Below are 61,136 nucleotides of genomic sequence, written 5' to 3' on the forward strand. Positions count from 1 at the left end.
CTCTGGGAGATGGTGAGGGACAGGGAAGCCTGGCATGCTGCAGTTCATGGAGTTGCAAAGAGACATGACTGAGCGACTCAACAACAACAACAACAACACTTGTTATCAAACTTCTGTTCGTTTTCTCTTGTTACTCTACCTTGTATTACATAGGAGTCTCAGCCATGAACCTAGAAGGGGAGAGGGAAAATCATTTTTCCTTCTTTATGTGTCATCAAGGGGCTATTTGATGTCCCCTAGCCTCTTATATGTTGATGCTGTGTCCTGTGAGGAGCTGCTGGTGCTGGCTGTTTTACACAAGCTTTTAAATTTTTTTAAAAAAAATTAATAACAGCCTATTTCAAACAGAAATTCTGTTGTCTGTTACTCTCTGAATGTGCTCAGTCCTGCATGAAATTTGGCACTTTATGTAGTTACTCCCTTAATTGCATTCATGTTTGATATAGCAAACAGTTCTCAGATCTGTCAAACTTCTGAGCCTGAAGAAGAGCTCCCTTCAAAGCATATTTCAGTTCACATGAATCTCAAAGGTTTATATTACTCCTTATCTAATCCACGCTTCTGGTCCATGCCTTCCTCTGGCCATTGTTCTTATTTTGCTTTTTTTTACTTTGAAAGCATCTTGTTTTTTCCTGGACAACCCTTGCATATTCAGTCACTTACCTTTCAACATGGATGTTCAAACAGTATTATATTGGGTATAATGCATAACATGAGGTCTAGGGCACCTTCATGTATTTGAAAGGGGAGGAAAAAGAATTTAGGTCAAAGGGGCCATTTCTCAAAATATTGGGAAAAAATCTTCATTTACCTTTGCTTTTAAAACACCATCTGAGAACCAAGCTAAGAAGGTTAATATTTTATATAGTTCCTTCATATGGTTATGGCACTCCCTTGTTAATTATTTGAGACATCAGTGTTTTACTAATGTTTAATGCTAATGTCATATTATCACCTGCTACAGCTAATAATTTCCAGTGGTCATGTACGGATGTGAGAGTTGGACTGTGAAGGAAGCTGAGTGCTGAAGAATTGATGTTTTTGAACTGTGGTGTTGGAGAAGACTCTTGAGAGTCCCTTGGACTGCAAGGAGATCCAACCAGTCCATTCTGAAGGAGATCAGCCCTAGGATTTCTTTGGAAGGAATGATGCTAAAGCTGAAACTTCAGTACTTTGGCCACCTCATGTGAAGAGTTGACTTATTGGAAAAGACTCTGATGCTGGGAGGGTTTGGGGGCAGGAGGAGAAGGGGACGACAGAGGATGAGATGGCTGGATGGCATCACGGACTCGATGGACGTGAGTCTGAGTGAACTCCGGGAGATGGTGATGGACAGGGAGGCCTGGTGTGCTGCGATTCATGGGGTTGCAAAGAGTCGGACACGACTGAGCGACTGAACTGAACAGCTAATTGATTTCTAAAATCACAGTTCATAGTCCTTTTCTCTTCGAAGTCTATAATGAACTCAGATTCTTAGGGCCCTATTCTCCATGAAAATCACCCCTGACACATTACAAAGTTGAGACCGCTTATTAAAAACATAGTTTACACATTTACATAAACATTCTGAGGAAAAATGATAAGGATATGGAAGAATGAGAAAGTACGAAGAAAGAATCTTGGCTCCAGGGCTGGAAGTTATGGGAGATGAGATCATTAGGATAAAGTTCAGCTTGATGGGATACAGTCAGTCATTTTAATGTTCACTGTATGGTGGCACCTGGAACAAGCTATCAGGTGATTTTAATCATTTGTTAAAAATTGAAACAAAATAATTTTCTAAACAGTCCAATGATCAGAGTTACTGGGGACTTTGGAAGTAGAGTGAGAAACCTAAGATAAAGTGCCTGTTGAACTTGGGCTAACTGTCCTGTTGGCCCTGTCTCCAGGCTGCATCAAGATGCTGCTCTTTTCATTTCCAAGGTTCCAACAGAACCTTGTGCTTACAGGCATTCCAGATATTGTCACACTTTCTAGTGTCTTTTCACTGCTTACTTATCTGTTGATTCTGTTAGATTCTGAAGTCCTTCAGAACAAGGAACTCATCATTGTGTCTAGCATAAGCCCCTAAATAATGTTTGATTTTGTTTGATTTAATGTAATTTAATATTCACTAAAAGTCTGTTCAAAACCTTTGCTTTTTTAAGAAACCTGACTAGACCTAGATCGCCCAGCACAGAAGAGGCTACTAAGAGTAGATTCCCTTCAAACCCTCCTACCCTGTAGTGCGAATGTAGATTGGTATAGCCACTATGGAAAACATAATGGAGGGTCCTTAAAAAACTAAACTAGAGCTACCATATAATCTAGCAACCCTACTCCTAGGCATATATCCAGAAAAGATGGAAACTCTTAACTTGGAAAGATACATGCACCCTACTGTTCATAGCAGCACTATTTATAATAGCTAAGACAAGGAAGCAAACTATGTGTCCATCAACATAACTTGTTTAAGAAGATGTGGTACATATATACAGTGGAGTATTACTCAGCCCAAAGAAAAAATGAAATATTGCCATCTGCAGCAACACGGATGGATCTAGAGATTATCATACTAAATGAAATCAGACAAAGACAAATATTATATGATATCACTTATATGTAGAATCTAAAAAAATACAAATTAATCTATATACAAAACAGAAACAGATTCACAGACATAGAAAACAAACTTATGGTTGTGAACGGGAAAGGGGGAAGTAATAAATTAGAGGAGTATGGGATTAGCAAATACAAGCTACTATACATAAATAGCTAAGCAATAAGGATTTATCGGGCAACATTGGGAACTATATTCAATACCTTGTAATAATCTATAATAGAAAATAATCTAAAAACTATATCTGAAACACTTTGCTGTATGTCTGAAACTAACACAATAAGTTAACTATACTTCAGTCAAAAAAGCCTGGATTCCCTTCAAATACTGCAAACTCCCCATCATCTCCTTTGGCCAGTTGGGGGTTTTAGGCATACAGTCACCTGGACACACACAATCCTGGGTGCTTGGCTTTGGAGCTAGTTGCATACTTGCAGGGAATTCTTTGGTACAGGAGAAAAAGGCTAAGCCACATGTAAAGGAAGGAGGTGATGGTAATATACCTAATACTCTGTTGCAGAAAGACCCAACATGACTATTTAAATTTCTTAAGCAAATGAACCACAGGCGGAATTATGTTTTATATGAAATTTTTTTCCCCCACAAGATTCTTTTAAAAAACAAGGATGTATATGTGCATTTTTTTTTTCCCCCTGAGGAGAAACCAAGTGTTTTACTGGATTCTCAAAGGGACCCTGAAAGATTAAGGTTACTGCTTGGTGTGAGTAAATAGAATTTGGCTTTCAAATGCCAAGCTTCTACTTTTATAACATGTTTCCTTACAGAAAAGATCACTTCTGAGCCTCTTTGTACTCTCTGTACCTTGTAAAGCAGTACCCAGCTCAGCAATCCATAGGGGTTCATTTGGACAAAGCACATTGGTAGGGAAAGCAAGGCTTACCTGAAAATCATCACTATCCAGGGCTGACATCTCTTGGCATTGCCACTTGCCTTACCTGTCATGCATGTGCTCATTGGTAGCAGTTAATAGAAAGACTGTATCACTATCTGAAAGGGTAGTAATTCTCAATATATTTGTATACTTTGAAATGTCCATATTCTTTTCCATGTGCAGCTACTATCACAGTTAACTTATTTGTATGGTACTTAAATTGGTAATGATTTTACAATAGATTCTTAAGAACTTCTATGGGATACATATGTCTTCCAGGGAGTGGGACTTCTGTGATGAGAAAACTGAAGGCACGTTTCTCTCATGCAGAAGCTCTGTTTCCTTATTCCTTCCCTTAAATGATTAAAAAAAAAAAAGAGCAGAAGTCCTGTGAGATCCCAGAGATTCAAGGTTTTTTGTTTTTTTTTTTTTTTACTTTATTTTGCTTTACAATACTGTATTGGTTTTGCCATACATTGACATGAATCAGCCACGGGTGTACATGAGTTCCCAATCCTGAACCCCCCTCCCCCCACCCCCCACCCCCCACCCCCCACCCCATAAGTTTTAAAGCCGAAAAATAACCCAAGCAGGTCTGCGACAGCAGGAGACTTTTCTAACAAAGCTCACACGGTTTGGGTTGGGCTATCACCTGACCACTACAAAGTTAAAGAAAAAAAACATTATTTTTATTTTTTTAAAGTGACAGCTTACCTCGCTGGCTTAGCAAGTATTTTTCCCTAATATAGTTTGTTTGGAAAAGAGCTTAACTTGGAAGCCTTCTTTATCCTTAGCTCTTCCTCCCGCCCCCGACTGTACCATTAAATCCTAGCAAACAGGGTGACTAAAAACGATAGGGAGTAATTACCCCCCAATTCCCCCCATTTTATGTATGCCAGCCCTTGTTACTTTTAAAAGTTGATTGTAATAGTCAGTTCAGGGCTGGTCTCTCCTTGCAAGGTCACAGGCTGAGCATGCATTAAACTTCTGACTTTAGCTCAGAGGGTGAGGTAAACAACAGGACTATAAATAGCCAAGTTTCTCACGGTGGCTTTGTGGAGCCGCCCAGCTGAGCAAAGAGAAAGGAAGCAAGCTGGTCGGAAGGGGTTCTGTAAGTAGAAACTTTGTGTTTTCCAAACATGATTCCTTGAGAGTTTGCTAAATGATTTGATCTTCGGGTCTTGATAAAATGTTTTTGTCCTTAGAATAGATTTTTTAAAAAGAGATGGATAAAGAAAATAACGCAAGAGTCTAAACTCCGGGTGCGGTGGGGACATTGTCAGTTCTAGCTGATTTTTGCCCTGCCTTCTGCACAGCTGAGGATAAAGGTAGGGGCAGAGGAGGCTGGAGAAGTGGAATACTTTTCCTCTGTAAAAAGTTGTGTTGTTATTATAGGCAATACTATGTGTTCAAGCTTAAGTATTTCCCACTGAAATAGGAAGGAGAGCTCTAATGGCAAAACAGCTGGTGGGTTTGAGGAGCAGATCTGGCCTGTGTAGGGTGCTGTAGAAATGTCCAGGGATATTGTGAGCAATTTCAAGATAAAAAAAAGAGAAAGCAGGTTTGGTTCACTGTGCAAAATAGTCATCCTTAAAAGAGTTAAAACCCATGTCAAAATCAGTGGTTATTGGTGCTTTTAGGAGAATGAGAAGGGGACCCTCAGAAGTGGGTCTGAGGATGTGGGGGTGGGGGAAGAGGGTGGAAAATATTTTTGCATATTTTGTCTTTAAATGGGGAATTTTAAACAAATATAGGTCTGTTTGTGGTCAAGAAATCCAGGCTTGTGATTGAAAAGTGATGAGATTAGTGAAACTCACAACTACATTTTAATTGTTACTGCATTAAGTGAAGTTTCTCAGTAGTGTCCGACTCTTTGTGACCCCATGGACTGTACCTGCCAGGCTCCTCCGTCCATGGGATTTTCCAGGCAAGATTACTGGAGTGGGTTGCCATTTCCTTCTCCAGGAGATCTTCCCAAGAGTGAAGGGACTGAACCCAGGTCTCCTGCATCGCAGGCAAACTCTTTACCGTCTGAGCCACAAGGGCTTCCAGTAAATCTAATTTTATTTATGTCATTATTTTATATAGTTGTCTGACAGCTGTAATCAATCAAGTTTCTTATGTAAAAAGTTATTTCAAGAAAACAAAGTTAACAGCTTCTTGATTATAGTGATGGGAAAATCTCAAAGTGTGAACTCTGTAATCCACTACCCTCTGCCAATGGCTTTAGTTATTTTTTCATCAAAAAACTAAATGAGTGAAATAACCTTTTTATTTATATTCACTCTTCAGCCAGTTGGAATGGTGTGCAGAGTGAGGGTGCCAGGTGCCAAGTTTATGCTGAAGGGTCTGTAACTACTGAATTTATATTCTATAAAGCGGGGAGAATCTAGTCATTTTAGTAAGAAACAAAGCCTGAATAATTTTGATGTTTTCTTTGTCATCTTAGGGCATAAAAAACTCAATTCCCTCTGTCCTAACCTAGAGGGGTGGGGTGGAGGAGAGAGAGGGAGGCTTAAGAGGGAGGGGGTATATTGTACATACAGCTGATTCATACTGTTGTGAGTGATGGAAAGCACAAAAACGAACACAACATTGTAAAGCGGTTATACTGCAAATAAATAAATAAATTAAAACCCCCAAATTCTGGCTACTGTAGTTACTAAAATGTAGGTAAGAGGTCATGTGTTGGAATCGGTAGAACTAGTCTGAATTCAGTTTCCCTGTGACTTAGTACCTGTGTGGGACTTGGGCAAGCTGCCTAAACTCACACTTAGCCAGTTTTCTCAGCTGCAAAAAGAGATAATGGTCATATAATTGTAATCAGGTTTTTAAAAGTTCTATCCACAGCTGCTAGTGCATTAGAGCCCATATCAGTCTGATTTTAGCTTCTCTGCTCCCCTCTTAACTCTGGGCTCACTCGAGGTAATTTATCATTAGCTGCCTCCTCTCCCCCAACCACCCCATCCCCAAAGTACTTTTACTTTTTTACCATAGATCAGTGCCTGAACATGTGCCGACTTCCTAGTTCTGGAATTTTGCCTTGATCTGTCTCCCACCGACCTTCATATCAAAATAAGCACGCTTATCTTGATGACCTGATTCACTTGGTGTGTCTGAAATTAAATATTAGATGTATGGATTTTCTTTCTCTGCTCATCTCTGCTGAATATGTTTTTTTTTCCATCACCTATCTACAGTTCATGTGTTTTATTTGTACCTCTCTGCAGAGAGCTCTGGCCCTTGTTTTGGGAATATTTCTTATCATGTATTTAACTTTCCTACTCAGAGGGGCATTTTTTTTAACCCAAGAACACGCCATCTAGTCACAGGAACTTCCTAAAAGTAGTGGTAGCCAATAAGTAGACTCATAAGAGTGTAGATTTCAGTGAATCTTAAGTGGTACAAGGCCCAGTGATTTGCAGTATTTCTTCCTGGCCAGGTGTCTTCTCATTGGTCCATATTGGTCTTGGCTATGACCGCAATATTTTGGCAGGCAATAACATCTGAATCTCATGCTGGCAGACAGCCCTCACTGCCACCTCCTTTCTTCCTAAGTTCTCTTGCCATGATGTCTTTTCATTTCTATGCAGAATTCCCTATGTACGCTTCCTGTGCTTAGATTGGTAGAGGAAAGAAAGCAGCAGTCAGAACTTGTTGGATCTCAAAAATCAAATCATGTCTACAGAATGTTACTTGGTTGTAGAGACCGTATTCTCAGAATTTTCCTAGACATGTATTTTCTCCTGGACATATATCTTCTACTAGAGAAGCACTTGACTGCCTGTTTAGGCTAATCTTCATAGCAGGCTTATTCAAGTATCTCGCTAAGCCAGATAGTTAAGAGGTGCTTAGGCAGCTTCCTGACTCGGGCTGATCTTTCCCCTTTACAGGGAGATTTGGTGCTAAGATGCCCAATACAAAGAACCAACAACATGGAGACAGAATCCACTGGCTAGATATTTGTAGAAAGTAGAATTATACCTGCTGGTTTATAGAGATTCCCTGTTACAATCGTGAAGATGACAGAAAGGTTTTCTCTTTTACAGGACAACCCCAGCCATGTGGAGAGGCCTGGGGCTGGCTCTGGCTCTCTGCCTCCTCCTAACCGGAGGAACAGAGAGCCAGGGCCAAAGCTCCTATTGTAAGCAACCTCCAGCCTGGAGCATAAAGGATCAAGACCCTATGCTGAATTCCTATGGTTCAGTGACCGTGGTTGCTCTTCTTCAAGCCAGCTGATACCTGTGCATTCTGCAGGCATCTAGGTAAGGTAGTCTTTCTGTGGTCTAGAATTTCTTAAGGGAATAGCTATTCAATAGATACATGCATAAAACAATAAAAATAGAAAAGATATATTTACTAAATTGTATAAAAAAACCCCACTATATTTGTTGGCCTAGAGCATGTTAGAACAGAGAAGACTAGGGGGATGTTTACAGTGGCTTTCCTGGAGCTATGTAAATATTTTTTTTCGTGTACCTATATTTTATAGGAGCCTACAAAATATGTATTACTTGTGTAAGGAAAATGTTTTAAATTGTACTCCTGCAAATGGATTGCTGCTGCTGCTGCTAAGTCGCTTCAGTCATGTCCGACTCTGTGCGACCCCATAGACGGCAGCCCACCAGGCTCCTTTGTCCCTGGGATTCTCCAGGCAAGAACACTGGAGTGGGTTTCCATTTCCTTCTCCAGTGCATGAAAGTGAAAAGTGAAAGGGAAGTCGCTCAGTCATGTCCGACTCTTCGCGACCCCATAGACTGCAGCCTACCAGGCTCCTCCATCCATGGGATTTTCCAGGCAAGAGTACTGGAATGGGGTGCCATTGCCTTCTCCGCAAATAGATTAGTTATTTCAATATAGGAAGCAGATATGAGAGCTTTGCCAGAGTAGAACAAACACTATACTTGCCACCAAAGGTCTTGAGTCATTTAATGAATTTATAAATATATATATTTGTTGGGTTATTTGCCAAATACTTATTGTATACAATTTCTCTGTAACTGGGAGATGGATTAAAAAGATGCACACTTCATAGGATTATTGTGAGGATCATATGGACTAATGTTTGTGCAAGCATTTGGCATATAGTTTTTACTGAGTATAAGAGTTCAATAAATAATTAGAAAAATACAAGTTTTAGTCTTTTAAAACAATATAAAAAAGAGGTCTGAGTAAGTAAAAAATAAAAGTTTCATGTAGGAAAATAGAGGAGAAAGGGAGAAGTCACTAATTAAATTATTCCTTTTTTAATATTTTTTCTAAATATTTTAGATTGGAGGACCTGCGAGTAAAACTGGAGAAAGAAGGATATTCTAACATCTCTTATGTTGTTGTTAATCATCAAGAAATCTCTTCTCGATTAAAATATGCGCATCTTAAAAATAAGGTTTCAGAACATATTCCTGTTTACCAACAAGAAGAAGACCAACCAGATGTCTGGACTCTCTTAAATGGAAATAAAGATGACTTCCTCATATATGACAGGTGTGTACCCACCTTTATACACACGTGCATGCACACCCACCCCCAAATTACAATATACCTGCTTCATAGTAAATGTAATAAGTAATTTAAAATAAGACATCTGCTTTTATCTTGTTACCAAATACTCAAAGTGAGCCCATTAGAATGTTTGGTTTTGCCAGATGACTTCCTTTTACACCAAAGAATTCACTCCAATAGGGAAATAAGGAAAATTGACTATACTTTCTTCCCCCTGTACATTAGCATTCTGATTAAATAAAAAGAAAAATCAATTTGTACCTTACGTACAATTCTCACTTAAAAATTTTTCAGATGAATAACCGTACTTTGCAGACTACTGGCTTATCTCTAAAATTACTATTAATACATTTTAAGGTTATATATCTGCATTTCTCAAAGTATGTTAATCATTTAGGCATAATCTGTATGAATCTGCTTTTGATTCCATGAATGAATAAAATGTTTGTATTATGAAAGAACTTCAATGCATACATTATTTGCTATCATCATTTCTAGTTGGTGCTGGTTTGTTTGGTTTTTGGCTCTTCAGGGATGGTAAACCAGACTCTGCCTAGGTCTGAGACCTACTTGGTCTTACCCTAAGTATTTTTAATATTACATGTTATTCTTTTAGGACTGCAAGCTTCTAATTTAATCTGTTGCAAAGTTTAACCTTTTGATATTCATATAAAATTGTATATACAGGATAAAATGGGGGCAAGAAGGACATTTAAACTCCACTGTTTCTGAAAATGCCAAGTGTATTTCCATTTCTTTCATTGTGCTGAAATTTTTGCTGCATCATATTCTTATTTAAATCAGTGGGCTACTGGCCAAGACTGGAGGATCTTTCTCATTATGCTGTGATTTCTTATTGTGTGGAATTTGTGCTGCCTTAGCAGTTATGAAAAGATCATGTGATTTGCAGACCTGATTTATGAGGTCAGTGGTTTGAAATTTGATAGAATTTATGAGTCAATTACAAAACTGTATTTGGCCAAATCACAATAACCACATAATTTTGACATTTATTGTGACATATCTATTTCATTTTTCACAATGCTAGTATCAGACTCACTGTAATCTTTTCTTTGAAACTTTTTATTTTGTATTGGGGTATAGCTGATTAACAATGTTGTGGTAGTTACAGGTGAACAGTGAAGGGACTCAGCCATACATATACATATATCTGTTCTTCCCCAAGCTCCCCTCCCATTCAGGCTGCCATATAACATTGAGCAGAGTTCCATGTGCTATACAGTAGGTCCTTGCTGTTTATCCACTTTATAGCAGTGTGTACATGTCCATCCCAAATTCCTTTACTATCCCTCCCACCTGGCAACCATATCAGACTCATATAGTCTTGTCATGACCTGACCTGGTATGCAGTGCCAGGAAGCTTGAGATCCCCTTCAGGGAAATTTACTAAAGTTATGAAAGGGTCTTATAACAGTTATAAGACCATGAAACCTACAGTCTCATGCCAGATGGTGCATAAGTAGGATCATGACACTGAAAATATTGTTCACTTTAGTTTAGTCACTCAGTTGTGTCCAATTCTTTGTGACTCAGTTCTTTGCACCAGGTTGCCAAAGTATTGGAGTTCCAGCTTCAGCATCAGTCCTTCCAATGAATATTCAGGACTGATTTCCTTTAGGATTGACTAGTTTGATCTTACAGTCCAAGGGACTCTCAAGAGTCTTCTCCAGCACCACAGTTCAAAAGTAATGTCTCTGTTTTTTAATATGCTGTCTAGGTTGGTCATAACTTTTCTTCCAAGGAGCAAGCATCTTTTAATTTCATTGCTGCAGTCACCATCTGCAGTGATTTTGGAGCCTCCCAAAATAAAGTCTGTCACTATTTCATTGTTCCACCATCTATTTGCCATGAAGTGATGGGACCAGATGCCATGTTCTTAGTTTTTTGAATATTGAGTTTTAAGCCAAAATATTGTAATGACTGTTATATTTTTCAGATGTGGCCGCCTTGTATATCATCTTGGTTTGCCTTATTCCTTCCTAACTTTCACATATGTAGAAGATTCCATTAAGACTGTTTACTGTGAAGATAAATGTGGAAACTGCTCTCTCAAGGTATTTTTCTCAATTATTTTTCTTTGGAGAAAAGAGGAAATCTTCTAAGAGCTACTCAAGTTAGTATTTCATGACTAATTAGCTAAACCAGCGTTTCTTTTGGTATACAAGAAATAAGCTACAATAGTCATTTTTATAATTACCTATACTTCCTGTTATGTAACATACACTTTAAAACATCTTTTCAAGATTCATATTGGTTTTATCTAGGAGGAGTTTAGAGAACAAAAAATCAATGCAGATTACATATTTTAATTACCACCAAATGATATTGCATGACTGTAAGTGCTTAAAGAACTCAGCCAACATAAAATACACTATTACAATATTATGAATGTGCTCATATAAGAACATAGTGATAGCGAAGATTATCCATGGCATTACCTGAAGTGGAACAGGCCCAGATAACTACTTAATTCACCAAGAATGTAAGACTGTCAGCTTTTCTGTGACGCTCTTACACAATGCACTTGAAATTACTGATACTTTAAAAAAATCATTTTATTTTTAAAATTAATAACTATTTATTTTTTACTTCTTTACAACCACTAGAATATTTATTCTTTGTTATGAGAAACACTATATGTATGTATGATTTATAAAAAAAGTACTCAAAGAATTGATTTTAACTTATATTAACTAAATTTCTTATATTAAATAAACTTCTTTTCCTCTCAGATTGAGAAGGAAAATAACTCCAAACAGTGTTTCCTTGACAGAGCAAGTTGGCAAAATTTGAACTCAGGTTCAGAAATAATTAAAAGTTTTATTTATGAGCTCTGCTTCCTTTAGATTTTTCTCAACTCTAAAGAAAGCCATTCACATTCTAATGACTCACTTAAGTTAATTAGAAAACCAACAGTTTAGTTAGTTTAACTTAGTTGTGCCATTCTTCACATTTTAATCTGCATAATAATACTGTGAGGGTTATTTTACTGCTTTTACAGATGAGACTGAAGTAAAGCAAGTAAAGTACTAACTCAGTGTCTAACTTGTACTCAGTGCCTAATGAATGTTAGCTCTGTTGATTCCTATTTTGGGATTTGTTTCAGTATTTTGAAATTTTGAAAATGCCTAGTAATTATAAATATTTGCAGAGTTAATTTTATTGGCTCTTTTGAGTTATCAGAGAGAAATTAGTTTGTTTCAGAAAATAATATTAGATTCAATGCTTTGTTGACACTGGTGTGAAAGGTTCCGTTTGGTAAACTGATTTTAGGATTTGATAGTTGTTTGATTTTACTGCAGTCAATCTAAGTTCTTTTAACCAGTTAGTTTATTTAGTTTTGCTTTTGCAGATATAAATATAGTGGTTTTGTTTTCTTTTTAAGCCTTATGTAGCTCTCAAATTCTTCCTCAGAATTCTTAAAAATTTAGGAAATGCTTTTAATAAGGAAAGGAAAATTTGAATTCTGCTGTTGATTTAACTAGTATAGAAGCTTAAGTATTGTTAAAGCTTTAACTTACTACATTTTAAAAAATCTATTTTCAAAACATTTACATTGATTTATTTGCAAAATGTTTGAAGATTCTTTAGTTAAATGCAAACTTTGTACAAGGAGCACTTTATAATTAGGTATGGATGGGAACCAAATTTTAATAAAAAGTCTAGGTGTTGAGCCGGAGATAAAAATTTTTTCTCGTATTAATATGATGCCGGAAACACAAAACCAGTTCAAATCTAATTAAGCAGTTTGACTTTCATATATGTTAACTCCAGAATTCATTTTTTCATGCATTCTTGCTAAATCTATAAATTTGTTAAGTGATTTATAAAATGTATTCCAGACACAGGAAGATGAAGACTTCTGTAAAAATGTATCTCTGGCTACCAAGGAGAAAACAGCTGAGGCTTCACAGCGACATCACCATCACCATCAGCATCCCCATCCCCACCCCCACCCCCACCCCCATCCCCATCCCCACCCCCACCCCCATCACGGGCATCAGCTTCATGAAAATGCTCATCTTTCAGAGTCTCCAAAACCAGACACACCAGATACCCCTGAGAATCCCCCTCCTTCAGGTCTTCATCACCACCACCATAGGCACAAGGGTCACCAAAGACAGGGTCACTCAGATAACTGTGATACACCAGTAGGAAGTGAAAATTTACAACTTTCTCTTCCACAAAAGAAGCTCTGACGAAAGAGATGCATAAATCAGTTACTCTGACAGTTTCCCAAAGATTCAGAATCTGCTTTGAGTAGCTGCTGTTGCCACTGTCGACATCTGGTATTTGAAAAAACAGGGTCTGCAATCACCTGACAGTGTACAGAAAACCTCCCCTCTTTATGTAGCTGACAGGGCCTTTTGGCAGAGGAGAACGTCATTGAATCTTGACAGTGACGTTTGCCTCCAGCTGCCTGACAGGCAGCAGGTCAGCAGCTCAATCCCACAGAAGCCAGCACCAAGTGAAGCTGAAAAAATAAGGCCAAAATGTGAAAATGACCTTCAAATTAAATATATGAAATTGGATATATTCCCCAAGTCAATCTACACATTACATTCCCAGCATTTGTATAAGCTACCTAATTAATAGTGATTCAAAAATAGGAATTGGATTTGTGCAAACATGGAGAAATTGACTTCCACATTTAAAAATTTAAGTCAAAGAAATTTTGACCCAAACCATATTTTTATTCAGCTGAAAGGTGGTTGCAGCATTTGGTTAATATGTTTTTCTTTTTCTTTTTCCAGTATTCTACTTGCATTAATGAGAACAGAAACGTAAACTATAACCTAGGGGTTTCTGTTGGATAGTTGGCAACTTAGAATGGAGGAAGAACAACAAAGACATGTTTTCCATTTTCTTTACTTATTTCTCAAAACAATATTATCTTTGTCTTTTTAATCTTATGTTTTTAACAGATTAAACCTTTAAAGCAAGAAGTGAATTCTGTCTTTTCAGACCCAGAAATACTCACACATGAATATTTTGCTATGATTACTTTTTAGATATCCATTCATACTTTTTTATATCTAAGACTCATATCTTGATTTTTACTATCATATATGAATGAAGCCTTTATATCTTGTTTTTTTTAATCATACTCTTTAAAGTTTGAGATTGCCAATCTTGAAAGATAGATGGGAAAAGAGAAAAGAATGTTGTCTAACTCTTGATTGCTTAGAAAGTATTTCCATAGTCAATGATGGTTCAATAGGCAAACCAGGTCCTATAAACCTGAATTTTTTTTATGGTTAATACTATTAAGCAGAAATGTAGAACAGGACTGGCAAAAATGTGGATGTTTGATTCAATAAAAAAGTTTAAAGCTTTTTGTTTCCATTGTTGTTATTACTTAGGTAGTATGTTATATTGACAATCAAAATTAATTTTCAACTGCTTTTAAAGAAATTAGCAACTAATGAACGTACTCAAAACCGTCTACGCTTAAAGTGAGGATCTTTGCCAACAAGTTTAACTTGAGAATCTTTGCTGATAGAGAGGCGTTGTTCTAAATCACGAACGGTATTACGAAGAACTGCAATCTCCTTGTCTTTTTCTTCCTGAAGATGCTGAAGTTTCTAAATGGAGCAGAACAATTTCGTTACTGCAGTTCATAAATAACTAAGTATTAATACAAGGAACAACAAAACTGCAAAAACGATGCTTCTGGTTTAAGTAGAAGTAGGTATTTAAAAAGATACCATATTTTAAAAGGTCTATAATTTTGTTTTTGTAGGTGTTAATGGTAAAACTGGTGTAAGGACAAAAAACATATTAGCACTATTTGTTGAATAAGAAATATGCCATCTGAGTACCTAAACAACTTCAGAATAGTAAGTCAGCTTTAGTTCAAAATACATTGTGGAATTCCTGAGATAGTCCAAAGAGTCAAAGGACTTGTCTGATGTTTTAATTTACTACAAAGATTTACTAGTGCAAATTGAAAGTAACTTACGAAGATTATTAAAAATTTAATGTCTTTCTCATAGTGGGATAAATATATTTTCAGGAAAACTGCTAAGTATATTGTTTTAAATATAACTTTTATGGAAACACATGAATTTTTTTGAGCAACAGTCATGGAAGAAAAAGTCACGTACCCTTTTGTAGATACTGTGTGGTGAAACAGTAGAATCTGGATATGATTTTGTTTTAGTTTGAACTCTTGCTAGCTTGGCATCAAACTGAATCAAGTTTAAAAAGAAAGTTGAGAACATTCTAGTTAAATGAAACAATTGTTTCTATAAATATAATACACTATATTCTTAGATGTATAATCTGTAGTTCAAGTGTATTCACTGTATAACAGAAGATAGAAAAGTCTTCAGAACAAGGATTACCCAAACAAGATTGACCCCAGCTGTACTTAAAAATTATCTGGGCAGGCTTTTTAAAGAACCGAATACCTGGATAGTACCTTAGAGATTCTGGGGTGGGGTCAGGAGCATTTTTCCTCAAGACATCCGTTGATTCTATCATGTAGGGTTAATAATCCAGTTAACTAGGGTTGAGAATCTCATTAACTTAAAGGTAGATAAAAATACTTTCATGTTACTATGGGTGTATTTTGTAAAGAAAATGTAGTGTAATCAACATTCATGTGAAAACATTTAAATACCCTTCTATAGAAACTGTGAGGCTAAATAGAATTTGGATATGATTTTACTGATTTAGTTTGAATGCTTGCTGGTTTGACGTTAAACTGTGTCAGGTTAAAAAAATTCTCATGGGCCATTCTTACAGGTCATGTTTTTTTTTTTTTTTTTGCAAAATCTTCCATTATTTTTCCTTCAGGTTGAGTTTAGTGTAGCCTCAGTGTGAACTAAGAATAAACTCAGTGAGATCGTGTTCTGGTTTGGGGAGAGAATGGATAGTTACAATGAAGATAAATAGCAAGTAAAAGTCGCTCAGTCATGTCCGGCTCTTTGTGACCTTATAGACTATATAGTCCATGGGATTCTCCAGGTCAGAATACTGGAGTGGCTAGTTGTTCCCTTCTCCAGGGGATCTTCCCAACAGAGGGATCGAACCCAGGTTTCCTGCATTGCAGGCAGATTCTTCACCATCTATCTTTCTACACATTTATTAGGAAAAAAAATAAGTTATTTATTGTAAATGAAAAACTTCCAGTCGGTTCATCAGGGTTTCACAATTACTGCTGAGGAGAGAGTAACATTAAGGATTAAAAACACTCTCCCTACTGCTAGAACGGTAATCCTAAAAAGGCTGCATAGACTCAGCTGTCAAATGTAGGTAATCTTTGAGCTGTCTCTGCAGCCAGAGGAGATAGTACCCTCTGTGGAAATCAGCATCTTTTGAATGACTGAAGAGTCCCACCTTGAGGCCAAGTGCTGAAAGGCAGTAACTAACAGTTGTGCAGGGTTTGAGCACTGCATGCTATGGATGAAGAATAAGCATGTGTGAAACTGTCTCAAGGTTGTTTCTAATCCTGAAATTTACCTCACTGTGATGACAAAGAATGGCCTAGACTAAGGGATGCATCCTCAAATTCAGCAGAGCCTTAAACACTTACCTCTAGCTGTAGTTTGATCATTTCATTTTGTTTTTCCCTTTCTTGAGTTCTTAACTTTGCATTTAACTCGGAAATTTCCAACTCCTTTTTCTCTATCAGTTCTTTATTCTTTTCTTCACTTAATTTGACTGAATAAAAAAAATTCACCTTAACATTTCAAAAATCTTAGATTACTTTTTTGTATTAAAAAAATGACAAGAAAGTACAATTTATTAATAAAAATGTATTTTAGAAACTGTTTATGTGCAGGGTAGCTTTTATATATTTTAAACAAGCCCCTTAAAAATGATTGAAACAAAAGGGCTGCCCATTGAATGCTTTTGAATGAGTAAACTAATTTGTACTGTTAAATATCTAGAGAATAATGTTCTCTGAATGCCTGGAGAATATGAGATTTATTGGTTAAAGAGAGACACAAAGCCTGGGTTCCTATGTATAGAGGGCTTCATATCACAGGATGACTAGAGCTTTACCAGCTTGTTCTGGCTTCCTCACTATTTCCCTTCATAGGCATTTTTGTCCAATAAATTTCTTTGAATTTTCTACTCTCATCTCGGTGGTTCCTTGGAGGATCTGAATTAGCACAAGAAACAGTTAGGATGGGCACGTACCACGTTGTGAGGAAGAGGACACCATCATCAGTGGTATGTGGAGGACTGGGAGTTCCTAGTACACCACAGGGGTCTGATTACTCAAGATTTTGTTGTTGCTGTTTAGTCGCTAAGTCATGTCCAAATCTTTTGTGACCCCCAAGGAGTGTAGCCTGCCAGGCTCTGTCCATGGGATTTCCCAGGCAAGAATACTTGAGTAGGTAGCCATTTCCTTCTCCAGGATGCTCTCCAGAGGATCCTCCCAGCCTAGGGATTGAACCCGTCTCTTCTGCACTGGTAGGCTGATTCTTTACCACTGAGCCAGGGAAGCCCACTGAAGGTTTTATGAGCAGTTATCTGGGAAAAACGTCCTGGTGGAGGTGAATGCCTTGTAGGTATAATAGTTCAGGCGTTTGAAAGATGAGAGAAACAAAGCCCACAAAGACAGGAGAGTTATTTATCGCTAAATTAAATTGACCTCCTGTGTGTGTATGCTCAGCTGGTTCAGTCGTATCTGACTCTTTGTGACCCCATGGGCCACCAGGGTCCTCTGTCTCTGGGATTCTCCAGGCAAGAATACTGAGGTGAGTTGCCATGCCATCCTCTGGGGGATCTTCCCAACCCAGGGATTGAACCTGTGTCTCTTACATCTACCTGCACTGGGATAATAAGAAACTGAGAGCTGTTAGAAGGTAAAGATTTAAAGAACAGGCGAGAGAGTCAGAGGGTCTCTTTGGAAGCCCACAGACAGGCTCTTATGAACTCTAGTGGAAGCGCAGGCACAGCTGAGCAACAGAATCTTATCATTAAAGCTGCAGAACTCCAGAGGGGTTTAAATGCTCAGCCGAAACAGGTGTGCCATGTTAAATTAGAATCCTGGTTGGAAACACCTAATATCCTAAAAAATAAGACAGGGATATCTGGATCAATGCCTATGAGGAAACTGCTTTGACAGCTCCCCTAAATGCTCAGAACTGGCAGAAGTGACCTACTTTTTCCTAGTAAGAGCTAGCCCTTAGCTTAGCTGATGAAAGATGCTGCAGAGGCTCCTCTCCAGAGCGGCCCTGGCCTCCTCTTTTGGTGGCTAGGCCAATAGCTAGGGTTAAAGCTCAGCATCACCTGGCTGGGGCAATACTGGGGCTGGTAAGTGGGGAAAGTGAATATGCCCCAAAGAGCTGCAAGAATTAGCTAGATTGTATTGGGAAAAGCCATGTGAATACCCTTGAGAAGGCACTTTGAGGGTGCAGGATAGAAGACGACAGAAATTAAGACTAGGTAAGCAAGAATTCATGGACTTGAAGATACTCTTTAGGGTCAGGGGACATAATACCGTAGCAAGGACCCAGGATAGGGCAAATTCTGTTGGAGTAGCCTTAGACCTCTAGAGAAAGTACTGGCCAAAACAGAGTGAAGTGGCAACACCTGAGATGCCCTGGCAGCTAGCGAGAAAGGTATAAGGAAGCTCTCAAAAGTTGGCATGCTTGAGTAGATGTATCTTGTGAGGCAAGAAAACGCACCAAAGACTATGTTCCTTAGGAGGACACAGAAGACACACTATTGATTAAGCCACAGGGAATGTGCTGGTGAGAGACAAACCAGCATCACCAAGAAGTTCAACTTTCACTCTTATCTGCAAGCTAGGTCTGACAGTAAGAGGTTATAAAGTTGGGCTCATTAATAGTCATGAGTGTCCCCCTTCCCCCACCAAGTTATAGAAGCCAGATGATGGTGCTTAACTGCCAGAAGCCAGGAGGCCACAATTATCATAATGACCAGAAAGGTCAGAAAGCAGCCAAAGGGGTGTTTTTGAGAATCGTCGAGTGAGTTAACAGATGAGCAGTAAATGCTGCTTAACAAGTACAAAAGAAATAAGAATGGAGGAACAGGAGGCTGAGGGCACATGGCCCCGTTAAGAATTATTCTTTGCTTGGTTCCCTAACCTGAACCAAGGTTTTGGTCTAGAACCTGCTGGCTGAAAATACACAGTTAGGTCCCTAGGAGGAACACTTCAACAACCCCTCTTCTAGGTTTCTCCTGCGGAAGAAATGTCCACAGAAGTATGGAGAACCTGCTGCCTGAACTCCTATGGAGAAGGAGGTACGTGTAGCATAAGGACGGAACTGCTGTGCCCGTGAAAATGCATCTTTCAGATCTCCACCTGCATGGAACGTAACTGACTCATTGGTTTTCATGACCATGTTTATGCTGAGGTCTCGATTCCCAAGAGCTGCTCCTAGCCACTGACTGAACTTGGCATGGATACTAAGGCAGATTTGTTCCTGACAGTTGCAGAACCTGGCTGATGGGCAACTTTGGCCCAACTTTGCTGACTTTTTTCTTATAAATGTGTCACAGACTGACTTCTCCTGTCCAGCACACCTTTCTTCCTTCTCTTTTTCACATCGATTTGACTTGTAACAGCTAACCCATCTCCCTCAGTTTTCTCCCTATCTACCTTCACAAATGTTTTCCTTTATAAATCTCTCGAATGTCTAATTCTCTCTAGGCATCTGCTTCTCAGAGAACCCAAAGAAACTGCAAAACTCTTTTCTAAAGTGGTTGTGTAATTTTACAGTCCCACTGGTAATGTATGAGAATTCTAATTGCTCTAAATCCTCACCAACACTTGGCATTGAAGTTTTGAGTCCATGGGGTCGCAAGAGTCAGACATGACTGAGTGCCTGAACAAGAACAGAAGGTACAATGTGGTATCTCACTGTGGTTTTAATTTGCATTTTTCTACTAACCAATTATGTTGAACATGTTTTTATGTGTTTATTTTCACCTGTATATATTATCTGTGTCCAAATATTTTGTTCATTTCCTTATTGGGTTGTTTGACTTATTATTGAATTAAGAGTTCCTTATAGATTTCTGAACATAAGTTCTTTATCAGTTATATATTTGTAAATATTATCTACTAGTATGTAGCCTGTCTTTTCACTTTCTTTTGTGTTGAAGAACAGAAGTTAATAATTTTTGATGTTCAATTTAGAATTTTTTCCTTTATTGTTTGTGCTTTTTATTTCTTTGTAAGAAATTGTGGCTAACTCAGGGTCACAAAGATTATCTGCTATGCCTTCTTCTAGCTGTTTTATAGATATAGGTTTACATTCAGACCTATTATTCAAGTTAATTTTTGCATATGGTGTGCATCTAGGCTTGTTAAGAAACTTTTTAATACCTTTATGAAACCAGTTAACTCTCAACATTAGTTCATGAGACCTACTTTGCAGAAGGAAGAATATTTCATTAGTGAAATTATATTCAATATAATGAGTATATAAATATCAAAGCTAACTTACATTTTATACTAATTTTACAATAATATTAACTATCTCATATTAAATAATGTTAAATTCAAACTCCATGAGTCCAATTTATAGATGTAATTTATATCACATAAATATACAGAAAGCAACAGACCTACATTGAGATGTGTAAAGGCAGTGTTTATTCAATAATATTGGTAATTACTGAAAAAATTATATATGCATGTAAGTTTTTTTTACGGTATCTTCAGTTCAGTTCAGTTGCTCAGTCGTGTCCAACTCTTTGCGACCCCATGAATCACAGCACGCCAGGCCTCCCTGTCCATCACCACCTCCCGGAGTTCACTCAAACTCATGTCCATTGAGTCGGTGATGCCATCCAGCCATCTCATCCTCTGTCATCCCCTTCTCCTCCTGCCCCCAAACCCTCCCAGCATCAGTGTCTTTTCCAATGAGTCAACTCTTCGCATGAGGTGGCCAAAGTACTGGAGTTTTAGCTTTAGCATCAGTCCTTCCAATGAACACCCAGGACTGATTTCCTTTAGGATGGACTGGATGGACCTCCTTGCAGTCCAAGGGACTCTCAAGAGTCTTCTCCAACACCACAGTTCAAAAGCATCAATTCTTCGGCGCTCAGCTTTCTTCACAGTCCAACTCTCATATCCATATATGACCACTGGAAAAACCATAGCCTTGACTAGATAGACCTTTGTTGGCAAGGTAATGTCTCTGCTTTTCAATATACTATCTAGGTTGGTCATAACTTTTCTTCCAAGGAGTAAGTGTCTTTTAATTTCATGGCTGCAGTCACCATCTGCAGTGATTTTGGAGCCCAGAAAAATAAAGTCTGACACTGTTTCTACTGTTTCCTCATCTATTTGCCATGAAGTGATGGGACCAGATGCCGTGATTTTCATTTTCTGAATGTTGAGCTTTAAGCCAACTTTTTCACTCTCCTCTTTCACTTTCATCAAGAGGCTTTTTAGTTCCTCTTCACTTTCTGCCATAAGGGTGGTGTCATCTGCATATCTGAGGTTATTGATATTTCTCCCAGCAATCTTGATTCCAGCTTGTGCTTCTTTCAGCCCAGCATTTCTCATGATGTACTCTGCACAGAAGTTAAATAAGCAGGTTGTTCCATGTCCAGTTCTAACTGCTGCTTCCTGACCTGCATATAGGGTTCTCAAGAGGCAGGTCAGGTGGTCTGGTATTTTCATCTCTTTCAGAATTTTCCACAGTTTATTGTGATCCACACAGTCAAAGGCTTTGGCATAGTCAATAAAGCAGAAATAGATGTTTTTCTGGAACTCTCTTGCTTTTTTGATTATCCCACAGATGTTGGCAATTTGATCTCTGGTTCCTCTGCCTTTTCTAAAAGCAGCTTGAACATCTGGAAGTTCACAGTTCACGTATTGCTGAAGCCTGGCTTGGAGAATTTTGAGCATTACTTTACTAGTGTGTGAGATGAGTGCAATTGTGCAGTAGTTTGAGCATTCTTTGACATTTCTTTTCTTTGGGATTGGAATGAAAACAGACCTTTTCCAGTCCTGTGGCCACTGCTGAGTTTTCCACATTTGCTGGCATAGACGGTATCTTAGAATTCAGTAAATTAAAAATAAAAACTTACCTTTTTTCTGCATATCTTGATGAAGTTTTTTTATTTCAATCTTATGTCCCTCCTCTTTGATTTTCATTTCACTCATAAGTTTTGCAATATTATTCCTATGTTCCTGTAGATTAAAACATATATTCATTGTTCAATTTAAGTATGTGTTCACATCTTTTGATTAGATGAAATTTTCAAAGTTTATATTAATTTTTGATTATAATTATATCTAGAGAGGAAAGATATTGTTCATTGTTTGAATGCTTAATTTTGAGAAGGACCAATTTCTTGTTCAAGTAGACAGATCATCTAGGCACAATGATTTTTTATTTTTGCCTCCTGAATTCTCATCACCATATCTATGGTGCTTATCTATGATGCTTATCTATGATGCTTCTCATCACTTATTATAGATGCTCAAAATATTTTAAGTGTGTACAGAAATGCCATGAACATTAAAATATTTAAAAAAAGCCAAACTATATTGTAGAGCCAACTTTATGTATCATTTGATAGCCAGTGAGCAAGTTCACTTTCACTTTTCACTTTCATGCATTGGAGAAGGAAATGGCAACCCACTCCAGTGTTCTTGCCTGGAGAATCCCAGGGACGGGGGAGCCTGGTGGGCTGCCGTCTATGGGGTCACACAGAGTTGGACACAACTGAAGTGACTTAGCAGCAGCAGCAGCAGCAGCAGCAGCAAGTTTATCCTGACATAGGGTGAATCTCTTTGAATATGGGCTGAATTTCCATTTCTGACAATTATATAAACATCCCTAATTACCAGGAGGAGGTTAAGCATTATCTATAGTAAGGGTCAGCTTTATGAGGAGGCTAAAGAGGATGAATTTGGGATCTGGGAAGTGGTCAACAGCTTTCTGAGGTTAGTTTCATAGGTTGTTGACGCAGAGAAGTGATTTTATGCTCATAAGGAGAGTGGCATTTAAAAAAGTGTTTATTTTTTCGGTTGTGCTGGGTCTTCATTGTCGTACAACGGCTTTCTCTAGTTGCAGACAGCAGGGGCTACTCTCTAGTTGGGGTGCCGGGGCTTCTCATTGTGGTGGTTTCTCTCGTTGCAGAGCACAGGCTCTAGGCACATGGGTTTCAGTAGTTGTGGTACATGGGCCCAGCTGCTCTGTGGCATGTGGAATCCGCCCAGATCAAAGATCAAACTCACGCCCCCTGTACTGTCAGGTGGACTCTTATCTACTGTACCGCCAGGGAAGTCCCTGGAGAGTAGCATTGAGAGAAGTGTGGAAAGAGAAATCCACCAGAGAGATTAAATTTTCAATTTTTCCAGAGGTATATTTCTAAATGGAGAGGAGTAAAGGAAAGAAGGAAGAATAAAAGCGAAGTGGGATAGTAAGAAAGAGATAATAATGAAGGCAAGAGGCCCAGAAAAATCTAATAAACACACTAAGACTTCCCAGGTGGCACCAGTGGTAAAGAATCTACCTGTCAATGCAGGAGATGCAAGTAATGAGAGTGATCCCTGGGTCAGGAAGATCCTCTGGAGGAGGAAACGGCAACCCACTCCACTATTCTTGCCAAAATCCCATGGACAGAGGAGCTTGGTGGACTACAGTCCATGGGGTCGCAAAGAGTTGGACATGACTGGGCACGCATGTGTGTTAAACACTATAAAAGGAGGGACTTTGTTTTTACTCACTGTTGGATTGCTATCTCCTGGTGTATATCGCTTGATATATATTCAATGAATGAGAATGCTAGTAAGAATTATTTTTTAGAGGTTCTTACCCTAGACCCAGGGTTTTCGAGGGTCTGTTAACTTCCTGAAATTGTATGCAAAATCATGTGTGATGCATGCATGTGCCTTTGAGAGCACTTTGTTATCAGGGTTCATGGGTTTTATACTGATAGATATTCAGTATATTCAGGTATTTGAGGAGATTAAAAAAAGTCAAGATCCATTGATTTAAGCAGCTATAATTAAAAATAAAGATTAATTTATATAATAAGTAAAAATTAAAAATTTCCTTAAGTTCAAGAGGATACAGTCAGGATTCCTACTTGTGCTACTTAGTTTGCCAGAAAACTTGCAGGAATGGCTGAACCTATCCAACCATTGCCTGTGATTAAAGTTAGGTGACTGAAGGGGTCAATCTCATAGACTGTGCTATATTTCCAATGCTTGTAGCTAGATTTCTAGATGGACAACTACACAATGGCTTTCATAAATGACTCCTGACTCAAATGGGTGCACTAAGCAGTTGCTGCTCTGGGAAACTCTAGGAGACAAATCTACATGTCTTTTCATTCTCCATTGATTTTCCCACCTGACATGTTGCCATTAGTTTGTTAAGATGAGGATTTTCACTGTAGTCTCAAGGCATGAAGCCTATCTTAAAGGTCTGGGCTGGTACCAGGCTCCTATCTCACTAGGTTCTTCTCTCAGTTCAGTTCAGTCACTCAGTTGTGTCCTACTCTTTGCGACCCCATGAATCGCAGCATGCCAGGCCTCCTTGTCCATCACCAACTCCTGGACTTCACCCAGACTCACGTCCATCGAGTCAGTGATGCCATCCAGCCATCTCATCCTCGGTCGTCCCCTTCTCCTACTGCCCCCAATCCCTCCCAGCATCAGAGTCTTTTCTAATGAGTCAACTCTTCGCATGAGGTGGCCAAAGTACTGGAGTTTTAGCTTTAGCATCATTCTTTCCAAAGAAATCCCAGGGCTGATCTCCTTCAGAATGGACTGCTTGGATCTCCCAGCAGTCCAAGGGACTCTCAAGAGTCTTCTCCAGCACCATAGTTCAAAAGCATCAATTCTTCGGCGCTCAGCCTTCTTCACAGTCCAACTATCACATCCATACATGACCACAGGAAAAACCTTAGCCTTGAGTAGACGGACCTTAGTCGGCAAAGTAATGTCTCTGCTTTTGAATATGCTATCTAGGTTGGTCATAACTTTTCTTCCAAGGAGTAAGCGTCTTTTAATTTCATGGCTGCAATCACCATCTGCAGTGATTTTAGAGCCCAGAAAAATAAAGTCTGACACTGTTTCTACTGTTTCCTTATCTATTTGCCGTGAAGTGATGGGACCAGATGCCATGATCTTCGTTTTCTGAATGTTGAGCTTTAAGCCAACTTTTTCACTCTCCACTTTCACCAAGAGGCTTTTCAGTTCCTCTTCATTTTCTGCCATAAGGGTGGTGTCATCTGCATATCTGAGGTTATTGATATTTCTCCTGGCAATCTTGATTCCAGCTTGTTTCTTCCAGTCCAGCGTTTTTCATGATGTACTCTGCATGTAAGTTAAATAAGCAGGGTGACAATATACAGCCTTGATGTACTCCTTTTCCTATTTGGAACCAGTCTGTTGTTCCATGTCCAGTTCTAACCGTTGCTTCCTGACCTGCATATAGGTTTCTCAAGAGGCAGGTCAGGTGGTCTGGTATTCTCATCTCTTTCAGAATTTTCCACAGTTTATTGTGATCCACACAGTCAAAGGCTTTGGCATAGTCAATAAAGCAGAAATAGATGTTTTTCTGGAACTCTCTTGCTGTTTCCATGATCCAGAGGATGTTGGCAATTTGATCTCTGGTTCCTCTGCCTTTTCTAAAACCAGCTTGAATATCAGGAAGTTCACGGTTCACATATTGCTGAAGCCTGGCTTGGAAAATTTTGAGCATTACTTTCCTAGCGTGTGAGATGAGTGCAATTGTGCAGTAGTTTGAGCATTCTTTTGCATTGCCTTTCTTTGGGATTGGAATGAAAACTGACCTTTTCCAGTCCTGTGGCCACTGCTGAGTTTTCCACATTTGCTGGCATATTGAGTGCAGCACTTTCATAGCATCATCTTTCAGGATTTGAAATAGCTCAACTGGAATGCCATCACCTCCACTAGCTTTGTTCATAGAGATGCTTTCTAAGGCCCACTTGACTTCACATTCCAGGATGTCTGGCTCTAGGTGAGTGATCACACCATCATGATTATCTGGGTTGTGAAGCTCTTTTTTGTACAGTTCTCCTGTGTATTCTTGCCACCTCTTCTTAATATCTTCTGCTTCTGTTAGGTCCATACCATTTCTGTCCTTTATTGAGCCCATCTTTGCATGAAATATTCCCTTGGTATCTCTAATTTTCTTGAAGAGATCTGTAGTCCTTCCCATTCTGTTCTTTTCCTCTATTTCTTTGCATTGATCGCTGAGGAAGGCTTTCTTATCTTTCCTTGCTATTCTTTGGAACTCTGCATTCAGATGCTTATATCTTTCCTTTTCTCCTTTGCTTTTCACCTCTCTTCTTTTCACAGCTATTTGTAAGGTCTCCCCAGACAGCCATCTTGCTTTTTTGCATTTCCTTTCCATGGGGATGGTCTTGATCCCTGTCTCCTGTACAATGTTATGAACCTCATTCCATAGTTCATCAGGCACTCTATCAGATCTAGGCTCTTAAATCTATTTCTCACTTCCACTGTATAATCATAAGGGATTTGATTTAAGTCATACCTGAATGGTCTAGCGGTTTTCCCTACTTTCTTCAATTTAAGTCTGAATTTGGTAATAAGGAGTTCATGAGCTGAGCCACAGCAGCTCCTGGTCTTGTTTTTGCTGACTGTATAGAGCTTCTCCATCTTTGGCTGCAAAGAATATAATCAATCTGATTTCGGTGTTGACCATCTGGTGATGTCCATGTGTAGAGTCTTCTCTTGCGTTGTTGGAAGAGGGTGTTTGCTATGACCAGTGCATTTTCTTGGCAAAACTCTATTAGTCTTTGCCCTGCTTCATTCCGCATTCCAAGGCCAAATTTGCCTGTTACCTCAGGTGTTTCTTGACTTCCTACTTTTGCGTTCCAGTCCCCTATAATGAAAAGGACATCTCTTTTGGGTGTTAGTTCTACAAGGTCTTGTAGGTCTTCATAGAACCGTTCAACTTCAGCTTCTTTAGTGTTACTGGTTGGGGCATAGACTTGGATTACTGTGATACTGAATGGTTTGCCTTGGAAAGAAACAGAGATCATTCTGTCGTTTTTGAGACTGCATCCAAGTACTGCCTTTCGGACTCTTTTGTTGACCATGATGGCTACTCCATTTCTTCTGAGGGATTCCTGCCCGCAGTAGTAGATATAATGGTCATCTGAGTTAAATTCACCCATTCCAGTCCATTTCAGTTCCCAGATTCCCAGAATATCTTCTCCTCTAGTGTAACCTGTAACAGCCCCAAAGAGTCCATTCTTTTTAAGGGGACAAAATTCCAACAGGTTCTTGTTGTTTGCCTTCTTTTCATTTGCTTTCTTGAGAACTTTAAATTTCAAGGGACAGCTTCTGGTTATATCGTCTTATAAAACACAAGCATTCTTCATATACAAGTTACAAATCTTCCAGTCTCGTAATTATGGCTGTTAAGTAACTCCAAAGTTTATTTCTAGGGAGTGGTTCTCCATATGTCTTGGATGTGCCTGGAGGTGTTGTACTAGAGAATGTTCTTTAGATTGAGGTAATCTTTAGTTTGCTCTGGACAGCAGTTAATAAGCTCAGATTCTTGGGTTATGGTGTTTATTCTGTCATTCCCACTCCTCTGAAAATTCATATTATTTTAGACAAAGAAGTATACTACAATTTGATGTTTTAGAAGAGGAGGCAAAAGTTTTCTCCCTTTCTGTTCCAATTACACCCTGACTACATTTATTGTTGAAATGTAGAGGAAAGATATGAAAAGGATAGAAAAATAAAGGAAAGATATAAAGGAAAAGTGTGATGAGAAGCTAAGTTTTCCAAGAGTACATCAGATGCCATTCATTACTCCTGAGTATTACCTAGAAGCCCTGGCATGTTTACACAATTAGCTTGTGTTTCTTCAAAGGCTCTTTAAATGAAGAACCAGATTGAAACAGAGATGATTCTTCAAGCTGAAGTTCTAAGGTGGATACAGATCTAAGCTGAGTTTTGGAAATCTTAGATCTGCCAGAGTTTGACATACTGGCTCTTGGGAGATGAGAAAAAACTAGCATAATAAACCTCCCAAAGAGCAGAGGGGTGGGAACTTATATTCATTGAGGATATTTTATGTTCTAGGCACTAGGTTTTATGTTCTATAATTACTATCATGATGCTGTTCTTATAGGAGATAAGAAAAATAGCAGAGTGTATGCTGGCTCTTGGGAGAAAATTAATTGGTGACCCACATAAAATGCTCTCTTCATTTGGATGGGTCCATAAAATTTCAATAGATCACTCAAATCATAAATACTGAAGGCATTTACTTTATCATAAACAAGATTTTATAGAGTGCTAATTAAGAATATACTGAAGAGTAAAATCTCTAACATAACTTTAAAATAAATGGCAAAATTGTTGTATCCCTTTTTGTTCGAAAGAAAGTAATGCAAGCAGTATACTAGTGCATTAGTTTGTAAAACACTGAGGGTCTTCAAAACTTGTATCTTTTTGGCTGCCTATATTAATTAAAAATGATTTTTTCCCTTAATTTGGGAAGACAATGCTCCACAGGTATTTGATTGAATATAAAGACACATAAACTCACCTGTTCATGCATTTTAAACTTTTCTTTCATAAGATCAGCATTTCTTTTTAGTTGTTCATTTTCACCTGTGTAAAAGTCATTGAAGAGTATTATAATATATAGAACTTTTCAAATAATATGGGAATATTTTCAACCCATCAAGTTTCTGTTCATGTATATATTAAACATGTGAATACAAAATCTACTACACATTAGGCTCTGTGAATGACATTGGGAATGCTGAAACAAAAAAAAATTATTGCTCTTCAAAGAACTTACAGCTTAGTGTTAAGACAGATGTGTAAACAGTTATGATAATGCTGTGATAACTGTTTGGTAATGGCAGTGTGTCTGAAATATGGTGGGGTGATATGGAAGGAAAGCTTAGGTCAGTTCTAAGTCAGGAAAGGGTTTGTAGAAGAGGAAGCACTTGATCTGAGACTTAAATAGTAAGTTGGAGGGATGCATTCTAGATACATAAAAATATCCAGAAGACTTTGGGCTTGAATCAATATAGCACATTTGGGAAAATTACAATTCAAGTACAGTATTGTTGGAGTGTAAATTATAAGCAGAATGTGTTAAACAGATTGGGAAAGTAACTTTATAGGAGGTAGACAGATTCTAGATGAAAAACTTTGAATTTTATTTTATAGGTTATAGACTCATCAAAGAATTCTGAACAGTGAAATGAAACGATTAGTTACATGTTCAAAAAGATTATCTGGCAGTGCAGAGGATGAATAGGGAAGGGGCTGACCCCAGAGGATGTCCATACATCAGTAATAGATCAAGTAAGAAATAATGGAGCCGAAATTAGGTCACTGGCAGTAGGAGACAATGGAAAATAAAGATAACTATATAGATGATAGAATTACCAGGAAACTTAATGCTGATTGGATAACAGCGGCAAAAGCAAAAGGGGAACCTTTGCCTTCTAGGTTTCTGATTTGAGTGAATGAAAACTGTTAATCAATTTGGGAAAAATTTAAATAGGAAGATTTTTAGGAATAGAATGATGGATCTCTATCTTTATCATGCCAAATTTGAAATGCTTGAGATATCCAGGAGAATATTTCTTATAGGCTGAGAAACACTTAGAGGTGGCTAAAGGAAAACTATCCTATAAAGGAGACTAAGAAGTGTCTAGAGATACAGGAGAGGGTGTTACTAAGAGAAGAGAGTTTATGGGGGCTATTATCCATGGCAGTAAATGCAATAAAAGGGGAAATTAGAGAACATTGAATCTGAAATCTTTGGGAGATGGCCAATTGTTCTAAGTTGAAGACTAGATGAAAAGTGAAGTGAAAGTGAAAGTAGCTCAGTCATGTCCGACTCTTTGCAAGCCTATGGACTGTATAGTCCATGTATGACTAATCCAGCCCAGAATACTGGAGTGGGTAGCCTTTCCCTTCTCCAGGGGATCTTCCCAACCCAGGGACTGAACCCAGGTCTCCCACATTGCAGGTGGATTCTTTACCAGCTGAACCACAAGGGAAGCCCAAGCATACTGGAGTGGGTAGCCTATCCCTTCTCCAGTGGATCTTCCTGACCTAGGAATCGAACAGGGGTCTCCTGCATTGCGGGCAGATTCTTTACCAGCTGAGCTATCAGGGAAGCCCCAAAACTAGAAGAAGGTAAGGAAATAGAGATAGTGAGTGCAGACCATTCCCTTGAGATTCTATTGCAAAAGGAAAGAGTGAGAGTAATTGGAGGGAATAAATCCTAAATCAAGGATACTTTGTTGTGTTTATTGAAAAGATGAGAGAGGTCTGAGTTGTTTAAAAGCTGAGAGGAATGACCAATAGAAAGAGGGAAACGGAAGAGAGAAAGGAAGGGACAATAGAAGATGCAACATCCCAGAAGAGAGAGGTGAAGAGAGATGAGAGTTAAGTGGAAAAATAAGTTTGGATAGGAAGAAGGATTTTTTTTTCTTCAAAGCTAAGGAGGAAGAAGTAAGGATATGTCTGTGTATGAATACACTGGAGGAAGTGCATTGGGAAGAAGGGATAGTGGGTGACAGGAAATCAGGTAGTTCATGTCTGACAGCTTTCATTTTTTCTATGAAATAGTAAAGTAGGTTCAAAGAGAAAGAAATATTTAAAGTTTGGGACTTAAAGGATGAAAAATTTAAAAGCCTGGATAAATTAAGGGTACATGTGAAACTGGGACTCAAAATGACTTTGCAATTTATGTTTTTTTACCAATAGCCTTCAGTGCCTATAGCACTATAAGTCAAGCAAGTATATGGCTGGATTGATCTGTATTTGAGGATTAGTATAGTTTATATTCTAGGATAGGTGAGGGAAACAAAACCACTGTACAAAAAAGATGAGGGACTTCCCTGGTGGTCCAGTGGCTAAGACTCTGACCTCTCAATGTAGGGAGTCAGGGGTCGATCCCTGGTCAGGGAACTAGATCCATACACTGCAACTAAGACTTGGTGTGGCCAAATAAGTAAATAAATATTTTTAAAAAGAAGATGAGTTGATATAGTAAGCTAAGCTAAACTAGAAGGAAAGGAAGATTTAATCTTTGAACAACATTATTGAGAACCATAGTTATATAATGCCCTATTAAGTAAAATTTAGGAAAAAATGAATATAAGTAAAATACAGTTTGCATCTTCAATTTGCCCTATTATTTCATACCTATTATAATTTTGACTTTTTTTTTTTTTTAAACCAAAACTCTTCTCTTGACAAGGCATGATGGAGAAGGAGTGGTGCTTCACATTTTTCTATATTCACTCTTGTTAACCACTAGGTGTTTTAAGGAAAATCAGATATACTTAGATCAGGAAAAAGTCAGTCCTGATTTAGCGTGTGGTGAGGGTTTGAAACAGAGCAAGGATCTGTACTTGAGCCAGACATTAAACGTGCCCATTTAAAAATTCTCTTTGTTCCTGCTGATCAATCTGTAGAGCTCTTTGTATTGTAGATATAAACTTTATGTTGGTATTTGAAAGCAATTTTATTTCAAATAAATAATTTGCTTTTTGACTTTTGTTTCACATGTAACATGCAGAGTTCTTTTTACATTGTTGTTGTTTGTACTTTTGTTGCATTGTTGTTAACAAGGTGCGCTAGGTCTGTTTTTTTTTTTTTCTTTATATAGTATCTGAGGTTTTCAGATTGGCTAAGATGATATCCCTCAGCTCCAGGTTATATGCTTTTCCTGGATTTTAAGTTTGTATTGTTCTTTTTTTTAAACAATTCATCTAGAATTTGTTTTTGATATGGTTGGAAAACTTTCCAGATGGTAAGCTAGTTGTGCCAGTACCATACTTTAAAATATCATTCTTTTTCAATAAATTAAAATATTCCTTGCATCATACATTAAGTTAGCAAATATTGGGGCCTGTTTCTAGAATCTAGATCATTCTTTCCATGGATGTATTTTTCACTTTTTATGCCAATACCATATTGATTTCATTACAATGGCTTCAGAGCACACTGTTTTCTGGTAGTGGAAGTCCTCCTCCTTTACATTCTTCTTATTTTTCATACTTTCTGTTTTTGTTTGTTTCTTCTGTCAAATGAACTGTAAGATTAGCTTATGCAATCTTCTCCTTTACCCCTAAATTTAAGATTTTAATTTAAACTACATGAAATGTGTATATTAAATTCAGGAAAATGACATTTTAATGATGTTAAGCCTTCCCTCTACCAGAAATATTGATAAACCCATCTAAATATTATGTTAGTATCTAGCTTTGGCATATCTGTAATTATGCTGAACAGAAGCACATAACTTACCTATGCATTAAAGTCATCACTGAAGAAATAGCTAACCTCCTCAATATTTTATACTGCACCTCAGTTGGCTTTTTGTTGGCTTTCATCTGTAGTATAATCCATGTTATATTATTATTATAATTCATGTTATATTATTATTGTTGGCACTGCTCTTTTTCATCATCTTCCCAGATTTTACATTAGATTTTCAAACACGTATCTCCACTTCCTTAAGGCTACTTCCTTAAGGTATAAGGCTCTTGCTGCACTGGCTGGAGTAGAGATAAATTCAAATAGCATCTTGATCACTGTAGAGTCCATCCGGTCCTGATATTTGACAAGGAATTGCTCTCTAACCTGAGCTAGACTTTGCTTTAAATCCAGAAAGAAGGAAATGGTCTTCTAAGAAACATGAATGACCAAGCAACTCTATCATATCCTTTATTACTACTTCTGTTACTTCTCTCTATTAGCCAAATAAAAAATGATGACATGGAACAAAAGGGAAAAATAGGAAATTCATAGTTATTTTTCATTTCAGTCTTTTTTTTACTCACGAGTAAGCAGAAGGTAGAGAGTGTTGGTAGAATGTGCGTGTCTCAAGAATTAAAATGAATGAAAAATGGTTGAGTTAGTTTTGTGCAGCATTTCCACTATTTTGGTAAGAATGAAATAGATATACATGTATAAACTATGAAGTATTAATTGTGTACTTCTATACTTCCACATATGAGTTGTGTTCTTTGATTTAAAACTAGTTTGTACAATAGAAAGATGAATAGTAAAATTCATGCTCATAATTAAAATTAAAAGCATTTTTCACTGAGAGCGATATTAAAGAACAAATTTCAGAACCTTTAATGTTATTTTTTTTCCTGATTTTTGAACATGGGCTCCACGTTTTCACTTTGCACTGTGCCCTGAAAATTATTCTGGTGGCCACAAATATTTATAGGTTTTGTTCTTTACCTTCCTTTTAATGTTCCTTTAGGAAATCTCTCTTGGAAGGTGGCAATTTTTAAATAATGAAGATTCTACAGTATATATTCGTAAGAAGTCATTTCCCCATACTTAGAAGATGCTTATATAAATATGATAGCATTCTTCAAAAGTTATACTATAAGCTAACAAGTCTGATTATTTTAAGAAGGTCTTTCTCACAATTATGTTGAAAGAAGTATTTCTACATTTTTCAAACTAATTTTCATGTAAGCATTATTTTTTTCTTTAGTAGTTGATCATGGATTAGCTGTTTCTTATACAACTCTTTTATAGAATAACACTGAATATATGCTTTTGCTCTTTTCAAAACATACTGATCAGTGATCAATTTGGACTACATCATTTTATTTAGCACAATTTTATACAGTAAAGCTGCACTGTCCATAACAATGTCTTTCTTAAAATCCACTCTTTTAGAGTATAAGGGCTCAAGTAAATTTAAGTTATTCAGGCTCAGTTCAGACAGGAAAAAAGCAATATTAAGTTGTAATAAATTATCTGGAGAAAAATTGACAAATATGTTTGAATTCTACTGATTTCGGCGGTGCTCTATATTTTCGGCTGATTTCTCGTCTATATTTTTTTTCTCTTTTCACTGCCCATGTGTTTAAATTCCTAAAATTCAATTGATCTAGAGCTGGTTATATCACAATAATTCTCCACTAATGGAAAAAAGACTCTGAATCTTGTTTTCTTTGCCCAGGCAGTAATAATCACTGATGATAAGTTAGCAGGTATAATGTCACTATCTCTCATATAGTGAATTACTGAGATTCTCTTAAAGTAGAATATAGAATAATGTACTTATAATAATATAAGAAACAATATAAAAATATTCCTATCATTTATGATATCTTGTGATGAACCATATTCTATTTTATGTTCATATCCTGAACTCCAAACACATATTACTTCAAAGATAGAATGAATTCATTCTTTGAAGTATAAAGACCAAATTGGGAAGCAGAGGATAGGGTAATGAAGCAGCAAGAAAACAAATGCTCATAGTATAAAGGGCTGCCAACACTCTTGCATAATCTACACAATGGGCCCTTGCCTTTCTCCAGCCTAATTAGACGGCATAACAGATGTCATTAAATATTGTTTCATGACTTTCCTTCTCTGTGTCAGGTTATCAGTAATAAATGAAGAGCTTCTTTGGTCCTTGACAATGAGAACATCTCAGAAAATATATTTAACTTAATCATCCAATCACTCATGAGGATGAGAGACTCAAGTTTTCCCTTAAGTTACAAAATTCCAATGTTATTGCCATAGATGGTTTGTTGTTGTTTAGTTGCTAAGTCATGTCTGACTCTTTGCAACCCCATGGACTATAGCCCACCAGGCTCCTCTGTCCATAGGATTCTCTAGGCAAGAATACTGGAGTGGGTTGCCATTTCCTTCTCCAGGGGATCTACCTGACCTAGGGATCAAACCTCAGTCTCCTGCATCGGCAGCCAGATTCTTTACCACTGAGCCATCATGGAATGGTAAGAGGGATCATCCACTGTCTCACATGTAACTGGTAAATATTAGGAGGGAATAGGCAGGCCAACATAAATAACAAAATCACAAAATCTAAAAAGTAGTGACAAACAGATAAAGTGTTCTAAACTAATAGTCTCTAAACTCTCATAATTGTGTGCCCTGTTAATGAAAATAATGAGAATGTACACCCTAATTCTTGTCTAGTTATTTATAAATTATATATATATCACTTTATTACTGTATACTGTATTACTATAATTCTTAAAATGGATACAAGTAGAAGTTAAGAAGGTGAACTAAAGAGGAAAAAATGCTAACTTATTCTAATATTATTTAAAGCACTGTTATGAAACTTTAAAATTATTGACTCACTATTATTGTTAATAAGTTTTAGTGAGATAACGCCACTGGAAATGCATCAGTAGCTTTTACAATGTTGATTTAATTCTTTGATTATGAAAATTTTTTAAATATTCAGGCTGTCTTGATACTTGGATTTGATGGTTCAAATGCATCACTGGCTGCACTTACTAAATCACAACACAGTCATCCTTGGGTTTCCACTGGAGATTAGTTCCAGGACTGCTGTGGGTACCAAAATTCATGGATATACTCAAGTCCCTTACATAAAATGGTGTAGTATTTGCATATAACCTATGCACATCCTGTATATCTTTTCAATATTTTTTAATCTCTAGATTACTTATAACACCTAATACAATGTAAGTGCTATGTGAATAGTTATAAATACGATGTAAATAGTTACTTTTGTTGTTGCCAGTCACCAAGTCATGTCCAACTCTTGGCAACCCCATGGACTGCAGCATGCCAGGGTTTCCTGTCCCTCACCATCTTGTGGACTTTGCCCAAGTTCATGTCCATTGAATCAATGATGCCCTCTAATCATCTCATCCTCTGTTGCCCTCTTTTCCTGCCTTCAATCTTTACCAACATCAGGGTCTTTTCCAAAGAGTAAGCTGTTCGCATCTGGTGGCCAAATCACTCAGCATCAGTCCTTCCAATGAATATTTAGTCTTGATTTCCTTTAGGATTGACTGGTTTGATCTCTTTGCTGTCCAAGGGACTCTCAAGAGTCTTCTCCAGCACCACAGTTTGAAAGCATTAATTCTTTGGTGCTCTGCCTTCTTTACGGTCCAGCTCTCACATCTGTACATGACTACTGGAAAAACCAAAGCTTTGACTAGATGGACCTTTGTCAGCAACGTGATGTCTCTGCTTTTTAATACACTGTCTAGGTTGGTCATAGATTTCTTGCCAAGAAGCAGTCATCTTCTAATTTCATGGCTGCAGTCACCATACTCAGTGATTTTAGAGCCCAAGAAGAGGAAATCTGTCACTGCTTCCACGTTTTCCCCTTCTATTTGCCATGAAGGGATGGAATTGGATGCCATGATCTTAGTTTCTTTAATACTGAGTTTTAAGCCAGCTTTTTCATTCTCTTCTTTCATCTTCATCAAGACGCTCTTTAGTTCCTCTTTGCTTTCTGCCATTAATAGTTACTAGCCGTTGGCAAGTTCAAGTTTCGCTTTTTTGAAACTTTCTGAATTTTCTTTCAAGTATTTTCAGTCTAGGTTGGTTGCATCCATGGATGCAGGACCTGCAGATATGAAGGGCCGACTGTACTCATTTTTCAGCCCCAAACACTGATTATGCAAAAGTGATTTGTTTTTGAAATTCTATCAAATCCATCTTCCTTGATGTTGTTATAAGCCTCTCAAAAGATTTTTGAAAACAAACATTTAACAAAGGGTTGAGAATCATTGTTACATCGTTTGAAGAATTTTAAATTGAATTTAGCTTTCTATGCCAAGTTTAATACGCAAGTAAGAATATTTAAAGTTGACACATTTTTGGTCCCCAATCACTTAATGATGGAACCATTTCTAAATATTCATTTGCAAACAGTCCTGCTAGAGATTAATTTTTTCAAAGGCAGTTACACTTGGCCACCATTGGCTGACCATTTTATCAGTTATGATGGTTTTTCATTATTTTTAAACTTTTTAATGTGTCTGAACTTGTACAAGGGTTGAAGTGACAGCTCTGCTACTTTTTTATTGCTGATTTTTGCTTGCATTATTAGTATTATTGTCAAACATATTTTATTTCTTAAAGCTACTGTCCAGTTTGAAAGGATTGTTTTGATTGTAAGTAGCTAATATAATATATAAACCCTCTTAAGCAGGTCCATGTAGACTGTACTACACATATCAGTACACTGAGACGAGAAAAAATAAAGATGCAACTGTTTAGTTTTAGAACTCTCACTCTCCTTGGAAGAAGAATAATCTTGTGTATCATAAATGATATATAACTGATATGCAGAAAGAATAAAGAATAACATTCCATTATTAAATTTTCATCAGAATTATTCAGTCGCTCAGTCATGTCCGACTCTTTGCAACTCCATGGACTGCAGCACGCCCGGCCTCCCTGTCTATCAGCAACTCCTGGAGTTTACTCAAACTCATGTCCATCGAGTCGGTGAAGCCATCCAACCGTCTCATCCTCTGTTGTCCCCTTCTTCTCCCGCCTTCAATCTTTCCCAGCATCAGGGTCTTTTCCATTGAGTCAGCTCTTCATATCAGGTGGCCAAAGTACTGGAGTTTCAGCTTCAGATCAGTCCTTCCAATGAACACCCAGGACTGATCTCCTTTAGGATGGACTGGTTGGCTCTTTGCAGTTCAAGGGACTCTCAAGAGTTTTCTCCAACACCACAGTTCAAAAGCATCAATTTTTCGGCACTCAGCTTTCTTTATAGTCCAACTCTCACATTCATACATGACTGACTGCTGCTGCTGCTGCTGCTACTGCTACTGCTGCTAAGTCACTTCAGTCGTGTCCGACTCTGTGTGACCCCATAGACGGCAGCCCACCAGGCTCCCCCCATCCCTGGGATTCTCCAGGCAAAAACACTGGAGTGGGTTGCCATTTCCTTCTCCAATGCAGGAAAGTGAAAAGTGAAAGTGAAGTCGCTCAGTCGTGTCTGACTCTTCGAGACCCCATAGAGTGCAGCCCACCAGGCTCCTCCGTCCATGGGAATTTCCAGGCAAGACTACTGGAGTGGGGTGCCATTGCTACTGCTGCTAAGTTGCTTCAGTCATGTCTGACTGTGCTACCCCATAGACTGCAGCCCACCAGGCTCCTCTGTCCCTGGGATTCTCCAGGCAAGAATACTGGAGTGGGTTGTCATTTCCTTCTCCAATGCATTAAAGTGAAAAGTGAAAGTGAAGTCACTCAGTCATGTCCAGCTCTTCACGACCCCATGGACTGTAGCCTACAAGGTTCCTCCGTCTGTGGGATTTTCCAGGCAAGAGTACTGGAGTGGGTTGCCATTTCCTTCTCCAGTACATGATTGACTACTGTTAATAAAAAATAAGCATTAATAGGAATTGTGTTTTTTCTTTCTGCATCTCAGCGGATCATCTTTTACACAGCCCATAAGCACCTACTGAAAAGACTGATGGATGAGAGTAAAGGGAGGTAGCATTTCTCTCATAGTGGCTGAAGAAACTCAAGCTTACAGGGAAACTGATTCAGTAACTCAATAATGCAGTTAAGACACCATGTCCTTTTAGTCTTTTCTTGCTGCTCTCCTCAATGTTGTCATCACTTTCAGGTTGAAAGCAAACAGTCTGCATCAATTTCAGGCATTATATGCAGACTTAACAACAACCAGAACAGTTTTTTGGAAGAGAGGAAAATATTTCAGAAGCCCTCCCTTGGAATTGGGGTGTGACTAGCTTCTCCCGAGGCATATGATCACGTGGATTAAAAATGAATCTTAGAAAAAAAAAGTCAGGTTTATATTAAGAAAAGGAAATAGTTTCTGGGGAGGCAGACATTTATAACCAGTATAACCTTGATAAGCAAATTATCCATACAGTCTTGAGAATCAAACAGATCAAAGAGAAGAAAGACAGGTAGTTCACACCTATCATGTTGGTCAAAACCTGTAGGAGCACTGGACAAATGAAATCAGTGAATCACTATTTCTTTCTGAGAGGCAGCATAGGATATCCATTTTTCAGAAATGGATTATTAAAAGATCTGTACTACCATATCTGTGAAAATATAATATTCTTGACTATTGGTTGATATTTGATAACCTCTTATAAAGCAATATGTTTAACATGTTTATAATTATAATCAACTTTCTGGAACTTCAAAGTATTTAATGTTAATCTCTGGTAGATGTTTTATTTGAACAAAATCCTGGAAAGAGTTAAACTCCTGGAAAGAGTTGAATCCTGTGAAGGATTATGAACAGATACATTTAAAAAAATGCAGCTAGGTGTCATATTTAGTCCGAGAAAGCAAAAGTTGTTCTGAGCCCTTGGCACTGAGTTGGAAAAATGAAAGCCCAAACCAGGTGTGGGATAGAGATCAAATACTGGGAAAAAAAAAATGAGCAGGATGCTAGAACTAAGTCAAGCAAAAACCTATGGGACATACCATGATCAGACATCTGCAGGAAAAAATTTTAAAAAAGATATTGGAGATGGTATGATTCTCTGTCTACTACCCTTCTTGATCTCCAGAACAACTCTTAGTGGTGTATCAACATGGAAATGAATCCTTATGTACTGCAGAAGCTGTTGGGCAGTGTAAGTGTGAAGTCTTCTGATCCAATTTCTATATTTGTTTCATTAACACTTGAGGAAATATTTTAAGGTAAAGCAATGGGGGAAAAGTAAGAACTAATAGTAATTCTTAAAAGACTATAAAATCATCATATAAAAGACTATAAAAGACATCAAATCAAATAAATACCATATAAGGTCAGTATTGTATCTCCTCTATATATGGAAAGTAGTTTCATTATGAGAAAAGCAGAGGACTAAGAGAAAAAATTCTTATTGTTTGGTGTCAGTTTTATGAGACCTTGGAGGCAATTTAGTTTAAACTCTAATATAGTAGAGGAAGATCCTAGGAGAAGCGATAGGCTACCCACTCCAGTATTCTTGGGCTTCCCTGGTGGCTCAGCTGGTAAAGAATCTATCTGCAATGCAGCAGACCTGGGTTCAATCCCTGGGTTGGGAAGATCCCCTGGAGAAGGGAAAGTCTACCCACTCCAGTATTCTGGCCTGGAGAATTCCATGGACTGTATGGTCATGGGGTCCCAAAGAATGGGACACATCTGAGTGACTTATTAATTATAGTAGAGGAAAATGCCACTAACATTGCACTGTAACTAAATTAAAGCAAGACAAAACACTCGGTTGTCTTATTTTGTCAGCGGCGGCCTACTGGCTTAGCATGACTATCCAAGTAAGACAAGCTGAAGATGTTGGCTTCATTTACACAAATAAAACCTTACTTAATGACAGAAATTAAATAGTAAACTATCTCTGAAGTTTGAATAGAATGATGTAATTACTCATAATACCCATCCTTTAAAACTGAACACAAGGTTATTAAAGACCAAGAATACTTCTGAGAATACATATACTTCTAACCTTTCTAAAGTAATAAAGAGAATTATTATAATCAACTATAAAACCCTGATGTTCTTATCAGAATATGACTGAATTGTTCTATTCAGCATGACCTTTCTTATTTTACAATAATTTAGGAAGACATTATTGAGTAGTAAGGAATCCTGCTGATAAATTTAACAAGATCAGATTAAGAGAAGATTACTGTCAGCAATGTAAAAACTTTCTATTCTTCAAGATGCTTAAATACAACCATATTTTATTTTTAGATTTTACTTTTTTTCTAACTTACCCTTCAAATTATGTTGATATTCAATGGTATGCTGTAGCCCTTTTATCATATCATGAAGAGTAGCACATTCTAGAACATAAAAGATAAATCTATTTGAATATTTACTTTCATTTTGGAATTATTATCTCAAAGTTAAAAAATACTTAAAATAATATTTAATTGACAATTATGAGACTTAATAAAGCAACCAGGTATCTCAAAATAAGTTATATAATACACTTTTTTTTTTACATTGAAGGGTAATTGCTTTATAGAATTTTGTGGTTTTTTGTCATACATCAACAAGGACCAGCCATTGGTACACACATGTCCCCTCCCTCCTGAGCCTCCCTTCTATCTCCCTCCCCATACTGCCCTTCAGCCTGTCAGAGAGCCCTTGTTTGAATTCCCTGAGTCATACAGCAAATTCCCATTGGCTATCTATTTTACATATGGTATTGTAAATTTCCATTTTATTCTCTCCGTACACCTCCCCTTCTCACTCCTCCCCTCCTCTATGTCCATAGGTTTGTTCTCTGTTTCTCCATTGCTGTCCTGAAAATAAATTCATCAAAGCCATCTTTTTAGATTCCATATATATATGTGTCAATATAAAATATTTATATTTCTCTTTCTGACTCACTTTGTATGATAGGCGCTAGGTTTGTCCACCTCATTAGAACTGACTCAATTGCGTTCCTTTGTATGACTGAGTAGTATTCCACTATATACATGTACCACAGCTTCTTTATTCTTTCATCTGTAGATGAACATCTAGGTTGCTTCCATGTTCTAGCTATTGTAAATAGTGCTGCAATGAACACTGGGGTATGTATCTTTTTCAATTTTTTTTCCTTAGGGTACATGCCTATGAGTGGGATTGCTGGATCATATGCTGGTTTTATTCCTAGCTTTTTAAGGAACCTCCATACCATCTTCCATAGTGGTTGTATCAGTTACATTCCCACCAGCAATGCAAGAGTGTTCCCTTTTCTCTATACCCTCTCCAGCATTTATTGGTAGATTTTTTTATGATGGCCATTCTGACTGGTGTGAGGTGGTATCTGATTGTAGTTTTGATTTGTATTTCTCTTAATAATGAGTGACGTTAAGTATCTTTCCATGTGCTTGTTCAGTTCAGTTCAGTTGCTCAGCCATGTCCGACTCTTTGTGACCCCATGAATTGCAGCATACCAGGCCTCCCTGTCCATCACCAACTCCCGGATTTCACTCAGACTCATGTCCATTGAGTCAGTGATGCCATCCAGCCATCTCATCCTCTGTCATCCCCTTCTCCTCCTGCCCCCAATTCCTCCCAGCATCAGAGTTTTTTTCCAAAGAGTCAACTCTTTGCATGAGGAGGCCAAAGTACTGGACCTTCAGCTTTAGCATCACTCCTTCCAAAGAAATCCCAGGGCTGATCTCCTTCAGAATGGACTGGTTGGATCTCCTTGCAGTCCAAGGGACTCTCAAGAGTCTTCTCCAACACCATAGTTCAAAAGCATCAATTCTTTGGTGCTCAGCCTTCTTCACAGTCCAACTCTCACATCCATACATGACCACTGGAAAAACCATAGCCTTGACTAGACAGACCTTTGTTGGCTAAGTAATGTCTCTGCTTTTGAATAGGCTATCTAGGTTGGTCATAACTTTTCTTCCAAGGAGTAAGCGTCTTTTAATTTCACAGCTGCAGTCACCACCTGCAGTGATTTTGGAGCCCCCCAAAATAAAGTCTGACACTGTTTCCACTGTTTCCTTATCTATTTCCCATGAAGTGATGGGACCAGATGCCATGATTTTCGTTTTTTGAATGTTGAGCTTTAAGCCAACTTTTTCACTCTCCTCTTTCACTTTCATCAAGAGGATTTTAGCTCCTCTTCACTTTCTGCCATAAGGGTGGTGTCATCTGCATATCTGAGGTTATTGATATTTCTCCCAGCAATCTTGATTCCAGTTTGTGCTTCTTTCAGCCCAGCGTTTCTCATGATGTACTCTTCATATAAATTAAATAAGCAGGGTGACAATATACAGCCTTGACGTAGTCCTTTTCCTATTTGGAACCAGTCTGTTGTTCCATGTCCAGTTCTAACTGTTGCTTCCTGACCTGCATACAGATTTCTCAAGAGGCAGGTCAGGTGGTCTGGTATTCTCATCTCTTTCAGAATTTTCCACAGTTTATTGTGATCCACACAGTCAAAGGCTTTGGCATAGTCAATAAAGCAGAAATAGATGTTTTTCTGGAACTCTCTTGCTGTTTCCATGATCCAGAGGATGTTGGCAATTTGATCTCTGGTTCCTCTGCCTTTTCTAAAACCAGCTTGAACATCTGGAAGTTCACAGTTCATGTATTGCTGAAGCCTGGCTTGGAGAATTTTGAGCATTACTTTCCTAGCGTGTGAGATGAGTGCAATTGTGTGGTAGTTTGAGCATCCTTTTGCATTACCTTTCTTTGGGATTGGAATGAAAACTGACTTTTTCCAGTCCTGTGGGCACTGCTGAGTTTTCCACATTTGCTGGCATATTGAGTGCAGCACTTTCATAGCATCATCTTTCAGGATTTGAAATAGCTCAACTGGAATGCCATCACCTCCACTAGCTCTGTTTGTAGTGATGCTTTCTAAGGCCCACTTGACTTCACATTCCAAGATGTCTGGCTCTAGGTGAGTGATCACACCATCATGATTATCTTGGTCATGGAGATCTTTTTTATACAGTTCTGTGTATTCTTGCCACCTCTTCTTAATATCTTCTGCTTCTGTTAGGTCCACACCATTTCTGTCCTTTATCGAGCCCATCTTCTTGAAGAGATCTGTAGTCCTTCCCATTCTGTTCTTTTCCTCTATTTCTTTGCATTGATCACTGAAGAAGGCTTTCTTATCTCTTCTTGCTATTCTTTGGAACTCTGCATTCAGATGCTTATATCTTTCCTTTTCTCCTTTGCTTTTCACCTCTCTTCTTTTCACAGCTATTTGTAAGGCCTCCCCAGACAGCCATTTTGCCTTTTTGCATTTCTTTTCCATGGGGATGGTCTTGATCCCTGTCTCCGGTACAATGTCACAAACCTCATTCCATAGTTCATCCGGCACTCTATCAGATCTAGGCCCTTAAATCTACTTCTCACTTCCACTGTATAATCATAAAGGATTTGATTTAGATCATACCTGAATGGTCTAGTGGTTTTCCCTACTTTCTTCAATTTAAGTCTGAATTTGGCAATAAGGAGTTCATGAGCTGAGCCACAGCAGCTCCTGGTCTTGTTTTTGCTGACTGTATAGAGCTTCTCCATCTTTGGCTGCAAAGAATATAATCAATCTGATTTCAGTGTTGACCATCTGGTGATGCCCATGTGTAGAGTCTTCTCTTGTGTTGTTGGAAGAGGGTGTTTGCTATGACCAGTGCATTTTCTTGGCAAAACTCTATTAGTCTTTGCCCTGCTTCATTCCACATTCCAAGGCTAAATTTGCCAGTTACTCCAGGTGTTTCTTGACTTCCTACTTTTGCATTCCAGTCCCCTATAATGAAAAGGACATCTTTTTTGGGTGTTAGTTCTAAAAGGTCTTGTAGGTATTCACAGAACCATTCAACTTCAGCTTCTTCAGCGTTACTGGTTGGGGCATACACTTGGATTACCATGATATTGAATGGTTTGCCTTGGAGACGAACAGAGATCGTTCTGTCGTTTTTGAGATTGCATCCAAGTGCTGCATTTCAGACTCTTTTGTTGACCGTGATGGCTACTCCATTTCTTCTAAGGGATTCCTGCCTGCAGTAGTAGATATAATGGTCATCTGAGTTAAATTCACCCATTCCAGTCCATTTTAGTTCGCTGATTCCTAGAATGTCGACAGTCACTCTTGCCATCTCCTGTTTGACCACTAGATGACCATGTGCTTGTTAGCCATCTGTAATACACACTTTTTAAATAGTCTTTAAGTTAAACACACTCCATGATTTAGTTATGAGTTTTCTAAGGCATGAAAAACCCAGTAAAGTAGGGATTCCCTCTATGTGCCTATAGCTACAGCTGCCCTAGAAATAAGGCACATTTTGACATGTCTGGAGAACTGTTGAAGCATGTGTCTAAGTGGCTTTTCCATAAAAAGAGCATTCTGAGGAAAGAGAGTCAGAACATTCCAAGGAAAGAGAGTCAAGGAACATGAAGTTCTATTCAAAGATACAGTGAGAGCTGGTGAGAAAGTGTCATTTGGGAGAAGATGATGCTTTTCTTCCTCACGCTCCTCTAATCTGTCCTCTTGTCTGAGTCCTAGGACAAGGAAGTAGCGACAAAGAGTAAAAACTCAATGTGTTGGGTTACAAGGCATCAGCAACTTTGGTGCCAATGTCTTCTTGCATTATGGGAGAATTCTGTGCAATCAAGCCTGAAATGTGCAAATAAGCTTTCAGTATGTATATTCTTGGTATCACCAGCAACAGCTAAACATTTGAAGCGAGCAACAGTGGTGGAGACTTCTGTAACTTTAAGCAGCCCTTGGCTGTAAGCTTCAGGATAGCAGGGACTATCTTCTGTCTTGTTTACCATTTCTCTCTACTACTTAGAAGAGTTGTGGTCCATAAATGTCAATTCATAAATATTTCTTAAGTGATTTGATTGACAGGCATTATATTGGTAAGAAAGGAGTAAATGGAGAAACTGTGGTATGAAAACAATAACACACTGCTATTTTAAGTGCTTAACCCTTTTAACTCTATGACATTGATTCTAGTATTTGCCTCATTTTTACATATGAGGAAATTGACACATAGAAGTTTAGCAAATTGTCCAAACTTACACTTTAAAGTAGTAGGTGGTAGAACTACAACATGAACTCAAAGCAGTCCAGCACTAACGTCAATGATTCTAACTGCTTTAATATACCACCAAGATCGGCGCAGGATCACTTCTTCAGACTAATCTGAGTAGGTGAGAGGCCCTGGAAAGAGGGCAGGAATAGAGCCAGAGAAAGATTTTGTGATAGTTATTGCTATCACATTTTTACTACAAGGTTGAGAAACCCAGGTTGCACCAGTTTAAGTTTACAACTATAGTAGCTAAATATATAATGATGAAAACTTCACAAAGAGTAACAGTATTTTTAAAAAGAAAGATTAGGCAATTTTGTTCTTATGTGCTTGGCTTAATGGCTATTAAATATTGAACCTTATTCTGTTTCTTTCAGTTTTAGAGACCCACAGTGGCTATTCAGCCACTGCGCATTAGTGTGACATACTTTTATCTAACAATAAAAAGTTGTCTAGGTACATTAAAGTATTATTATTGAATATTTACTCTGTCAGGCATTACATAAGTACCTTATAAACATTATAATTAGTATTCAAACTGATGCTGAGAAGTCGGCATCATTATCTTGATTTCACAAAGGGCGGAAGTCACCCACAGATATCTGGTAACTTAACAAAGATTCCACAGTACATGGAAGGTCTAGGGTTGAAGACAGGTTTTTCACATATCAAATCCTGTGCACTTAATTCCAGACTTCCTCAGGGATTGTATAACATGCTGATGAAACCATGAAATCTGGAATCAGAAGAACCGGATTAGAGTTTTTTTCTTCTTTACTTTGTAACTATGACGCTCTGGGTAATGTACTTTCCTCCTATATTAGGTTGTTCTGACAACCAAATGAAAAAATATACTTTCTAAATTCATTCACAGATATTTAACATTGTTACTGTTTCTCTCCTCTGTGTCCCACAATTTGTATATATTGCTTTTATCCATTATTCACATTACATTTTAGTTAGATGGTTTCTCCCACTAGATAGTGAACTTTTCAGGTAAAGATATTTGATAATCCTTACCACTTCTAATGTGATGACTATTTCATAAGTGTTCAATAGTTTTTGTATTTATTAACTAAATGAGAGAATCAATACTGTGAGGGGAAAGTTCAAAGCTTCCAGTTTTCAGTTAGAGGTCCTATAACTCAGTCTCCATGTACTTCAACTACATTAATAGAAATGAAAGTATTCGGTAGAAGTTAAAAGCTTTATGCAAGTACAGGGTTCTACTCCTCCTTTTTCCCACTCTACCTCCCCTACCACCAACTCAAAGTTCCCACCATCCTTCATTTTGTTCTGTTGCTGAGTCCCAGTAACATAATGATGGTTAAATGACAACTGACATTACCTACTTCATGTATATTACTGTATTAGCTGCTGCAGTTAAAAATAGAGACATAGATACTGCCATCACTTGTCCTTGCACCTTTAAAAGCATGAATCCAGCATGCATAAAGTATGTTATTTCAGTAATTAGCAAATTGAAAACAGAATCCTGAAACTGAAAGTATACTGAATGTTTCCAAACTGTGTATTTTCAAATTTAGAACACAAGGTGGCTCTCTAAACACATTTTTTAAAACAGGAAACTGGCTCAGTAAGGAATTTTACCTGGGTCTCCTGCATTGCATGCAGATTCTTTACCAAATGTGAGCCACCAGGGAAGCCCCGTAAAATAGAGTATCATTCATTATTTTAGAATAATAGCTTTTAATTCTCTTTGCAAAACTTCTATGCATCATTTCTGTTGGATTTTATAGTACAATTTGAAGAACTATCATATCCAATTCTTAAAAACTAGAGCTAAGAACATTAAGCTATCACTTATATTGTATAATTTAGTAAATCAGTGATTGTTTTAAGGTCAAATTTAGGCTCTACCATTAGAAGCAATTTGGGCATTAATATCTATATCATAAATCAGTTGGAAATATTAAATAAAATGTGCATGAAAAGGCTTTTTTATAGTACTTGATCTTCAATATCAATATTGTTACCATCTGGAGCTGGCAAAGGCATTGTTTATCTGATATCAAGTGAAGAAAATAAAATATAAAGATATCATGATTTACTTTTGAACAAGTCCGGTCACATATATGGTTTGTCCTTCCTAAGTGAATTAGTACACACTTTGCTTTCTAAGAGATCATTCTGACTTGTTCTTTAACTTCTACTGTGTATTATTCAGAAAAAAGGTCATTAGATTTAGAATAACTATAACTAATTTTTAAGGAAGTATTTGATTATGTTTTTCAAATAATACCCACAGATGAAACACAAGTTTAGTGATAGGTGAATATCTTGACAATCTCTGCCCCAAAACTAACCAGTTTCCCTCCCCTCAAAGCAAACACTGTTACTAGGACATTGTTTATCTTTCCAGGGATCTACAAACATACAGGGGAGAGGGTGTTTGTGCGTTAAGATATATTTTTGTAAAAATGGTAATACACTGCTGTGTACATTATTATTTTCATTTACTACATGTGGGAGATTGAAAGTTATGACCAACCTAGATAGCATATTAAAAAGAGACATTACTTTGCCAACAAAGGTCAGTCTAGTCAAGGCTATGGTTTTTCCTGTGGTCACGTAGGGATGTGAGAGTTGGACTGTGAAGTAAGCTGAGCACCGAAGAATTGATGGTTTTGAACTGTGGTGTTGGAGAAGACTCTTGAGGGTCCCTTGGACTGCAAGGAGATCCAACCAGTCCATTCTGAAGGAGATCAACCCTGGGCTTTCTTTGGAAGGAATGATGCTAAAGCTGAAACTCTAGTATTTTGGCCACCTCATGCAAAGAGTTGACTCATTGGAAAAGACTCTGATGCTGGGAGGAATTGGGGGCAGGAGGAAAAGGGGATGACAGAGGATGAGATAGCTGGATGGTACCACCAAGTTGACGGACGTGTCTGAGTGTACTCCGGGAGTTGGTGATGGACAGGGAGGCCTGGTGTGCTGCAGTTCATGGGATCAGAAGGAGTTGGCCATGACTGAGTGACTGAACTGAACTGATGCTCTATCATATAAAGATACTTCATTCTTTTTGTCAGTTATATAGTAGTTCATTACAAAATATACCATAATTTATTTAACCAGATATCCACTGATAGATGTCACACTTGGAAAGGCTTTCTTCAGTCTTAAAAACATAAAAAAAACCTCCCTATATTCTCTTCTATTGTGGCTTCACTTTTTGACCTTTAATTAACTTTATTATTCAGAAAAGTTTTAGATGTATAGATGGGCTTTCCAGGTGGTGCTAGTGGTAAAGAATCTGCCTGCCAATGCAGAAGTCATAAGAGATGCTGGTTTGATCCCTGGGTCGGGAAGATCCTCTGGAGTATGAAACAACAACCTGCTCCAGTATTCTTGCCTGGAAAATCTCATGGACAGAGGAGCCTGGCAGGCTACAGTCTGCAGGGTTGCAAAGAGTCGGGCACAACTGAGTGACTGAGCACAGATGTACATAAAACTTGGGAAGATGCTACAGAGAGTTGTGAAATATCCTAAGCTGTTTCCCCTATTATTAATATCTTTAGTACAGTATGTTTATTACAATTAATGAACCAATGTTGGTACATTATTATTAACTAAAATCTAACTTTACTTGGGCTTCCCAGGTGGCACAGGTGATAAAGAAACTGCCTGCCAATGGTCGGGAAGATCCCCTGGAGAAGGAAATGGTAGCCAACTTCAGTATTCTTGCCTGGAGAATCTTATGCCAGAGGGAGGAGCCTGGTGGGTTGCGGTCTATAGGGTTGCACAGAGTCAGACACGACTAAGCGACTTAGCGTGCATGGATACTTTACTCTGATTTTCTTAATTTTTACCTAATGTCCTTTCTCTATTCTATGATTCCTCCCACAATACTACATTACATTTAGTTGTCATGTCTTCTTTGGTCCTCTTTGCTGTGACAGTTTCTGAGCTTTCTTGTTTTTGATGCACTTAAGTTTTTCAGACTACTGGCCAGGTCTTTCGTAGATATCCCTCTATGTGAATATGACGCTTATCTCATGATGAGATGAGGTTATAGGGAGGAAGAACATAGAAGTAAAGTGCCATTTTCATCACATCATAGCAAGGGTCCCTACTATCAACATGACATCAAGCTGACCTTGATTTCATGCCTTAAGTTGTGTATGTCAGATTTCCCCACTATATAATTACTCTTTATCATCCCCTTTTCCATTCAGTATATGTTTCACTATAGTGAAGAAAATCACTATACACAGCCCACACCTGATGAGTGCCATGTTATAATTGTATTTCCTTGAGGCCAAGTCATTTACGTAAGCTATTTGGAATTCTGCAGAGATTTATCTCTTCACCCCATTTATTTATTTATTTTTATGAATATGTACTCATGGATATACCTGGGGTTTTAATCTAATACTACTTTATTTTGTTGCTCAAATTGTTCCAGCTTTGGTCATTGAGAACTTTTTCACTTGAGTCCTGTATCTTTGACATACCCCATTATTATGCAGTTTTTTTCCTTTCTAAGTACTTTATTTCCTGATACTACAAGATGCTTTAGACTTATAGAGTTCTCGCCCCCGTCTTAGAATCAGCCATTTCTTCAAGAAGTCCTGGTTCCTTTTGTAATAAGATAGTATTAGAAACTTGGTGCTAGTTTTGCTTGTTGCTATGGATTATGTGCCCTCTCAGTTGACATAACAAGGAAGTGTATGTATATGGCTTCTTTTTTTCCTTTCCTGATGCCCAGCACTTTATTAGTAAGGAGCGTTGGTCCAAGAAAGGGGAGGCTGGGATGGACAGGACTAACATTCATCTAGGGGGATTTTCCTGGTCATCAGGTGGTTTCTCCATGCAGGTTTAGAAGAAATATGGATGAAACCCACACAGAGGGTATCACTGTGACTGGCAGGTAGTAGAAGTAGGAGGGGAGCCCTAGGCATAGCTGGGCTCCTGAGACAGCAGCGTTTCCATGTTGGGCACAGATGTACCTTCCGGAACTTCTCCTAGTTCCAAGCAACATTGCTGCAGCACACAGAGACCAAGTGATGAGCTTGGAATCTGTTGAAAACAGTGGTTGTCAGGGGGCCAGGGCAAGGCCTTCCACAGGAAGGTGCAGAGCAGGTGCATCTGCATGCCACTCACCGTACACTTCTGGGAAAGTCTCTGAACTTGAGGGAACTCAGGCTCTCTTTGTACCTAGCGTTCTCCTGATGCCAGGAATGAATTGCACAGGAAGACTAGCACTACTAGGCCTGGGGTGAAGTTGCGAGGCAGCTTGTTCAACTGAGTGTAGTCCCAGACCTTTGTGCTGCAGAGCAATGCCACTTTCTCAATGAGTAGCACCATGCCAGGCTGGGTACTCAGGCTCCCACACTCCCTGAGGGCTAGCGGGTGCACAGAGAGGGGGCAGAGTAGACACAAGGGGGGATGGTGGCAGCTGGGAGCTGAGCAGAGCACATGGCATGGATGTCTGAGAAGTGAGCGGGACTAGGACAGCATCTTTCTAACACTAAAATTTTTGACCCATCTGAAGTTTCTTATAGTGTAGTTGTGAGGCAGGAATTCAACTGTACTTTTTCCATGTGTTTGACGGCCTGGACTGAGCCTTGGATTTGTCATTTCTTTTTTCTTTTAAAATAAATTTATTTATTTTAATTGGAGGTTAATTACTTTACAATATTGTATTGGTTTTCCCATACATCACCATGTATCTGCCACAGGTATACACGTGTTCCCCATCCTGAACCCTCCTCCCTCCTCCCTCCCTGTACCATCCCTCTGGGTCGTCCCAGTGCACCAGCCCCAAGTATCCAGTATCATGCGTTGAACCTGGGCTGGCGACTTGTTTCATATATGATATTATACATATTTCAATGCCATTCTCCCAAATCATCCCACCCTCTCCCTCTCCCACAGAGTCCAAAAGACTGTTCTATACATTTGCGTCTCTTTTGCTGTCTCGCATACAGGATGATCGTTACCATCTTTCTAAATTCCATATATATGCGTTAGTATACTGTATTGGTGTTTTTCTTTCATTTCTTAGCTGACTGGATGCAGACAGACTACCCTCCTTTGTTTATGTTTCTTCATTATCAAAGTGGAATAATAATATCAGTCCTATCTATATAGTCTTTCAGGGCTATATTAAGGACAAAATGAAATGATAATCTGAAAAGTTCTATGTGAATTAAAAATACTTTACAAATGTAAAATTACTGTTATAGCAAAAAGCACACTCATTAGAACGACTGTTTCTATAGGTAGCAAAGAACTAACCTTGTTTCATTGCGACCTCTTTTGTTTGCATTACTCTTAATAAACAGTTAGCTTTTTCCAACTGCATATCCAGGATATTGTTCTTCCCACTGGATTCTATCATTTTCTACAGAAGAAACAGAATACATTTTATCACCAAATCAATGCCGCTATGTTGATTTTTTTTTAACCTAAGAATATGAAAGTATAAACCATTTAATACCTGAAAGTCTAATAATTAAGTTTGGCACATATTTTTAAATAAGTCAACTTTCTAATTTATCTTTAATTTAAAGAGTAACATAATAAAAAGTTAAAATAAGTAAACAGTTATGAAAAGTTATAAAAAGTAAAAATATGACCTAATTTGAACTCCCTTCTTTCCAACTATTCAACCTCCAGTCCTAAAACTAATCATTCCTTATAAATATTTCCAAAATATTTTATGACTATACAACTATAGGAAAGGGTCACATTATGTTCTGTTCTGCACCTTGGATTTTCCACTTAGTACTACTTTCTCAGAGATGATGGCATATAAGCATGTAAAAGTCTTACCTCATTCCCATGGACAGAGGAGCCTGATAGGCTGCAGTCCATGGGGTCGCACAGAGTCAGACATGACTGAGCGACTTCACTTTCACTTTTCACTTTCATGCATTGGAGAAGGAAATGGCAACCCACTTCAGTGTTCTTGCCTGGAGAATCCCAGGGACAGGGGAGCCTGGTGGGCTGCCGTCTATATGGTCACACAGAGTCGGACACAACTGAAGCGATTTAGCAGCAGCATTCTTTTTAACAGCTGCATTGAGTTTCATTCATGAATATAATTTATTTAAATAGTTCCCTATTGAGAAAGATTTGTGCTGTTCCCATTTTTTGCTATTACAGTCAATGAATAAATATTCTCAAACATATGTCTTTGTGAATAATATAATAACTGCCATGTACCCTTCAAACACCTTCAAAAATCATCAATTCATAACCTATCCTGTATAATTTGTACTTCTATCCATTCTCTATTCTCATCACTTCTGAATTTATCTCAAAGCAACTCCTTGACACTGTATTATTTCATTGATAAATATTATCATTTACATGCCTCTCTAAGAGATGACTCAAAAGTACAATCACAATACCATTATGACATTAAAAAAGAACAATATTTCTAATTTAAAATATCTAAGAATATGAGAGATAATCCCAAGTTAAGCTCCAAACGCTTTGTACCAATTCCTCTCCCACCAAAGTGTTATTTCCTTCTCTCTCCTCTCTTACTTTGGTCAGAATCACTTGGTTAAAAAAATACAAGTCCATTGTTGAAAAAAAGCTCATTATATGAAAATACCCATCATCATGAAAAATTTTTTATGATGGCAATACTACATTGTACAGAGGAAAAGAAGGAATAGAGAAGGATGATAAGAAAAAGAGAGAAAATAGAGGTAGGGATTATTCTTCCTCCTACTCCTATTTCACAAATCCACTTCCCAAATTTGATTTATCCACTTACATTTCTCAACAGATATTCCTACTCCTCTCCCAGGCAGAGGAGACAAAAAGCCTAGTATATACTTGAGGATATGGTCTGACATATAATTTGTGTAGAGTTTGGGAGGGGGACTTCAAACAGGTCTGCTTTTAGGCAAAAGAGAAAAGGGAACAGATAGAACGGGAAAGACTAAAAAGGAAATTAGTCATAACAGTAAGAGATTAAGGATTGAATCTACTTCAATCCTTACTAAACCATTCTTGAGTTTATGGACATCCTGGGTATATACATATGTATTTCCCCTTTAACTTTAACAAAAGTATATCAGTTGTTTGCTCCCTTGCCCCCCAAACATTCTGATACTAGTATTAATGACTTACAACGACATACATTCTAAATACAGACTTTAAAAATGAGAGAGAAGGGGCTTAAAAAATACATTTCCATTATTTTTACCTTGCTTCTTTTTTGTATATTTTTTCCTAACTCCCTCCATTGACAAAATCTGTTACACTTTCCCTTATATTCTACAATTGTCTGATATCTTTACATACCTTTTCTATCTGTGAAAAGTCATTTATAAGTTTGTCAAGATTCACACTGCTAATCTTTTTCATACATCCTTCGCTGTTTTGATTCATATCTAAACTAGTGAAGAGTAGATAGTGTTAAAACAAACAAACAAATAAAATACAAAGCACTATAATAATAATAGTTCAAATGCTAAAGTTCCTGTATTCCACTCATACAGCACATACTTGAGCTCCATTGCACTCAAGAGAATTTTTATTATACCCCCATTATTATTAACAATGATCAAATGAATTAAGGCTTCTCTACTCTTCTGCACATCCACTCTAGCCAAGTTTTCTCTAAACAAATCTAAAATTAGTGTAATGATATGTGCATATGTAGAAATTATTTGTCCCTATTACATAAAAATTATGTCACCATTCATCACTTAGCTCTTTGCCATCAGTATGACTGCATTTAAAATCTGATGCATTACTAAATCTGATGCATGGCTTTTAAATATAGCTACCCATTTCCAGTATTCTTGCCTGGAGAATTCCATGGACAGAGAAGCCTGGCAGGCTACAGTCCATGGGGTTGCAAAGAGCTGGACACAACTGACTGATACTTGTATTTGTATGTATTCTCAATTTAAACTGTTTTAAATATTTAACTATCATGCCACAAATAATTTTTGCTGTATTTCTTGGTAGCCTGCTTGTTGCTAGGAATTGAACTATGTCTCCTTCAAAATTCGTATGTTGAAGCTCTAAACCCAACTGTGACTATATTTGGACATAGAATATTTAGGAGAACATTAGGGTTGAATGAAATCATAAAGGTGTGGCCCTAATCTGATAAGACTGTGGCCTTATAAGAAGAGGAAGAGAGTGATTTTGTTCTCTCTCCACACGTTCACACTGAGGATAGGCCCTGTGAGCACACAGTGAGGTGGTTGCTCTCTGAAACCCAAGGAGAGAGTCTCCACGAGGTATCAACACTGATGTCCTTAATTTTGGACTTCTCAGCTTCCAGAACTATGAGAAAATAAATTTCTGTTGTTTAAGCGACTGAGCCTGTAGTATTTTGTTATAGCAGCAGCCTGAGTAGACATATACAATAATTTTCTTATTTTGTTTAGCTGGCAACCTGTTTGATAAATAATGAACATAAGGAAATTAATATGCTTAAAGCAAGCACTAAGTATTTCTATTCTTTTATTTTACATAAGAATACTTTGGGGTATAACCAACTAACTGCTGAAGTGAAGAATAAGAGTTCCAGTTTCAGTTCTATGGAATTCAGTTCTGCAGAATTCCAGAGGTAAGGTCAGTTTTCATTCCAATCCTAAAGAAAGGCAATGCCAAAGAATGCTCAAACTAACGCACAATTGCACTCATCTCACATGCTAGTAAAGTAATGCTCAAAATTCTCCAAGTTAGGCTTCAGCAATACATGAACCATGAACTTCCAGATGTTCAAGCTGGTTTTAGAAAAGGCAGAAGAACCAGAGATCAAATTGCCAATATCTGCTGGATCATCAAAAAAGCAAGAGAGTTCCAGAAAAACATCTATTTCTGCTTTATTGACTATGCCAAAGCCTTTGACTGTATGGATCACAACAAACTGTGGAAAATTCTGAAAGAGATGGGAATACCAGACCACCTGACCTGCCTCTTGAGAAATCTGTATGCAGGTCAGGAAACAACAGTTAGAATTGGACATGGAACAACAGACTGGCTCCAAATAGGAAAAAGAGTACATCAAGGCTGTATATTGTCACCTTGCTTATTTAACTTATATGCAGAGTACATCATGAGAAACACTGGGCTGGAAGAAGCACAAGCTGGAATCAAGATTGCCGGGAGAAATATCAATAACCTCAGATATGCAGATGACACCACCCTTATGGCAGAAAGTGAAGAGGAACTCAAAAGCCTCTTGATGAAAGTGAAAGTAAAGAGTGAAAAAGTTGGCTTAAAGCTCAACATTCAGAAAACGAAGATCATGGCATCTCGTCCCATGGAAATAGAGGAAACAGTAGAAACAGTGTCAGACTTTATTTTTTGGGCTCCAAAATACTGCAGATGGTGACAGCAGCCATGAAATTAAAAGACGCTTACTCGCTGGAAGAAAAGTTATGACCAACCTAGATAGCATATTCAAAAGCAGAGACATTACTTTGCCAACAAAGGTCAGTCTAATCAAGGCTGTGGTTTTTCCAGTGGTCATGTATGGATGTGAAAGTTGGACTGTGAAGAAAGCTGAGTGCCGAAGAATTGATGCTTTTGAACTGTGGTGTTGGAGAAGACTCTTGAGAGTCCCTTGGACTGCAAGGAGATCCAACCAGTCCATTCTGAAGGAGATCAGCCCTGGGATTTCTTTTGAAGGAGTGATGCTAAAGCTGAAGGTCCAGTACTTTGGCCATCTCATGCGAAGAGTTGACTCATTAGAAAAGACTCTGATGTTGGGAGGGATTGGGGGCAGGAGGAGAAGGGGATGACAGAGGATTAGATGGCTGGATGGCATCATTGACCCGATGGACATGAGTCTGAGTGAACTCTGGGTGTTGGTGATGGACAGGGAGGCCTGGCATGCTGCGGTTCATGGGGTCGCAAACAGTCGGACATGGCTGAGTGACTCAGGGTCTTTTCCAATGAGTCAACTCTTCGTATGAGGTGGCCAAAGTACTGGAGTTTCAACTTCAGCATCAATCCTTCCAAAGAACACCCAGGACTGATCTCCTTTAGAATGGACTGGTTGGATCTCCTTGCAGTTCAAGGGACTCTCAAGAGTCTTCTCCAACACCACAGTTCAAAAGCATCAATTCTTTGGCGCTCAGCTTTCTTCACAGTCCGACTTTCACATCCATACATGACCACTGGAAAAACCACAGCCTTGACTAAATGGACCTTTGTTGGCAAAGCAATGTCTCTGCTTTTGAATATACTATCTATGTTGGTCATAACTCTCCTTCCAAGGAGTAAGCGTCTTTTAATTTTATGCAATCACCATCTGCAGTGATTTTGGAGCCCCCCAAAGTAAAGTCAGCCACTGTTTCCACATTTATTTCCCGTGAAGTGATGGGACCAGATGCCATGATCTTCGTTTTCTGAATGTTGAGCTTTAAGTCAACTTTTTCACTCTTTACTTTCACTTTCATCAAGAAGCTTTTGAGTTCCTCTTCACTTTCTGCCATAAGGGTGGTGTCATCTGCATATCTGAGGTTATTGATATTTCTCCCAGCAATCTTGATTCCAGCTTGTGCTTCTTCCAGCCCAGTGTTTCTCATGATGTACTCTGCATATAAGTTAAATAAGCAAGGTGACAATATACAGCCTTGATGTACTCTTTTTCCTATTTGGAGCCAGTCTGTTGTTCCATGTCCAGTTCTAACTGTTGCTTCCTGACCTGCATACAGATTTCTCAAGAGGCAGGTCAGGTGGTCTGGTATTCCCATCTCTTTCAGAATTTTCTGCAGTTTATTGTGATCCATATAGTCAAAGGCTTTGGCATAGTCAATAAAGCAGAAATAGATGTTTTTCTGGAACTCTCTTGTTTTTTTGATGATCCAGCAGATGTTGGCAATTTGATCTCTGGTTCTGACAGGGCATGTGCAAATGCCTGGTGTGTGACAGTGGCAGTGATAAGTAGTCCAAAGTAAAAGTTAAGTAAAATTCCTAAAGTAATTACTCAATGTAAATTTGAGGACATATTGTTTAAAACGAGGTACCCCAAAACATAGACATTGTTTGACAATTTGTTACTTTATAAAGAAATCCCATTTCCTTCTTCTTTTTATATTATACTGCATTAATAACTATTAGTGGTTTTAAATTTGAATTTTAGCTGTGTATTTTCAGTTTACTGAATTATTATCCTCTGTATCACATATGGTAGTAAAACTCTAAAATAGTTAAAACTTGATCCTTAAGACAGAAGACTAACTGTAATAGCATCCCATGATGCTATTAAAATATTTAAATGCAGTAAAATTCCTTTTGGGGCAAAATTTAGGAATCATCACAATATATATTTTTGTTTAATTTATAGGAGAATCTGAAGTAATGATGCAAAATCTTTCCTCACAACTTTTTTCCTTAATTTCTAACATTTAATTAAAAATTTTTTATTGAAATACAGATGATTTAACAATGTTGTGTCATGCTCTGCTATACAGCAAAGTCTCTCAGTTATGTACATATATTCTTTTCCATTATGGTTTATCACAGGATATTGAATATAGTTTCCTGTGCTATAAAATAGAACCTTGTTCGTTGTCTTTCCTACATATAACAGTTTGCATCTGCTAATCCCAAACTCCTAGTCTTTCTCTACCCTACCCTCTTCCTCTTGGCAAACACAAGTCTGTTCTCTATGTCTGCAAGTCTATTTCTTTTTTTTATAGATAGGTTCATTTATGCCATATTTTAGACTCCACATACAAGTGATACTGTATGGTATTTCTATTTCTCGTTCTGACTTATTTCACTTAGTATTATACTCTATAGTTGCATCCATGCGGCTGCAAATGGTATTAGTTCATTCTTTTTTATGGCTGAGTAGTATTCCATTGTGTATATGTACCACATCTTCTTTATCCATTCATCTGTTGATAGACATTTAAGTTGTTTGCATCTTTTGGCTATTGTGAATGGTGTTGCTATGAACATAGGGGTTCACAGCATGTATCTGAATTACAGTTTTGTCTGGGTATATGCCCAGGAGTGGGATTGCTAGATCATATAGTAACTCTACTTTTAGTTTTCTGAGGAAGCTCCACACTGTTTTCCATAGTTGCTGTAGGAATTTACATTCCTACAAACAGTGTAGGAGAGTTCCCTTTTCTCCACAACATCTTCAGCATTTGTTACTTGTAGACTTTTAAATGATGGCCATTCTGACCAATGTGACTTGGTACCTCATTATAGCTATGACCTACATCTTTTCATGTATCTACTGGCCATCTGTATATCTTCTCTGTAGTTCTAACATTTTAAATAAATAAAAGGTTTTACTACAGCTTTGTCTCAGAATCTGGCTCCTGAACCTAACTAAGTTTGTTTTAATTTGAGCTTGATTTCTCCCAACTCCTTCCTCCTAACGAGACCCTTGAGGTGCTTTTCCTCATAAAATCATCACTAATATTACACTGGCTATCAACACATGCTATCACTTTTGTTACACTGGCCAGACCATCTGATTGTTTCTAGATGTCTTCATTACCTCTCCTCCAATGCAGGAGGGACAAGAGCAAGATCTCTTCAGTTGGTACGGTCTTCTTGCCCGGTGAACTAGGTCACAGGCTGCTGATTCAGTGATTGGCAAATTCTTGCTGAGAAGCCGGAACTGACTCGTGACCTCTACAACCCCAAATTCAACCACCCCCACAGTGGGCGGCAGCCCCATTTCCTTCCTTGCTCTCGTCCCCACCCTGCTCAGGCTGGCCCTCCGCACCCCAGGATAGGTTTGTGTTATCTCCCCAACCTCCCTCTTCACCATACTGCGTGAATTCACCCTCAGTCCTGGGGCCCAGGGCTCCTGGTTTCCTCTACTCCCATTCTGGTGAACCTAGGAGCTCAACTCTACAGCACGACAAAAATCCCCCAGGGTGGGAGAGGTGGCTGGGTCAAACTTCTGTCTCGAACCAGGATAGTGTGAAGTGCTAAATAAAGACTACCTGTGGAAAAGGAAATTTCGAATTCGCGGAGGAAAAGCCTGGAGCGTTACCTGTTGTCGCTCGTAGTTTCCACAGCCTCCCACGCACAGCTTCCTCCTGGTACTGGTCCGCCCCTAACTGTTGTCCCCTCCTCAGGAAGCGTGTTCCCCCAACAATGGGCCCGCCCTTCTCCACTGAGTCTGCCCTTAGGGCCCCACCTCCAACCTTACCTCCTTGGGCATCTTAGGTATTTTCATGTACATACTAGAATACGATTCAACACGTAGTGACTATCAGATCAATAATTATTTTCTGAGCAAAGAATAAATCACATTGGATTAAGTTGTGATTAATGAGTTATCAAGACTGAATAAATAGTAATCCATGCTTATTCTAATAACATAAAGTAGGAGAAGGCAATGGCACCCCACTCTAGTACTCTTGCCTGGAAAATCCCATGAATTGGAGGAGCCTGGTAGGCTACCACCTATGGGGTCGCTAAGAATCGGACACGACTGAGTGACTTCCCTTTCACTTTTCACTTTCATGCATTGGAGAAAGAAATGGCAACCCACTCCAGTGTTCTTGCCTGGAGAATCCCAGGGACGGGGGAATCCTGGTGGGCTGCCATCTATGGGGTCGCACAGAGTCGGACATGACTGAAGCGACGCAGCAGCAGCAGCAGCAGGCTTATAAAGTACCAGACACTGTGCTAGGTGATGGAGATGAAATCATGGATATAATACAATCTGTGCAGTCTGGAGTCAGTTAATGGATATGATCTCCCTTCTACAGAGTTTTGTCTTAGTAGCTAGTGTTCAACGGCATGGGTTTTAGTGGGTCCAAGCCCCAACTCTTCTATTTACCAAGAGGGTAATCAGTGAGCAGATTCTAAATTATACCTGCTTCAGTCTCTTTGTCTGTAAAAATAGACATTAGTTAATGCCTAATTTATGGGCTTTCCTGGTGGCTCAGCTCATAAAGAAACTGCCTGCAATGCAGGAGATTTGGGTTCCATCCCTGACTTAGGAAGATCTTCTGGAGAAGGGAATGGTTACCTGCTCCAGTATTCTTGTCTGGAGAATTCCATGGACAGAGGAGCCTGGCAGGAGACAGCTCATGGGGTTGCAGAGTTGGACAGGACTGAATGACTAACACTACAGGCTAATGCCTACTTTATAGGGCTGTTGTAATGTTTAAATGAAATTATGCACTTTAAAAGTGCTTAATGTACTTCATGACAAAGGTTAAGTGTTAAAAAGTATTAATTATTATAATTTTAAAAATCTGATAACCATTTGAAAGTGTATCTACTGCAATCTTTTCTCTGTCTTCTTTTTCTTATTTGAGTAGGAGAGGGAAGGTATATTAATTTGATTTTTCTATGAACAAAATTGACAAGCAGAAAAATGCAAAGTGTAATAGGAGAAATCACATATTATTATCTGAAAGGTATGATAGCATGGTGGCAACAGAACTAGATCAAAGTGGGAAATATGTGGATGTGAGGGGGGAAACCTCTTCATGCTGCTGACCAGTTAGTAATCTTGGAAAGACTGAAATTCCCAAGTCTTTTTTTTTCTCACTTTAAAATAAGGAAAGTGGATTAAAGAACAGATAAAATTTTAAGATTTTAAATTTGTCTTATGATAAAGCATAGCTCATCAAAATGTTTTGAAAATGTTATCTTCTCATGTTCTTTACTGTATTGATTTCACAAAATTCACATACACAAACACACACATAGTTTAATTTTCAGAGATCTTACAAGAGATGAAACTTCTGACTACCCAAGAGGCTTTCCTTGACATTAGTAACAACACAGAGGGATATTGAAAATGGCCTTTTGAATTGCTGATTCAAAATAATTGTTGTTGCTTTGTTAGTCACTCAATTGTGTTTGACTCTTTGCCCCAGGCTCCTCAGTTCATGGGGTTCTCCAGACAAGAATCCTGGAGTGGGTTGCCA

General features: G+C 38.1%; 2 protein-coding genes across 2 annotated transcripts; one reads left to right on the plus strand and one right to left on the minus strand.

Moving 5' to 3' along the window:
* The first annotated feature begins 4,209 nt into the window (after positions 1 to 4,209).
* SELENOP (selenoprotein P) lies at positions 4,210 to 14,350 on the plus strand. Its single transcript, XM_069556429.1, has 5 exons — positions 4,210 to 4,602; positions 7,541 to 7,756; positions 8,763 to 8,975; positions 10,951 to 11,068; positions 12,857 to 14,350. The coding sequence occupies exons 2-5, from the start codon at positions 7,554 to 7,556 to the stop codon at positions 13,529 to 13,531; spliced, it is 1,209 nt and encodes a 402-aa protein (XP_069412530.1). The 5' UTR covers positions 4,210 to 4,602; positions 7,541 to 7,553; the 3' UTR covers positions 13,532 to 14,350.
* On the minus strand, positions 14,093 to 53,637 carry CCDC152 (coiled-coil domain containing 152). Its single transcript, XM_069556430.2, has 8 exons — positions 53,551 to 53,637; positions 51,526 to 51,631; positions 40,486 to 40,554; positions 28,526 to 28,590; positions 22,044 to 22,146; positions 16,555 to 16,682; positions 15,122 to 15,205; positions 14,093 to 14,599 (listed from the first exon to the last, which is right to left on the minus strand). Exons 1-8 carry the CDS (start codon positions 53,635 to 53,637, stop codon positions 14,450 to 14,452), a joined length of 792 nt encoding a protein of 263 aa, XP_069412531.1. The 3' UTR covers positions 14,093 to 14,449.
* Between the last annotated feature and the right edge of the window lie 7,499 nt (positions 53,638 to 61,136).

The sequence above is a fragment of the Ovis canadensis genome, chromosome 16 (assembly GCF_042477335.2).
Source record: "Ovis canadensis isolate MfBH-ARS-UI-01 breed Bighorn chromosome 16, ARS-UI_OviCan_v2, whole genome shotgun sequence".
NCBI lineage: Eukaryota > Metazoa > Chordata > Mammalia > Artiodactyla > Bovidae > Ovis > Ovis canadensis.

Bases quoted from the DNA above. Each gene is read 5' to 3' on its own strand.
- CCDC152 (XM_069556430.2), bottom strand. From the start codon at position 53,637: ATGAATCAAAACAGCGAAGGATGTATGAAAAAGATTAGCAGTGTGAAT. The intron at 16,683-22,043 runs GTAAGTTTTTAT...TTTTTTATTCAG, and splicing joins TCAAGATATGCAGAAAAAAG to TCAAATTAAGTGAAGAAAAG. The intron at 14,600-15,121 runs GTACGTGACTTT...TGCTCCATTTAG, and splicing joins CACACAGTATCTACAAAAGG to AAACTTCAGCATCTTCAGGA.